This window comes from Oryctolagus cuniculus, chromosome 2, assembly GCF_051225735.1.
Source record: "Oryctolagus cuniculus isolate XC-2025 breed Fujian yellow rabbit chromosome 2, ASM5122573v1, whole genome shotgun sequence".
Lineage (NCBI taxonomy): Eukaryota > Metazoa > Chordata > Mammalia > Lagomorpha > Leporidae > Oryctolagus > Oryctolagus cuniculus.
Window position 1 is genome coordinate 116,767,444 of NC_142868.1, and position 69,078 is coordinate 116,836,521.

At 54.9% G+C, this 69,078-nt stretch overlaps 1 protein-coding gene and 2 long non-coding RNA genes across 5 annotated transcripts; 2 read left to right on the plus strand and 1 right to left on the minus strand.

Annotated features, from left to right (window-relative positions):
- Nucleotides 1-18,311: 18,311 nt before the first annotated feature.
- MAL (mal, T cell differentiation protein (MAL blood group)) lies at nucleotides 18,312-45,737 on the minus strand. Its single transcript, XM_051836267.3, has 4 exons — nucleotides 45,538-45,737; nucleotides 23,235-23,402; nucleotides 22,204-22,329; nucleotides 18,312-18,931 (listed from the first exon to the last, which is right to left on the minus strand). Exons 1-4 carry the CDS (start codon nucleotides 45,628-45,630, stop codon nucleotides 18,857-18,859), a joined length of 462 nt encoding a protein of 153 aa, XP_051692227.1. The 5' UTR covers nucleotides 45,631-45,737; the 3' UTR covers nucleotides 18,312-18,856.
- On the plus strand, nucleotides 35,776-45,102 carry LOC103347446 (uncharacterized). Of its 3 annotated transcripts, none has more exons than XR_016229196.1 (3): nucleotides 35,776-43,586; nucleotides 44,693-44,797; nucleotides 44,875-45,102. It is a non-coding gene; the product is annotated as an uncharacterized LOC103347446 (long non-coding RNA). The 3 variants fall into 3 exon arrangements; XR_016229195.1 differs by lacking the exon at nucleotides 35,776-43,586 and adding an exon at nucleotides 43,594-44,376 and having other exon boundaries at nucleotides 44,611-44,797; XR_011386902.2 differs by lacking the exon at nucleotides 35,776-43,586 and adding an exon at nucleotides 43,603-44,376.
- Nucleotides 45,738-45,875: 138 nt separating the features above from the next.
- LOC149128012 (uncharacterized) lies at nucleotides 45,876-48,883 on the plus strand. Its single transcript, XR_016229197.1, has 2 exons — nucleotides 45,876-47,582; nucleotides 48,394-48,883. It is a non-coding gene; the product is annotated as an uncharacterized LOC149128012 (long non-coding RNA).
- The last annotated feature ends 20,195 nt before the right edge of the window (nucleotides 48,884-69,078 follow it).

Genomic DNA, 69,078 nt, shown 5'->3' on the forward strand with positions numbered 1-69,078 from the left:
CCCCGGGCTGGGAACCTGGGTGGCTCCCGGCCAGGCGCGAGGTGCTTGATGGCCGCGGGCGCCCCGCAGACGGGGTTGCCCCTCCGGGGACGACCTGGGGACAGGGGCGGACCTCGGGCGAGAGCGGCTGGGGGGTGAACATGGCCTGCGGTGGGAAAACGCTGGAGCGCTTCCCAGGGCCAGCACGGAGTGAGCACACCAGGGCCGCGGGCGGGGGTGGCGCAGACCGAACACGCGAGTTTTCTTTTTTAAATAATGAGGTACAGGATCCAGTTTCTGCCACGTCTTCCGCAAGTGAACGACAAAGAGAGCGCTGTGTGGTCTGCGGCGACCGCTGCTTCTCCTGGGTCCGCAGCCTCCCCATCTTTATAACTAGGCTATAGACCAAGTGGTCCCTGGGGCTGAGCGGGCGGCCTGGCAGTGTCAGGATTAAGGGGCTCCGATCCTGACTCTCGCTGGCCTCGACAAATGGTAACAGGCCCCCCGCTGGAGGGACACCGGCTACCTGCCCTCGCTTGGAAGAGTTCTTGTTTGGCTGCGGGGATTCCCTGGAGAGAGACCTGCCCCTCACCACCAGGGGGCGTCCGAGGAGGGTGCGGTGTGTGTGTGCCCGCAGAGCAGGGTCCTTTTATTTTTGTCTGATCCCCGGGAAAACAGCTCAATTCCTGCCCAGTCAACACAGAGCAGGAGCTGTCCCTTTAAGAACACTGGAGCAATAGAATAAAGCGGCCAGGGTCTTCATTTTACAAATGCACCTGCTTGAAGAGAGTCAGCTCCCCAAGACTCTGGTGAGCAGGTGCTCTTAAAGCCACCTCACCCTCCGGGCCAGGGAGAGCAGCCCAGAGCCAGTTCTTTCTGCCTCCTAAGACCGAGCTGGGAGAAATCACGTGGGCAAGTTCCAGGGGAAACGGCCACCAGCACAGCCAAGGTCAAACAGAAACCATTCTGTGAGTCCTGCTTTTCATGTAGCTCAGGGAAGCCTTCAGGGTCTCTGTCCTGACAAAGGGCGGTTGACTGTCACTCAGGCCCTTTGCTATTGTCACCACCACCGTGGTGGTGGTCGTTAGAGGAGATCCCCAGCTGCCCAGGGCCAGCACTTCCCGACCCTGCCTCGTCCTCTGCCTGCCTCGCCCCTCCTTGCCGAATGTTGTACTGTCCCTCCCACAGTCCCCAAGGGAATGCCAGCAGCCATGCTTTTCCCAGTCCAGCTTGAATGCTTGGGGAGCACAGGTCCCCCTGCACCCCCAGTTGTCCTCCATACCTGCCCTGGGGGCTTTAGCCCCACCTCTAGGCTGGGGGTGGGGGCTGTGACCCAGCATCCAGTAGCCCTTGTCCTCTGCTCCCTCCCACCTGCCATTCCGCCATCCTCACAGCCCCTTGGAGCTGACAGCCTGCAGCAGAGGGAGGGCCTGCTCCAGCCTCTGTCCTGCCCGCCCCTCCCTTCTTCCTGTTGAAACGGAGCCGATCTGAGATCTGAGCCGTGGCTTTGGAAGAAACTGCTTCAAAGCACCGGAGCAGGGAAGGGGCCTTCCAGGGCCTGGAGGTGGAAGCGTGCCCAAGAACAAACAGCAAAACTTCTGAAAACGGGAGCACGAGCTGTCATGTACCTTCGAGCAAAACAGGATGCTGGTTGGCAGGAGCCAGAACAAAGCCACCTGAGGTGTTCTTGAGAAACTGTGTAACTCAGAATCCCCCTGCTGCGGGGTGAATATGGCTGTGAGAACAGGGGGCTCCGAGGGTGTGAGAACAGGGGCTCTGAGGGTGTGAGAACAGGGGGCTCCCAGGGTTCAGGTGCATGGGACTGTGAGAACAGGGGCTCTGAGGGTTCAGGTGCATGGGGCTGTGAGAACAGGGGGCTCCGAGGGTGTGAGAACAGGGGGCTCTGAGGGTTCAGGAGCATGGGGGTCTGAGAATAGGGGGCTCTGAGGGTTCAGGTCTATGGGGGTGTGAGAACAGGGGGCTCCAAGGGTCCAGGTGCATGGGACTGTGAGAACAGGGGACTCCGAGGGTCCAGGAACATGGGGGTGTGAGAACAGGTGCATAGGGGTGTGAGAACAGGGGCTCTGAGGGTTCAGGTACATGGAGGCCATGAGAACGGGGGCTCCGAGGGTTCAGGTGCATGGGGTGTGAAAACAGGGGTCCCCGAGGGTCCAGGTGCATGGGGCTGTGAGAACAGGGGCTCTGAGGGTCCAGGTACATGGGGCTGTGAGAACAGGGGGCTCCGAGGGTCCAGGTACATGGGGCTGTGAGAACAGGGGGCTCCGAGGGTCCAGGTACATGGGGCTGTGAGAACAGGGGCTCTTCAGGTGCATGGGGTGTGAGAACAGGGGGCTCCGAGGGTCCAGGTGCATGGGCTGTGAGAACAGGGGGCTCCAAGGGTCCAGGTGCATGGGGTGTGAAAACAGGGGTCCCCAAGGGTCCAGGTACATGAGCTGTGAGAACAGGGGCTCTGAGAGTTCAGGTGCATGGGGTGTGAGAACAGGGGGCTCCGAGGGTCCAGGTGCATGGGCTGTGAGAACAGGGGGCTCCGAGGGTCCAGGTGCATGCTGTCTTTTACCCTCACACACACCTGAGGTGCCTGTGCATGCTCTCAAGAGGTCAGGATTTCAGGGCTTCTTGTGCCCTTGGGACTCCCAGGAACAAAGCCTGCTCCTCCCAGCCAGGAGCCACGGGACCTTCAGCAGCCATTTTGATTTGAGCCTCTGTCCTTCAAATCTTCCTTCTGCTTCTGCTCACACCTAGGCATGTGTCATGAGGTTGGCCACAAGGCTGGTCAGAATTGACGGCTCGTTCACAATGTCTTTGTGGGTCTGGCACAAGGCTTGAACCTTCCACTCAGAGTTGGACACACAGAGAAATGCCCTGAGAATCCAAGAGTAAGCCCTAAGTGTCAAGATGGAAGAAGTCCCCTAGGCTAGGAGTCCTGGTGGCCTACCCCTTACCCCAGGCAGTTCTGTGGTTAAAAGGCTCACCCCATCCCTGTCCCAGTCCCTGAGCCCTCCTCTCTAAGGGAGCTCTCATTGTCACAGGCCAGGATGACTCAAGTCCTGGAGAGCGCCCCAGGCCAGCTGGTCAACCATCTGGGATGCCCAGTAGCCAGGGCAGCAGCCACCCAGCTGCTCGTTAGCCCCACAGCCACGGCCCCCGTCCTAGGACTTCTCAGCTTGTCCAGCTATGAAGGTCCCTGCTTAATACTGAAAAGAAATTCAGATTGGCCCCAAGACACATATTGGTAGGAAGTACAGTTTTGGTGGACAGAGGAAAACAAAACCTGTGAAATTCTGCCGTGAGTTCAGCAGTGTTGTGAGGCAGGCACCGCAAGTACACCCACATGTATCTGAAAAGCAGCACCACAGAGCAGACGATGGGCACAGGCTCAGGTCTTGTCCCTGGGGCCCTCAGGGTCAAAGCCACAGGTTTTGAAACCAGAGCCGCCCAACTCTCCAGGGAAAGCTGGACTTGGCAGTGTGCACAAAGACCTTCCTGCTTCATGGTGGCTAGACCAGACATTGGGGGCTGGCGGTAAGTTCCAGGCTGCCCCTGTAGTCCCCAAGACCCCCATGTTAATGCCGATGAGGCTGAGGCCAGCACCTTCTGGTACCTTCTGAGTCAGCAGTTTCCAAACCTGGCTGTCCACAGGAGCCCTCCACAAAGCTTCTTCTTCTTCTTCTTTTTTTTTTTAATTTTTAAAGATTTATTTATTTATTTGAAAGTCAGAGTTACACAGAGAGAAGAGAGAGGTCTTCCATCCGATGGTTCACTCTCCAGATGGCCGCAAGAGCCAGAGCTGCGCTGATCCAAAGCCAGGAGCCAGGTGCTTCTCCTGGTCTCCCATGGGGTGCAGGACCCAAGCACTTGGGCCATCCTCCACTGCACTCCCGGGCCACAGCAGAGAGCTGGCCTGGAAGAGGGGCAACTGGGACAGAATCCGGCGCCCCGACCGGGACTAGAACCCGGTGTGCCGGCGCTGCAAAGTGGAGGATTAGCCTATTGAACCACGGCACCGGCCCAGCTATTGTTCTTAATGTGCACGCCAAGGGGCAGTTGACGTGGCTGTTGACAGCCGTCGTCTTTGTCAGTACTGCTGGGTGAGGGCTCCGTGGGGGCCAGGAAGAAGAAAGAGAGAGAGAGAGAGAGAAAGGGAGAGAGAGAGAGAGGTCTTCCATCTATTGGTTCACTCCCCAGATAGCTGCAATGGCCAGAGCTATGCTGATCCAAAGCCAGCAGCCAGGAGCTTCTTCCTGGTCACCCATGCAGGTGCAGGGGTCCAAGCACTTGGTCCATTTTCTACTGCTTTCCCAGGCCATAGCAGAGAGCTGGATCGGAAGTGGAGCAGCCGGGACTCGAACCAGTGCTCATATGGGATGCCGACACTGCAGGTGGCAGCTTTACCCGCTACGGCACAGCGCCGGCCCCTGTCAGGTGCTTTTCTGCATCCTCTTGCTTGATCCTCACAGCAGCCCCAAGAAGTGAACATAGCGGAGGAGGACACTGAAGAACAGCGCAAGTCACTGCCCACTGTTAGTAGCTGGTAAGTGGAGGGGCTGAGGGTCTCAGCCCAGGCTGTGCTACCAGCCAAATGGAATAATGTAAAAGTATTTTTATGGTATTAGTAGAACACGAAGAATGTGCCTGTGTCCTGGAAATGCAGCACAAACTCACAGAGCCAAAGGCACGAGGAAGGAGATCGATCGCTTGACTACGACCACATTTAACAAAACACGCAACAAGAGGCACCTCACTGTGCCGCGATGCCTGCCCCTGGCCAGGTGGTTTTTGACAAGGGTGCCAACCCTTCTAACTGGGGAAGAATAGTCTTTTCAACAAAGGGTGGTGGGATAACTGGATATCCACATCCAAAACAATGAGTTGGAGCTTTACTGTACTGGCTTTTTGTCACGATAGCAAAAAATACCTAAGATAAGTTACTTATGAAGAAGGCACGGGTGTCTCCACTCCCAGCCTTGCAGGTTCCTAGGCCAGGACCAGGCAGGCTGCATTGGTTTGCCATTTGTTGTGGCCAGAGGGTAGCAGTGGTGGAGGCTGTGTGGAGCAAGCCCCACGTGGCAAGGCAGGAGGCACAGGGAGTGGCTGGGCCAACTCGGCTTTTATAACCAGCCCTCTTACAAGAACCCTCTTCTGAGGGCAGCCCCCAATGGCCTAAGGAGCTCCCACTAGGCCCAGCCTCACCCCCACAGGGAACTGGGGACACCTGAGCCTGGACCAGGTGAGGAAGAGCCGCACTATGGCCACTGGGGTACCGGGAGGCGCACTGATGGATGCTCGCCCGCCAGGCTCTTCCCCGGTGATCGCATGGAGGCGCTGCTGGGGATTCTGTCCAGGCAGGCAGAGGGACCCGGCATCGTGGTATTCCAGTGTCCCATGCAGGGTATGGGCGGTGGTGATCCAGGGAAGCCCACCCTTGTGCTAACAGCTCCAAGCAACTTTAAAAAAATGGTTTATTTGAGTGATGGACAGAGGGAGTGGGCTCTAATCCACTCACTCATTCCCCAAATGCCTACTGAGGTTTGGGGGGAAAAGAGGGCTTAAGGCCAGAGCCAGGAACTCAATCCAGGTCTCCCACACAGGTGACAGGAACTCAGCTACCTGAACCTTCACGGCTGCAGCCTCCACGGATGTCTATTAGCAGGAAACCAGAGCCAAGAAGCTAACCCAGGCTCTCTGATGCAGGACACGGGTGTCTTAACCAGTGTCTTATTAACCACTAGGACCAATGCCTACCCCAACACTCACCTTTTTTATTATTATTTTATTTATTATTTTTGTTGTAGGCATGCATGCCTGGAAGAAACGGTGCCCTCCTATGTACATAGGGCTCAGCACTATCCAAGGTTTCAGGCATCCACTGTGTGTCCCTGAACGTGTTCAAGAACGAACTCTGAGCTGGACAAGGTGAGCATGTAACCTGACAGGGGGACGGAGGGCAGAGGGGACAGTGGAGGAGGAGGACTGGCTTCTCATCCCCCATGGTGGAGTCCGCAAAGAAAACCCAAGCCTGGAAAACCCGAGACTCTTCAGTGCAGCTTCGTTGTTCAGCTCAGTTGATGAGCCACAGGAGGTCGGAGGATGCCTGTGGGGGCAGGCAGGATAGAACCATGGCGTGACCCTGCCAAGGGGTGTAGCTGGGAAGGGCAGACTGGGGCGGGGTTGGTGCAGGCTGACGTTCTGGTGTGGTTTGCTGTGATGGGAGCTTTCTGTCGGTTGGTGTTTGGCTGGTGGTGGTGGCAGCCATGCTGTCTTCCGGGAGGCAGAGATGTGAGCCCAGCGGGTTCTTCCGCGTCTGCAGAATGCGTGCCAGGAAGCCCAGTGGGTGCCTGAAACCATGGCTCATACCAAATCCCACGTGGGCTGTGTTTTCCTATACCCCCACACACAACTGTAATGCTGTAAAAGAGAGAGAGAGAGAGAGAGAGAGAGAGAGACTGACTCTTTTCTACTGGTTCACTCCCCCAAATGATCACAATACCCAGGGCTGGGTCAGGCTGAAGTCGGGAGTCTGGAACTCCATCCAGGTCTCCCACGTGGGTGGCAGGCGTCTAAGCACTTGGGCCATCTTCCACTTTCCCAGGTGCATTAGTAGGGAGCTGGATTGGAAGCAGAGCAGCTGGGATTCAAATTAGTGCTGCAATATGGCTGTAGCGGCTTAACCTGCGGCACCGCAAGGCCAGGCCTGCCTTTTCCATCGGAACTGAACGCTGCACTGCAACTTTGGCAGTCTGAGGTGTGACAGCAAAGCCAGCACAGTTTTGCCTCTGGCCCCTGCCTCCTTCACAATTTCACAGGCAGAAGATGAATTCTTCGGGAGCTCTTAGCCACCCAGACATCCATTTGCTTCTTTCCTTATTAGATTTCCTTACACTGCTCCACTTTACCACTTCTGTTTGGCACTTGCGAATTGCCAGCATCAGGACTCATGTGATTTGGGGCCATTATTGAGTAAAATAAGCCTTGCTTGAACACAAGCACTGCCGTAGCACAATTTGAATGGAGAGGGGACCGAGTGACGGGCTTGGTGGCATCTACAGCCTGGACCTGCTGCGCCAAGGGATGGCTGGTGTCCCAGCCAGAACACAGGGGTGGTGTGAGAGTCATCATGCTGAATAGCGTGCAGCTTAAAACTTAGGGGTCGGCCGGCGCCGCGGCTCACTAGGCTAATCCTCTGCCTTGCGGTGCTGGCACACCGGGTTCTAGTCCCGGTCGGGGCGCCGGATCCTGTCCCGGTTGCCCCTCTTCCAGGCCAGCTCTCTGCTGTGGCCAGGGAGTGCAATGGAGGATGGCCCAAGTGCTTGGGCCCTGCACCTGCATGGGAAACCAGGAGAAGCACCTGGCTCCTGGCTTCGGATCAGCGCGGTGCTCTGGCTGCAGCATGCCAGCCGCAGTGGCCATTGGAGGGTGAACCAACGGCAAAGGAAGACCTTTATCTCTGTCTCTCTCTCTCACTGTCCACTCTGCCTGTAAAAAAAAAAAAAAAAAAAAAAAAAAACCACCTTAGGGGTTGTTTATTTCTAGAATTTTCCATGGAATCGTTTTGAACCCTGGATGACTGGATAACTGAAACCTTGTTAAGAGAAGCCATTCATTAGGGTTGGAAAGACCCAGCAGGGAGCAGAGCTGCCACTAGGGATTGGGAGTGAAGTGTGGGGTACATGGGGTCAAGGTCAGGGAGTGGTGGAGCATTGGCTTTGGGCAGGTGAGGGACTGAAGGTGACCAGGAGGAGTGAGGTGTATTTGCAGAGAGGGAGAGATGGGGCAGGACGAGGGGGCACGGGAGGGGCCGAGGCAATGGGGAGACCCCTCTATTAGGCAGCCTCTTATTTTTCTAACAAGGTTTTATTTATTTGAGAGGTAGAGTTACAGACAAAGAGAGAGGGAGAGACAGAGAGAAAGGTCTTCCATCCACTGGTTCACTGCCCAAATGGCTGTAACAGCTGGAGCTGAGCTGATCTGAAGACAGGAGCCAGGAGCGTCTTCCGGGTCTCCCACACGAGTGCAGGGGCCCAAGCACTTGGGCCATCTTCTACTGCTTTCCCAGGCACATTAGCAGGGAGCTGGATTGGAAGTGGAGCAGCTAGGACTAGAACTGGCACCCATATGGGATGCCGGCACCGCAGGTGGAGCTTAGCCCACCATGCCACAGCGCTGACCCTAGGCAGCCTCTTTTTAAAAAGAGATTTATTAAGGGAGAGAAAGATCCAACATGGGAAGCAAGATACACAGCAGACCCATAGAATGGCAGATGTCCTAAACAGCACTCTGGCCTCAGAATCAGTCCTTAAGTCATGTGGATCTGGCTGAAAAGCCCATGAGAGTATTTCAGGCATGGAAAGCCAAGACACTCTGGCAAAACAAAACAAAACAAAACAACTAAATGAAAGATCTCTGCGAGTGAGATCCCAGTGGAAAGAACAGGTCATAGGAGGTACCTTTCTCTGAAGGGAGGAGAGAACTTCCACTTTGACTATGACCTTGTCTAAATACGATCAGAGTCAGTGAACTCAAAAGGCTTCCATAGCCTTGGCAACTCATGACAAGAGCCTAGGGTGATTACTGATGCCATAAACAAGAGTATCAATTTGTTAAGTCAACAACAGGAGTCACTGTGCACTTACTCCTCATGTAGGATCTCTGTCCTTAATGTGCTGTATATTGTGATTTAATGCCATAACTAGTACTCAAACAGTATTTTTCATTTTGTGTTTCTATGTGGGTGAAAACTATTGAAATCTTTACTTAATATATGCTAAACTGATCTTCTGTATATAAAGAGAATTGAAAATGAATCTTGATGTGAATGGAAGGGGAGAGGGAGCGCGGGAAAGGGGAGGGTTGCGGGTGGGAGGGAAGTTATGGTGGGGGGGAAGCCCTTGTAATCCATAAGCTATACTTTGGAAATTTATATTCATTAAATAAAAGTTTAAAAAAAAGAGATTTATTTACTTTTTATATTTTAGAAGTGGAGGTTGAGGTTCCTCACTGTGCCAAGAGGGGGTGCCCAGGAGGGGCTGAGGAGCTGGTGAGTTTCAGGAGCTCACTGAGGCCGGCTGGGGTTGGAGGCACCAACTGAGAGAGAGCCAGAGGGAGAGCAAGGAAGCACTCTCCTTGACCAGGGAGGAAGGAAGGGTCCCCGTGCCTGCCTTCCGGGCGGGCGGCTTTATGGGAAGGTGGAGGTCTCCAGGGAGCCAAGACCATCTAGAAATCAGGACAGCAAGCCCACAGCTGCAGGCCGGTGGTGCCCAGGAAAGGCAGGGGCTCCAAGGCAGGGCTCAGCCACTCTGCAGTGGCATGAGCTGGACGTGACTCCATCTCAAACAGCCTTCCTCCTGCACACGGCCCGGCCCGGCCCGTACAACAGCCGCGCCTCCCCAGCCGGCAGCCCCAGTCCTAGGCAGAGCACACCAGCCACTCGGGACCCTGTGCTGAGAACAGGAGGGAGCACTGTCCCACAGGTCTGACCACCCCTGGGACCCACCCCCTGCCCCTTACGGTGCAGTGCTGAGCTCCCTAGGGGAGACCCACGGTGGGGGCGGGCGCCTTTCCCCTGCCAGCCCCCACCCGGGTTTGTGGGGTGAAGGGCAGAGCGGGCCGTATCGGATCATCTGGCGTCCGGGGCTGGCTTGGCTGGGCGCGCTGTCTCAGTGTGCGTTCCTGTTATTGTTTGCCAGAGGTGGGGCACGCCCCGATTGTAGATGTGAGAAGGCTGTGAAAATATGCTGTGTGTCCACCTGCACTTTCCCCGCAGGCCATCCCTTCCTGGCTCTGGGGACAGACATGAGTCACGGAGGGGCCCTCAAGGCCACTTCTCCCTCCCTCTGCCAAAGCGGCTCCAGGGCGCCACATAGAGCCCCCTCCATCCCTCATACTGTCCTGCGGGGTGGCGATGGGTGAGCATCGGCGGGTACCTGGGGCGGGTGTCTGCTTGGGAGGTGCTGGCATCAGAGAGGTGCGGTGGAGGGGCTGGGGGCTTCCAGGCTGCAGGATGGGGAGTGGATACCCAGGTGCGGGGGTGGGACAGGTGTAGGGGGAGGTGGCATGTGGGCTGGGCAACACCTGATCAGCATCAGTAACTTTCTCGATGCCGGTGCTGTGACCTCGAGGCTGCTCCCTGGTTTGTGACTGACACTGGGGACGGCCACTGGTGGGTGCATGTCCTGTATGCCCCGCCCCCAACCAGACTGTCACCATCTCTGATGCCAGATTCGGAGGCCACAAGGGCCAGCTTCCCAGGGAGCAGCAGACGTGCAAGTTGTGTGCAGCGAGACTCCGTGGACTCCCTGCCGCCGCTTGCCCTGTCGTCAGTGTGGGTTGCTGTCACTCTAATTCAGCCCCTGCCTCTCTCTTCTGCCCCAGCGCAGAAGCTGTGGCACAGCCTCGAAGAGGAGGCAGCAGGGACCGGAAGAGGAGGGAGGCAGCTGGCACAGAGGGTTCCCAGGGACGCCTGGGGCTGAGTTGCTAACCTGCCTGCTGCTTTGGAAGAGTTTTATTGGCTGGGGGCCCCGATTTCCTCATTGTACGTTCCCGGGTCCTGCCCAGCACCCCATCTCCCAGTGAACGGGGTGCCAGGTCCCGAGACCTTGACCTGCTGGGGCCCTCACGCTGCTCCTCACTTGGTAGTGGTCGGAGGGCTTTGGCAGGAACTGACTCCTTTCTCAAGGGCTGAAGTCTGGCTCCCAGTGGGACTATTTCAAGCTATGTCATGGTCAATTGAACATTCAGTTCTGTGGGGGAAAAGCGGCCGTATCAATCCAGGTTTATGACAGGATGTCAGGAACATGGTTAATGAATAAATACAGGGTGAACTATCATCTGCCCAGGCTGTAAGCTTCAGGATCATTCTAGACCATTCCTTCCTTCATTCCCATGATGCTAACCACAGCTGGAACTTCCTGAGCCCTCCTTGGTCTCAGGGTCTTACCTGAGCCAAGCTCTGAAATGCTTCCAACAACCTATGCGGCAAGATTCACTGGGGCTACTTCACAAAGCTCATGGGAAATGGAATTAGAAGCTAAGTTTATTTGGGCACAAACCAATGTGAAATTCATGTGTATAAGGGGTCTTCCAAAACTTCATGGAAAATGCATATTTTGAGAAAACTATGCATGGATTTCAAAATGTTTGGCACCAAAATAAAGCTATCTTTTAATTCCATTTTTTTCCCATGATGTTTTGGAAGTCCCCTTGAATAGTCTCATTCTGCAAACTGGGAACAGGGGCCAAGGGAGAGCCACACACTGAGGCGGGCTCGGGGACCATGCCCTTGGCCACGCCCTGCCCCTGGCTCTCTGTTCACTGGTCAGGTCCACCCTGTCCAAGCCGCATGCCCAGGCCCGCGGCATCTCTCAGCTGGACACGGGCCACTGCCCCATGCGCAGACCTGCAGGGTTCACCCCTTGGGAGAAAGGCAGGCTATGGGTCTGCCCTCAGGAGCACCCAGGGCCTTGTAAGCTCCTGAGACCCCTGCCCCCACTCCCAACCAGACATACACCTGGGCTGGAGCACCCTCGCTCGGCCTAGGGAGGCCCCTCCAGACGTCCCTGGCCACCGCCACCATCTCTGACACCCTCCCTGGCCCGCTGGGCTCTGAGACACTCCCCACACTCTGTGCGGAGCCTTCGGAATCGGTCAAGTCGGCATGGCGGCTGTGAAGGAATCGCTGGCCCATCTGTGCCTCCTGCTCCCAGGGGACGGGGACCCTGTCGTGGGGGGACGTGGGGAATGATGGGGATGATGAACGGGGATCCACGCCTTCTTGTTGTGTGATCCTGGGTATATTACCTAACCCTCTGTGATTTATGTTCCTAATGTGTAGCCCACGAAAAGTTGTCATGAGCATTAAGGGAAGTGAAGTGCTTCAGCAGCCCCCGGCGCCCGGTTCTCACCCCTGGCAGGTGCCTGATGAGCATGCGTCGCTGCAGGACGTCCCAGGAAGGGCCCCCTGTGCCTCTGAGACCTCTCTAGGCACCATCTAGAGGGCCTGGCACTATGAGTTTACTCATGGAAGAAGAGAAAGGTCCCAGCAGGAACCCCAGTGTCTGCCTGCAGCACCCTAGTTCTTAGAAGCTGCTGTGACCTCGCGTGATGACCCAAGAACAAAGGCCATTGAGTCACACGGAGAGTGAGCAAAATCACTTTAAATCTGTTTTTCCAAATCACGCTACTTTCAATGCCCTGGGCGGATGCCCACGTGTGCAGGGACACTCAGCCCGGCCAGAGGCGCTGTCCCCTTCAAAGGCCTCATTGTGACCCCACACCGGCCCCATTTGATTCCTGGAACAACAGGCCTTTGTGTAGGCCCGAAGGCCGGCCCGCTCCAGCCCACGGCTGGCAGCGCGAGCCCTTTGCTGTCTCTTTAAAGTCAGCAGCGTAAGATGCCCTGAATTCTCCTGTTTGGGCGGCTTTGCAGAACCAGCCCCACAACATGCAGGGTTTTTTTTTTTTTTTTTTTTTTTTTTATCTCATTTACTTGAAATATAGACACAGAGAAAGAAAGAGATTTTACACCTCTTGATTCACTCCCCAGAAGTGCACAAAATCCAGGGTTAAGCCAGGCTAAACCCAGGAGCTTGGAACTAAATCTGGGTCTCAGATCACGTGGGTACCAGAAACCCAACTTCTCCTCCTCCTCCTCCTCCTCCTCCTCCCCCTCCTGCTCTTCCTCCTCCTCTTCCTCGTCCTTCTAAGATTTATTCTATCCATTTGAAAGGGTTCCAGAGGGAGAGACAGAGGTCTTCCATCTGCTGGTTCACTCCCCAAATGGCCGCAATGGCCGGAGCTGAGCCGTTCAGGAGCCGGGAGCATCCTCCAGGTCTCCCACGTGGGTGCAGGTGCCCAAGGATTTGGACCATCCTCCGCTGCCCTCCCAGGTGCGTTAGCAGGGAGCTGGATCAGCAGTGGAGCAACTGGGACTCGAACTAGTGCCCATATGGGATGCTGGTGCTGCAGGCCGGGGCTTTAACCCACTGTGCCACAGCGCCAGCCCCAACCTGCAGGGTTCTTAAGGAGCTGCTTTGTAGGGCAGTCGCCGTGGCTCACTTGGTTTATCCTCCGCCTGTGGCACCAGCATCCCATATGGGCACTGGATTCTAGTCCCGGTTGCTCCTCTTCCAGTCCAGCTCTCTGCTGTGGCCCGGGAAGGCAGTGGAGGATGGCCCAAGTGCTTAGGCCCTGCACCCACATGGGAGACCCGGAGGAAGCACCTGGCTCCTGGCTTCGGATCGGTGTAGTGTGCTGGCCGTGGCGGCCATTTGGGGAGTGAACCAATGGAAGGAAGACCTTTTTCTCTGTCTCTCTCTCTCTCTCACTGTCTGTAATTCTGTCAAATAAACAAATAAAAAAAAATCTTAAAAAAAAAAAAAAAAGGAGCTGCTTTGTAGAATTTGGTTCTAGAAAACAGAGGAAGCTGGGTTCCCCTAGACTGTGTCTAGTCCCGTGGGGCAGATCCCCCTGGGGATACAGATCACAGATAACCCTCTCCCCTGTCACTCTGCCCCGTGTGGGGAGGGCCCCCAGGAGGTGTCCCAGCGCGTGAAGGCACAGGTGAGCAGCGCCACGTGCCCTGGTTGGCTTTCACCCATGTTTGTCTTTCCCTGTCTGCCCTGCCACGAGGCACACACCCAGCCACGCAGCTGTCCACAGCAGTCCCAAGTACCCGTGGGGCTGCCCCGAGGCTACAGAAGGCAGCGGGGACAGGACGGACTCCACATCACTGTCAGCTCCAAGAGTACCTGCTCCAAACGCCTGGCTGCACCCCTTGAAGGCCCCTGCGGCTGGTCTCTCTCTAGGATACGCTCCGCTCCCTCTCATTTCCCGGGAGGCCAGAGGCCAGACCTGCAGGAGGCCAGGTGGGCTGGAGCTGCCCTGGGGCAGGGGGCACCACCCACTCACGCAGCCTGTGTTGCGCAGCACTGGCCCTGGGCCCCTCCTGGCACCTGGCTGCGTGCTGAGTGCCCATCTGTGGCCGAGGCTGATTGGGGGAGGGGAAGCCCTTAGCAGTCACCCCGCGTGTCAGTTCCGAGGGGGCAGTCCTTTCCCCAGGGGGCGGGGGGGGGACAGTGGGGTGGCCGGAGTGGTTTGGTCAGCTCTGCAAGCTTTGGCTCTTGGCCACGGCATGGGCGTCAGCTTCTTCTTACTCATGTCTCAGGCCTGTGGAAGGATTTCAGTCTTTTGTCCCAGGTGTTTCAACACACCCCATTCTTCACTTTATTTGCCAAGTATATGCTGGATGGGGTGGCCTTTGGCTCTGCGGTTGCAAGGTGGAACCCAGGAGCTACCTGATCTGGCACTGTGGTGACTTAGCACCGGCTCAGCGCAGCTGGGCCCCTCCTCGTAAGACAATAAGTCCAGTACCCGCACTGGCCCATGTGGTCTATTGCAGGCTTGCTGGTGCCCTGGGACTGTCCCCTGGACCTGGAGGCCCCTGTCCAGGGGCGTCCCATCCACCAGTCTCACTGTCAGGTCCCAAGATGCTGGGGGACAGGTTGGAGCACGATTCTAAGACAGAGGGAGCTGGCCCCGGGCCTGGCTCTCCTCCCACCAGCTGCAGGTGGGACAATGTGGTGGCCCCTGGGTGGACGGCAGGAGGCTCCATCTATGCAGACACTTCAAAAAGTTTGTGGAAAATGCTATCAGAAGATTAGTTTATCTTGGTGTAAAAAGTTTTAAAATTCATTCATAGTTTTTTTTTTTTTTTTTTTTTTTTTGGACAGGCAGAGTGGACAGTGAGAGAGAGAGAGACAGAGAGAAAGGTCTTCCTTTGCCGTTGGTTCACCCTCCAATGGCCACCGCGGCCGGCGCACCGCGCTGACCCGAAGGCAGGAGCCAGGTACTTCTCCTGGTCTCCCATGGGGTGCAGGGCCCAAGGACTTGGGCCATCCTCCACTGCACTCCCGGGCCACAGCAGAGAACTGGCCTGGAAGAGGGGCAACCAGGACAGAATCCGGCGCCCCGACCGGGACTAGAACCCGGTGTGCCAGCACCGCAAGGCGGAGGATTAGCCTACTGAGCTGCGGCGCCAGCCCATTCATAGTTTTTTCATAATTAACATATTTCACAAGCTCTCTGAAGACCCCTCATATGCATGGTTTTCACATTTTTTGCTACAAGAATTTTTTTAAAAAAAGATTTATTGATTTATTTGAAAGGCAGAGTTACAGAGAGAGAGGGAGAGACACAGAGAGAACGAGAGAGCTTCCATCTGCTGGTTCACTTGCAAAATGCCTGCAATAGTCAGAACTGGGCTAGGCCAGAGTTTTGAGCCAAGAACTCCATCTGGGTCTCCCACATGGGTGTAGTGACCCAAGTACTCGGGGCCATGTTCCACTGCTTCCCTAGGCCATTAGCAGGGAGCTGGATCGGGAGTGGAGCAGCTAGGACTTGAACCAGCATCCATGTGGGATGTCTGCATCCCAGGGGGTGGGTTAACCTGCTGTGCCACAGCACTGGCCTCTAAGCTTATCCTTTAAATTTATTTTCCACCAACTTTTTGAGGTACCCTTGTATTTCACAGCATCTGGTCTGGGACAAGAACTCCACAGATGGCAAGCAAGATGACCACACATGTGTGAATTGGTTTTTTTTTTCCTTAATATTTTATTTATTTACTTATTTCAAAGGCAGAGTTACAGAGAGAGAGAGAGGGAAACACAGTGAGAAAGAGATCTTCCATCCCCAGGTTCATTCCCCAAATGGCTGCAATTGCCGGGAATTCCGCCTGGGTCTCCCACATGGGCCCAGATATTGGAGCCATCTTCCTCTGCTTTCCCAGGCACGTTAGTAGGGAGATGGATGGGAAGTGGAACAGCTGGGACTTGAATTTGTGCTCCTATGGGCTGCTGGTGTCGCAGGCGGTAGCTTAATTTGTTGTGCTGTAACAGCCCCAAATTCGGTCTTTTTTAAAAAAAATTATTTCAAAGGCAGAGTTATAGAGAGGCAGAGGCAGAGAGAGGGAGAGAGGTCTTTCATCTGCTGGTTCACTCCCCAGACGGCTGCAATGGCCAGAGCTGCGCCAATCAGAAACCAGGAGCCAGGAGCTTCTTCCCAGTCTCCCATGCAGGTGCAGGGGCCCAAGGACTTGAGCCATCTTCCTCTGCTTTCCCAGGCCATAAGTAGAGAGCTGGATTGAAAGTGGAACAGCCGGGACTTGAACTGGTGCCCACTGGGATGCTGGTGCTACAGGTGATGGCTTTACCAGCTACACCACAGCGCCGGCCCCCAAATTGTGTCTTTTGTGCAGTCGTATTTGGAAGTTGCTGCTGCCTGACCTCTGATCCAACCCTGCCTTTAGGTGGGCCCTAAGGTATGTCCCTGTGGCGGCCTCCTCTGGCATGAGACACAGAGGCAAAGAGGGTCAGCTACCATCTCCCCTCCTTAGAGAAACCAAGGTCCCACGGGCTGAGCACACAGAAGGCACTCAGCCGGCCCCGAGCCTCTGAGGCCGAGTCCCTGTTGGCTACTGCCCAGCGGGCTCCTCAAGCACCCCCAGTCCCAGCCCTTCCCACCCCCCAGACACCAGGACTCCTGGAGGAGCAGTGACATGAGCAGGCAGTGCTGCCGTCCGTGTGCACTCGCACCTGCTAACGTGAAGCAGCTGAGCGCTGGGACGCAGGAGCAAGGGACCTGGACAAGGGCGGGCAGCGGGGGCAGCAAAACCGGGAAAGGGCATTTTTGAAAGCGGACGTGTGTGCGTGAAACCTTGCTTACCCCATTGCAAACAGGGGTACAAGTCAAATGTGAAACGAAACTGCATTTCAAATGCCACCCCTGAAAAAAGGAATAAGAAAGTTGCGTCAGAGAATCATTTGGAAAGATTCTGATGACGAAATGTTCTATAGTTAGATCAGTTGGCAAGTGGAAGAGAGAAAATGAGAAAAATCATATAAAAAGTGTTTTTTTTAAAGAAGAATGACTAAAATTTCTTGTTTAAGCTTTTTTGAAAAAATTATTTGAGAGGCAGAGCGAGTGAGAAGGGAAGGGAAGAGAAGGGGAGAGGAAGAGAGGGGAGGGGAGGAGAGGGGAGGGGAGGAGAGGGGAGGGGAGGAGAGGGGAGGGGAGGGGAGGGGAAGGAGAGGGGAGGGGAGGGGAGGGGAAGGAGAGGGGAGGGGAGGGGAGGGGAAGGAGAGGGAGGGGAGGGGAGGGGAGGGGAGGGGGGAGAGGGGAGGGGAGGGGAGGGGGGGGAGGGAGCCGTCGTCAGGACCAGGAGCTCCAGCTCTGACATAGGACCCAGGCAGCCACACACTTGTCCCCAGAATGTCAAAACCTTGAGAAACCAGCTGCTTTCCAGCTCCTTTTTTCTTTTCCTGGTGGTGGCAATAGAAATGAGCCTCGGTGTCATCGTGCTGCTCGATGTGTTGCTGTAACGTGATGGGGCAGCTCTGTGTTTTGTTGAAAACAATGAGGCATCCCTTAGTCTGTTGATTTCCGATTTTGATAAACATGTCACGGACTTCCTATCATTTCTTAATTTGTCATGATAAAGCTCAAACAAACCTTTTGCTGAAGGTTTACGATGGAATTTGGGCTGTTCACTAAAAGTGGCTGAATCCTGCTACTGAAGGCCCTGGGCACATACAAGACCCCTGAACAAGATCCAGTTTAGTCACGGGACCCCTCTCCAAGCGGGAAGGGGAGTAACATGTGGACCCGTGAAACCCTCTGCCCAAGGCTTGAATTTCTGCTCTCCTGGCTGCTAGCGTCAGGTGGCCAGCTTCCGCCAACGCATCTCCATTGGTCTTTGGGGCACCAGGTCTGGGGTCCCCTCTTTGCAAGGCCATTAGCTTGTCCAAGCCAGGGATAAAGGAGCACATCACACCGGGGGAGTCAGGCTTTCCTGACTGCTGACTTAGCACGTTTTTTCCCCACCATTCTGTCTCCTTACAAGCCAGCACCTCACCCCAGACACGTCACTGCCTTCCCTTTCACTGTGCGGTTGGGTCCCTTTCCTCTCTTCCGGAGTGGCCCCAAGAGGCTCAGAATCAGCTGAGTATGCAATGGCTGAGTAAGATGCACAATGCCGACGCCGCAGAGCACAGAACACTGTGCCCAGGGCAGTGAGGCTGGGAGTGGGCCCAGGGCTGGCAGGTGGAGAGGCGGCGGCTGGCCTAGGGGAGGCAGCTCGGAGGGTGGGCTCCCCTGGCCCCAGTGCCCCCAGTGTGCACAACGCCCCTGGAACTGCCACTTGGTGCTGCCTGTTGAGATTCAGGTCAAGTGAACGGGGTTCTTTGGAGAGAAGGCTGACATGATAGTGTCCCTGTCACCTGGCAATTCAGTACAAAGTCCAAAAGCACCCAGAGCCGTGATGAACACAAAGGCACTTTATGAAGGGTTTCAAAGGGTTATCGTCTTCCACTGCGGACATCCGGAAGTGTCTGTTGGGTGGGTTTTAGTCCCCGTGACGCACAGACTATCCGCGAAGACCTGGAAACAGGCCCCAAGAGGAGGTGCCCAGATCCCGTGGAAAATGCCAATGGGCCATCTGAGATCCCGTCCAGGGGTCAGCGGGGAACCCTGGCTTCCTCCACAGATCACAGTCCCCACTCCCCACCCCCCACCCCGGGGCCTCTTTCACAAACAGGAAGTGGCCCTAGAAGGACAGCTCAGTACTTGGAGGTTAAACTTAGCTAGCCCCCGACCCCTGAAGGCAAGCCACATGGGAGAGTAAACATGACACCCGCAAGAAACAGAGCGGGGTGTGTGTGTATATGTGTGTGTGTGTGTGTGTGTGTGTGTGTTTGTGTTTTGTTTTCCACTGCCGGGAGCACTTCTGCATCGCAAAATGTTACGCTGGAAGGTGGGCCGCTCAGCCAACACCGGCTGGCTTTTCAGCTCAGGTACTTCTGCTGCTCTACGACGCCTTCCATCGGATCAGAGAAAACACAGCGTGGACCACGTAGAGCAGAGTGGCTACGTAGGAGAACACCTGGAAACAAGAGAAAGGCTCTTTAAGGGGAGTGCATGGGGAGAGGTCTTCCGCTGCTTCACTATCCCGACACCTGCGATGTCCACGGCTGGGCCAGGCCAAAGCCAGGAGCCAGGAACTCCATCCAAGCCTCTGACAAGGGTGATAGGGACCCAAGTACTTGAGTTGTCAGCTGCTGCCTCCCAGGGTGTGTGTTGGCAGGAAGCGCGCTTGGAAGCAGAGTCAGGACCTGAGCCGGGCCCTGGGCTAGGAGACTCAGGCATGCCACGGAGCCCCTGTTTATCCCATTCCCTTGCCCTGGGTGGCCACCTTCCCAAAGGCTCGCCTGCCCGAGTCCAATTTCTGCACCTGGTGCTTTGACCTTGGGCAGGTGTGGCATGAGTTTCCAGCCCAGGTGCAACAGTCAGGGCGGCTACGCTTCCGTGACTCTAGAAAATGCTCATAAACACCAGCCAGGGCCGTGCCTGCTCTCTCTCTCTCTCTCTGCCCCTGCGCACGGGCGCACTCTTGACCCCCACTGGCCGGAGGCAATGAGCAAGCTGAGTTATTCGGCAGCACATTTAAGAGAACTCGCATGGAAACTCCCAAGCATGCTGAAGAGAGCAGTCATGCAGGAGTGAGCAGCCCCCAGCAGCACCCGTCCCCAGCAGCTGGGAGCTGCAGACCCAGTGAGAAACCTCTGGAGAAACATCTGGGGAGTCGCCAGTAGGAACAGCAAATAGGGATTAATTGTCCCAGTGAGGCCCAGAAAAGGCCCACGGGAGGCATTTAGGGCTGGGGCCATGCCTTAGCCTCCAGAAACCCAACTGCTGTTGTGGTTGCCCACCATGGCCAAGATCTAGATAGAAACAGCCAGATTTTCCCAGAAATTGTCAGCTGCCCTCAGCCAACATCTGCCAATCCTGGGTACCAGGACCTTCAGCAAAGCAGCTCTGCCCACAGCAAAGGAGAGAGGGGTGAAGCTCTGCTTTTGATTCAGGCCCTAATTTGGAGCAGGAGCAGGGCAGGAGACAGGCTGATCGCCTCCAAGAGCCAGGAGGATAGTCCCCTCCCCAACCCCGGCCAGCCCCAAGACCATCTGAAGGGCATGTACTGTGGGTGGGAAGGGTCTGGGTGGAGGCCTGGTTAACCTCCACAGTTTTCCACCCTCGTTCTCTGCAAAAGAATAAGTCAGCTCCATGCACACGAGTGATCTCACCAACGCAAGGGTGAGAGAAAGAAGTCAGAGCAGAGCAATACACACCGTCTAATGCCACTGATAGGAAGTTCAAAGGCAGGCGCGACTGAACTGGGGGCACAGTGACGGCGACCGGGCCGAAGGGGATTCTGGGAGCTGTTCCTGAGCTCCCCTTCCTCCGTCGGGAAGCTGGCTGCCCAGGGAGGGGAGTCCAGTGTAGGAGAGGTGAGCTGATCTGGACGAGAGCTGCCTTTCCCCAGCAAGTTAAAGAGCAAAGGAGGAACACGGCAGAGCCCAGGGGTTCCCGGCTGGAGACCTGGCCACGCCCCACCACCTGCTGTCCCACTGCACACGTCCCGTCCCCGTCTCGCCGCAGAGGCAGATGAGACAGGACTGTCCCCAGGATTCTGTGATGGAGAATCACAGATGTGCACCGGGAGCCTGCTGGCATGCTGGGAGAAGGTCCCACCTTGAAGGCTGCTCGAGAGGCTGCCAGGGCCCGGAGGTGGCCATCTGGGGACGCCATCATGGGCTGGGAGCCTCAGGGGAGCCTGTGGTTTCCCTGAGCAGGGGACCAGCCTACAGGGACCTGCAGAGGGGCTGCTCCTTCCCGGAGCAGGGAGAGGAGCCCTTCGCAAAGCCCAGCAACACCATCCCCGTGGATTTGCTCCTAGCCTCTGTTCAACCTTTTCCAAAAAGACGCCACTTCACAGCTTGGGCCCGGAGAGCCAGCACCCTGGGGTCTCTCTGCACAGGCACCCTGGGGCTTGCCAATTCTGGAAGCCAGCAGTCTCCCCAATGCAGTTCCTTCCCTGGGAAGGCTGGTGACCCCCGCCTCTGTCATCCTCCAAAAGGTTCTGCCTCTCCCAGGAGCGCCTGGTCTGTCCCACTGCTTATCCAAATCCCAGACGCCTGCACTCCTAACAGACTCTGGGAGAGCAGCAGGCAGCACTCTCCCTTTGGTTATTTTTTAGCCACCCTGCATGGCACCCTGCATGGTCAGAAATAGGCTTTCTAACATCAGTTAGGATAGGAGGGGTCTTTAAGAAGCTTACGGGAAATGTCTATTAGGGAAAACTGCTCATGGGCGTCAACACCATTGCCCCAGAGCAAACTTCTCTTTTAATTCTGCTTCCATGAACTTTTGGAAGGCCCTGCAGATGGGCTCCAGGACACACATGTGCACCTCTGGAAATGTTTTATGAAACAACACGTTTGCAGACTCCCTCTCACACCGACTCATGCCGTTCAGCAGAGTCTGTCTCGGCCCCCGTGGCCCCCACTGCCCCTCACTGTATGCTCCAGTGGGGAGACTCCGTGGGGGTCAGGGGACCCAGTGGCCAGAGCTGACTGCTGCCAAGTGTGTGGGTGACGCAGTGCCTGGCCCCACCCGTTCCCGGTGATCACATGCTCTCTGTGCCCCACTTCTCCATCTGTGAAATGGGTACAAGAATAGTGCCCATGTCGCAGGGTTGTTGAGAGAGTGAGATGAGTGTTCCTGGGGTGCTTGGCAGTGAGGTCTCGGCTCATGCCTGCCCTCCGCATGGCCCTCCCCGGCAATGAGTCCCTGGCTCACCCACCCCAGGCTGGCACAGGGCTAAGGGAGTCTTGGGTGCGTCACTGCCCTTCTTGGGGCCTTTGTTCCTTTTGAAATGAGAGGAAAGGCCAGTGCCGCGGCTCACTGGGCTAATCCTCCGCCTGCGGCGCCAGCACCCCAGGTTCTAGTCCCGGTTGGGGCACCGGATTCTGTCCCAGTTGCCCTTCTTCCAGACCAGCTCTCTGCTGTGGCCCGGGAGGGCAGTGGAGGATGGCCCAAGTGCTTGGGCTCTGTACCCGCATGGGAGACCAGGAGGAAGCCCGTGGCTCCTGGCTTCGGATTGGCGCAGCGTGCAGGCTGTAGCGGCCATTTGGGGGGTGAACCAACGGAAGGAAGACCTTTCTCTCTGTCTCTCTCTCACTGTCTAACTCTGCCTGTCAAAAAAAAAAAAAAAAAAAGAAAGAAAAAAAGAAACAAGAGGAAAGCCAGACCTCCTTGGAAAGTTAGTGAACTCAAACACGGATGCCAGCCTCCTCCCTCCCCCAGATGCGCACTCACCACGGCCGCGATGTTTTCGTGGTAGTGCTTGTAGGTGAAGCCGTCCCGCATGGAGATGGTGGCCAGGGCTTCCAGGACCGAGGCGCTGAGGTAAAACAGGGCGGCGGTGCAGTGGTACGCCGCGTCCTGCAGGCAGATGAGACAGTGTCAGCGAGCTGCGGAGAGACCGGCGCCCCGCCAGCCCCTTCGCTGTCTCCTGCCACAGCCACTGGATCCCACCCACAGCCCGCCTTCTCACAGCGCCACCCACCTGCACGCCATCCTTGGGGTCTGGGGTCAGAGCAAGCACTTTAGTGGGGGAAGGGCTGCTGCTCTCCCTTGGGTGGGGTCCCACCCGAGGCTGGGGTGGGTGGGTTAGAACTTGGTTCTGGACATGAAATGTGGCAAACGTGGTTATGGTCCCAGCTTGGATGCGGCCTCCTGGACCAGGGCAGGGTGACAGGGGCCCAGGCCACTTCCATACATTTTGCTTTGATTTGGCGTTTTTAAATTCCTGGTATATCGGAAAGCAAAAAAAAAAAAAAAAAAAAAAAAAGGACTACAGCAGGGCTTTGCATGGCAGTGGTCCTCTGAGAGTGAGAAGCCCCCACCCCTTCTCCAGCCCCTCAGGGAGGTGCTGCCCCTTTCCTGGGCCTCAAAGCCAAGTTCATATAGAATGAAATCTGCAGGCCGTTTTTTCAGTTCCCAAGTTCTCTCCGGCCACCTGGTTTGAACAGCAGTGGAAGGGAGCCGGGCGGTAGGCAAGGCTTGGGTCCCCCTCCAGGACCCTGCCCCTCCCACACGATGGCAGGTGCAGGTGGTGTGGGAAGGGCTTGGGCTACCGGTTAGCCATGAAGAAAGCAGTCATGTGAGAAAAAGAACAGGCCCCACGCAAACTAGCACATGTATCAGTCTGTGCCTCCACCTTCCCCTGCTCTGCCCTGGGCTGCCATGAGCTGAGGCTCGGGCTGGGAGAGCCAGCCTCCTGGGGCAGGGGGGGGGAGAGGGACCAGCACTGCTCCCCTGTGAATACCCACCCGACTGCAACTCACCAGAGTGACCCAGGAACTCTCGCCGCCGTGGGCGCCAATTATGTACAGGACAAGCAGGGCGGTGGTGGCCACGAAGCAGAACACAGACACGAACATCACCCAGCCCTGCACGAGCGCGAGGGGCACCAGGGAGGAGGCGACCAGGATCCACACCAGGCCCCCGAAGACCTGCAGGGGAGGCAGAGGGGCTGAGTGTCCACCCAGCGGAGAGCCCAGAACCCGGACAGGTGCCCGGGCCCCAGACCCAGCGGTCACACTGGGGCTCTGGGGACACAGAAACGCAGGGCAGAGGCCAGAAACACTGGGCAGCCTCCCTCCTCCCCCGAAATGGCTCTCTGGCCACACCCAAGGTCTTCGGCTGGGTTTCTAACCCCAGGCTTGCCAATTCCTTGCAGGCTTGCATTTCTTATTTTTTAAACGCAATTTAAATTGTTTAAATTTAACACTTACATCACACCAAAGACCAGGCACTCCCCTAAGCACTTTACAAATATCTCCTCAGTTAATTCTCACAACTGCCCTCGGAAGGGGTGCTGATCCATTTGAAAGAGATGGGGGAGAGAGAGGGAGTGAGCATTTCCACCCACTGGTTCACTCCCCACATGCCCACAAGAGCCAAGATCGGGCCAGGCCAAAGCCAGGAGCCGGGAACTCAACTCAGGTCTCCCACGTGGGCAGCAGGGACCCAAGTACTTGAGCCATCGCCTACTGCCTCCCAGGGTGTGCATTAGCAGGACGCTGTATCAGAAGTGGAGGAGGTGGGACTTGAACCAGGCACTCAGATATGACATGCCGACGTCCCAAGCAGCGTCTTAAACACTGTGTCATCCGCCTGCCCTGGGCTCTCCCTTTTTTATGAGGTTCCATCCCTTCTATTTTCTTTGATGCTAAAATAATATCCTTTCTTCTATGAAAGGGTAATAACCAGCAGATTCTTTTAATTTTTTACTAAGTAACTACAGGCTTTTTAAAGATTTGACTCCTTTGTATTCTTAATCCCAGGAGGTGCCTGCCGGAGCTGGGTTTGGAGTGGAGAGGCTCAGGTCAGCCCTGTTTCCTGGGACAGCCAAGGCTAGTGTGAGCCCAGGGTTGTGCTAGAGACACCCAGCTGGGTCCCCAGCGCCGTAAGAACAGACACACAGGGCCCAGCAACAGCCCCAGTGCTCTGTGCTGTGGACAGGCACACGCAAGCCCTGCCTGGGCGTCTCTCTGTTGTCTTCCCCTTCTCCTGTCCCTCGTCACCCCAGCAGGAAATCCCAGCCTCATCATGTGTCCCCCAGATGAGGACTGGGCTGGGACACGTGTGGAGGTGGCTTTCCAGCTACTGCCGAGATCTGGAGCCGAGAATGAGGCTGCCGTCCTGTTCCACGTGGTACCCGACCCCACCTCCCGGACCTGCTGCCCACCTGCCAGGTGAGAGACACAGTGTCCTCGCAGGTGCCCTCTGAGCCTCGTGTGTCTGGGGAGCACCGGGAGGGAATCCCATCTGAGCAGCAAAGTCAGTGTGACAGCGCATCTGGATTTACCAAAACCATGCTGTGCTGAATGAACCACGTGCGGGTGCCTGCGACCCCCAAATTTCCTCTGCCGATGGCCCTCCTTGCCTGAGTCACCTGGCAGAGCCAGCAGGACACACTGTACCTTAGAAAAACTGGAGAGAAACCAACTCAGTAAAAGCCTCCTACGATGGCAGAAGAGATTTTATCTACAGTCACGTTCAAGCTCACGCAGACCACTGGCCTTTCCAAGAATGGGCGCCGACCAAGGCTGTGAGTGGGTCAGTGGCTGGGAAGCTCCGCGGTGCACAGAGAGAGGCGGTACTCTGCAAGGCCCAACCCCCGAGTGACCATCACCTGGTCACCTGGGTGACCTCCGGTGGGCCGATCTAAATCAGGTTCCTGGTTCATATGCGCCTCTCCCCTGAGGCTCTCAGCATGGGCATAGGTGCATCAGGGGAGGGACCGAATGCCACGTTCCCTGGGAGGGAGGTCTGCGTGGCTCACAGCCGATTCCCCTGCTGGGGGACGCAGGAAAGGCCAACCGGCCGTGTGTCAGTGTCCGAGGAGGTTCGCTGGCCTTCAGCCCCTGGTAGACGGGTGTGACCGGAGGATGCCAGTGGCTGGTAGAGCTCCTGGTGGCCGGTGGACGTGACGCCAAGGAGCACTGGGAGCCATAGCAAGAAAACAAGCCTCTCTCACCCCTCAGTTTTCCTCACTCAATCAAGGAGGGCTCTGGGGGAGGCCAGAAGTCGTCGTAGAGCACGGGCAAGCAAAAGCGACCTGGCTAGTGACTTTGTTTTTGTGCTTAGGACGGTAACAGCGTCACACTTAGAAAAACAACCGTCAGACACCTACGAGGTGTAGTACTGCCAAGGTGTCACCTGCAAGCAACGAGATCTGAGAAGGTGGCCCTCAGGCCCTGGCCTCTTTCCATGGAGGCGTGGTCAGGAATCCAGGGCAGGGAAAAGAAGGCGGAAGTCAGAGTGAGACCACTGCCCTGGGTGCTCGCCACGGTCCGGTGCCCGCACCTTGCGTGGTGTGGGCCTGCGGCTCAGGTTCCAGTAGCCGCAGAGGGGAGGCCCAGAGTTAACTCAAATTCTGTTTGGGTTGTGCGCTTCTGTTGGTCTGATCGAGATCATGTTCCAGCTCTCTCTCTCTCTCTCTCACATACACACACTCCTGCGGAATCCTGGAGGCTATGGGAGGAATCCCTGTTCACAGTTGTCCACAGAACAGAGCCCACCTTGTCCTCATCCCCAGCACAGTCCCTGGCAGAGCTCAGGACCCTGCCCCCGCTCTGGGTGTGTCACCTTTGCCAATGGGTTCTTTTAAAATCGAGGCCCACTCTTTTTTTGCGTGGCTTATCTGCAGCAGTAGGCTTCGTGGCGAGATGGCAGGGAGAAGTTCACACAGCACACAACCATCCACTGAGATGCACAAGCCAGCTCGCTGGTTGCTGTATGTTTGCGGATCAGTGTGACCACTGTCGATTTCAGGACATTCTCAACCCCTCACCCCCATTCACTATCACTTCCCTGGCCCCTCTCAGCCACCACTAATCTGCTTCCCGTCTGTACAGATTTCCTACTCTGAACCACATAGGAATGAAACATGTAACGTGTAGCCATTTGTGGCTGCCTTTCATTCATAAAGCTTTTTTTTTTTTTTTTTTAATTTGAGAGGCAGACAGATATGGAGACAGCATGCCCATTCACAGGTTCCTTCCCCAGATGCCCACATTGATTGAGGTTGGGTCAATGCCAGAGCCAGGAGCCAGGAACTCAATCCAGGACTCCCACATGGGCAGACACCCAACTGCTTGAGCCATTGCCACTGCCTCCTAGGGTGTGCATCAGCAGGAAGCTGGAATCCGGAGCAAGAGGTGTGTAAAACCTAGGCCTTCCAATATGGATTGAAGGCGTCCTAACCAGTGTCTTCCTAGCCCAAACAGCCATCCTCCATAATGTCTTCAAGATAAGAAATTCTCTCTCGGCCGGCGCCGCGGCTCACTAGGCTAATCCTCCGCCTAGCGGCGCCGGCACACCGGGTTCTAGTCCCGGTTGGGGCACCGGATTCTGTCCCGGTTGCCCCTCTTCCAGGCCAGCTCTCTGCTGTGGCCAGGGAGTGCAGTGGAGGATGGCCCAGGTGCTTGGGCCCTGCACCCCATGGGAGACCAGGAGAAGCACCTGGATCCTGGCTCCTGCCATCGGATCAGCGCGGTGCGCCGGCCGCAGCGCGCCGGCCGCGGCGGCCATTGGAGGGTGAACCAACGGCAAAGGAAGACCTTTCTCTCTGTCTCTCTCTCTCACTGTCCACTCTCCCTGTCAAAAAAAAAAAAAATTTTTCAAAAAAAAAAAAAAAAGAAATTCTCTCTCAATGGCAACTTTTAGACAATAGTTCTACCATCACAGCCCCTACCACGGTCCATTCTTTTTATTTTTTATTTACTTATTTGAGAGATAGAGTTACAGACCGTGAGAGGGAGAAGGTCATCCTTCTGCTGGTTCACTCCCCAAATGGCTGCAACAACCGGAGCTGCACCCATCCGAAGCCAGGGACCAGGAGCTTCTCCCTGGTCCCCCACATGGGTGCAGGGGCCCAAGGACTTAGGCCATCTTCTACTGCTTTCCCAGGCCACAGCAGAGAGCTGGATCGGAAGAGGAGCAGCCGGGACTTGAACCCGGTGCCCATATAGGATGCCGGTGCTGTAGGTGGAGAATTAGCCTACTGTGCCACAGCGCCGGCCCCACCACAGTCCATTTTGACTCCTCCCACTATTCGGGGAGCCCTGGCTGAGTGTGTCTCATCTCTCTGGAACCAGAAGGAGCTGAGGATCCACTGGATCCCAGGGACATTGTTATAGAAAAAAAAATGCCACCAGCCCCTGTCTGTCCACAAACACATGCTGAACTGCCCATTGCATGGCGGTGGCATTCTCAGACAGAGGATCTCTTACACCCTGAGGGCTGTGCTCCCGGGAGACGCCCCACACGGCTCTGACCGGGAAGGGCCCAGGGGGCCAGCTGGGGCTGGGCTGGGGTGGGTGCCGGGCAGTCAGGAAAATTAGAGGAAGAGGGAAGTCATGGCAAGGCTGAGCTGAGGAGAGGCCCTGCCAGCGCTTCTCGGGGCCTGACGAGGGGCTGGCTGTCCACACCCCGGAGGCTGAGGCAAATGACTCACCTCCCTGCCCCAGCTTCTGTGTCTGTAAATGGCAATTGCAGGTGTCTCCTGGCGTCGTGGGCTGTAGCGAGCTGGCTGAAATCACGGACGTGCGAATGTTCCCCAACAATTAGGGGTAAGACGCCGCTCACCCATGAGGCTGACTGCCCAGTGGAAACAGGTACACAGGCCACCAATCACGGCCACCCTCACCCCCCAGAATATTTGGAGGAAAAATCACACCTGCACTGGACACAGATGGGCTCCTTTTCCTGGTTGACATTCTCTAAACTCAAATTCTCTAAACAATACGGTCTGATGGGTATCCCAGGGAATGAAGAACTGGCGTAAGGTAGACTGGACAATGTGGGGAGGTTATTTGCAAATATAGGCACTTTGAGCTCCTGCAGGGTTTGATGTCTATGGGGTCCTGGAACCACTCCCGCCATGGACGCTGGGAAACCATGTGGAACAGCACGTGGTCCCAGGGAGTCTTGAAGGCAGATGCAGACTTTACCTGGTCATCTGGTGAAAGGGCCAGGGAGAGGCCCTCTGCGGCAGGAGAGCCCTAGGGGATGCCGCCGTGCCTGCGCAGGCTTCCAGGCCCCGCTGAGTGGGAAGCTGAGATTCACTGTGAATCACGGGAGCCCCGCCCTCTCCACCTACTAAGTGTACAGTGAGTGGGGATAGCCGGCACTGCGCCCACACCCAGGGAGATAAGGCACTCTTGGGCCGTGAGCAGGCCGCTCCAGCCCAGCCTCGGGTCCCCCTGGCCAAATATTTGTCAAGAGCAGCAGGGTAGGTGAGGGTTCAAGCATTTCCCTTTATCAAGAAGCCTGGAGGTGGCTCCCAGCTTCCAGGTGGCAAATTCTCAGAGACCATTATTTTGAAAAGGTTACACACACAGGCAGAGGCCTGGCCCCAGGGTCTGTCCACCTCTGCAAAGGCCAGGATTCCCATTGCCCCCAGCCTGCCTGTACCCCAACACTGTCCATCATAGCAGAGATGGTTCACCTTTGAGGGTGAGCTCAGACGCAAGTGTCTAAGTTGGGTTGAGCTCTCTCTGGTGGAAAACATGGCTGGGGCTTGAGCTAACACACTATCGTCGTCACAGAGAAAGGGAGGGAGAGAGAGGCCTCTTATCCACTTGTTCACTCCTCAAATGTCCACAACAGCCATGCTGGAGCCAGGCCAGAAGTCAGAAGCCCAGAACTGAAGCCAGGTCTCCCACACGGGTGTCAGGGACCCAGCTAGCCCATTAGTAGGAAGCTGGGATGGAGAGTGGAGCTGGGACTGCAATCCAGGCGCTCTGAAGTGGAGTGCGGGTGTCCAGCTGGGGCACCTTCAAACAGAATGCCCACGCCCAGGACTCACGCACAGGGTCTGGCTCCACTGGGGAGAGGCAGAGCTGCAGGACAAGGCCCTGGCAGCCCAGGCTCTTTGCCAAAGGCCTTGCTTCATAACATGGGGCCCTGGGTGTTGTTCTTGTAACTCCTGTCGCACGGAAGAGGAAATGGCTCCCGTCCCAAAGGCGCAGCAGACACTCCCTTTAGTTCCTGCCTGGCCTCTGGGTGCAAAACCTCCCCCTACACTCCCTATCCCCAAGTGCCAATCCCTGTCTTGCCTTGCACGTGAGGCTGGCCCGTCCTTGGCTGGGGTGGGGGTGAGGTACAGCCTCCCTGTCTGGTAAGGGGGTTATTCTGGTGATCCAAGCATGACCCTGGTGCATCAGGGCTGGAAACCACCTGTCTTTAACTCCTTGTAGTGTTGGGTGCTGGGCAGACTCGACGTTCCCTGAGAACCAGAGATAGCATAAAAAAAACTGGACAACAAGTTTCCAAAGACTTAAGAAAGCTCACATGCATGGTTCACCCAGTCAATGATTTCTGGCATGGGGAGGGGGAGGAAACCTCAGGCTGGGGGGTTGTCACTGGGGGAGACCTTGCGTGAGCTCACTTTTTCTCTCTGGATTAATCCATGGCGGGCAGCCCAGGGTGGTCAAGGGTAGTATGCAGACTTCAGAGGCAAGGTTCACGTGTTCGAATCCCAGCGCTGCCCCTTACTAGCTGTGCAGCCCAGTCACTGACCCTGTCGGTGCCCTTGTCTGAACAGCAGTGCTAACAGCAACTGGCAGGTGGGCTTGTGTCTGCAGAGCCCCGGCACAAGCCAGCCTCTGACTCCTCCTCTGTCCACTGTGTCTCACCTGTACCCAGGTGAAAATGCCAGCCTTCCATGATCCCCACATGCACAATGATCCTCGCTAAAATGCACTGAGAGAGGCCGGCGCTGTGGCGTAGCGGTTTAAAGCCCTGGCCTGCAGTGCCGGCATCTCATATGGGCGCCGGTTTGAGACCCGGCTGCTCCACTTTCAATCCAGCTCTCTGCTAAGGCCTGGGAAAGCAGTGGAAGACGGCCCAAGTCCTAGGGCCCCTGCACCCCCATGGGAGACCTGAAAGAAGCTCCTGGCTTCTGGCTTCAGATCCGCGCAGCTCCAGCCATTTTGGCCAACAAATGGAAGACCTTTCTCTGTCTCTGCCTCTCTTTCCTTCTCTGTATAACTCTGACTTTCAAATAAATAAATAAATCAATCTTAACAATAAAACACGAAATGTATAGTATGAAAAATGTATGCAGTCCAAAAATTAAAAAAAAAAACTTATTGAGAACCAGAATGCAATATTAGCCTCACAAAAGGAGAAAACCCTACGAGCTCCCGGAAACTGAAAATTGAGAAAAATGTGTCTGTCTCTGCAGAAAGAAACACAAAAGGCCTCCTTCAGACAATGCGCCCTAGTTATACAGGGGCCAAGGAATGTTCTGACACGTTCTCAGGACGGGCCTGCAGTTGGCGCTGCGTGTGGCTGACAGCTCTCTATCTCGCTTCTGCTGAAAGACTTTGGTGGCTGAGGTCAAGGCAGACAATTTGAGCAAATTCTCTGCATATTTTCCTAGGTTCCGTTTGGCTCTGTCGGAAACTCTCCCGACGACACGTCCAGACGTGAGCCATAGAGGACTTCCCACACACAGCTTCCCACCCACACCCCTGGTACATGGTCCATAGAACGCAGCCCAGATTCCCCACTGCTCTGAGCACGCGGTGTGGTCCCCGTGGCACCCATGATCAGTTCTTGACAAGTACCAGAACGGGGGCTGTGCACAGGCACTGAGCCATCCCACCATTCTGGTCAAGTGGCAAAGTCACCTCCCCAGGGACACAAAGAAGAGAGGGCCTCGCCGGGGAAAGGTGTGGCTGATGCACCCCCGGCTGCTGAGGGCACTGCCATGAACTCTGGGCCCCCTGTTGTTCTCCCAACCCCAACTTGTACTCCCGGCAACGCCCTGGACGACGGTAGCAGCCAAGGGTTATGGTGATGTCAGGAGGACGTTTGGTGCGGGTGACCTGAGTGCTGTGAATTGCCATGTACTTTGGGGAGGCTCAGAGGGCTGGGCCTGAATTGGCCAAGGAATGAATCATTCTGCAAATTAGAAGGAGGGCAGGGGGGCCAGCGCAGTGGCGTAGCCGGTAAAACCGCCGCCTGCAGTGCCGGAATCCCATAGGGCACCGGTTCAAGTCCTGGCTGCTCCACTTCCGATCTATCTCTCTGCTGTGGCCTGGGAAAGCAGTAGAAGATGGCCCAAGTCCTTGGGCCCCTGCACCCACGTGGGAGACCCGGAGGAAGCTCCTGGCTCCTGGCTTCGGATCGGCGCAGCCGACCGTTGTGGCCAATTGGGGAGTGAACCAGTGGATGGAAGACCTCTCTCTCTCTCTCTCTCTCTCTCTGCCTCTCCTCTCTCTGTGTAACTCTGACTTTCAAATAAATAAAATAAATCTTAAAAAAAGGAGGTTAAGGAGGCATTTTCCGGTGTGAATGGGTATGTGTGTGTGCTTGTGTAGACATGTGTATATACCTATATGTGTGAGCATGCTTGTGTATATGCATGTACACGTGTGTGAAAATGCATGTATGTGCTCATACATGTGTGTGTATGTGAGTGCAAGGTCACAGACACACATATGCGTGTGGGTGTAAAGGTGGGGGATGCAGGGTGAGCTGCTGCAGAATTGGGAAACAGCTCTGATGGGAGGCGGAAGCCCAGAGGGTGGCAGGATGAACGTGCATGGGGTCAGGGACCACCCAGGACCCGGGCCTCTGATGCCTTCCCTCCAGGGAGTGGATCCGAGAGGGGTCTGGGGGCCTCTTTTCCAGTCCCAAGAGGTGAGCTGAGAGGGCAGGGAGCAAACACAGCCAGGCCTCTCTGGTTCTTGCATAAGCCCCTCCTCCCTGGCAGAGAGGAAGCCGGGTCTCAGCAAGTCAGAGGGGGGCTGCCTCCACTCGCTCACTCACTGTATTTTTGTTCATTCATTCAGGCATGTAACTCACAGGTGCCGATAGCGACCAGGCACTGGGGCAGGTGCACCCAGGGCACTGGACCTTATCAGACAAGCCCACTGGGCACAGCCCATCTCCCTCTGCCTCTCCTCCCTCCTGCAGTCTTGTCCCCAGTCCCCACTGGCACAGCTCTGAGTACCCCAAGGGCAGAACCCAGTCCTAGTGAAAGTGTCAGGGTTGAGACCAGCGCTGTGGGCCACCGTCTCCAGGGCCAGCAATCCATATGGACGCTGGTTCAAGTCCTGGCTGCTCCACTTCTAATCCAGCTAATGTGCCTGGGAAAGCAGCGGAGGATGGCCCACGTCCTTGGGCCCCTGCACCCCAGTGGGAGACCCGGATGAAAGTGCTGTCTCATGGCTTCAGCCTGGCCCAGTCCTGGCAGTTGCAGCCATTTGGGGAGTGAACCAACAGGTGGAAGATTTCTCCTTCTTGCTGTCTCCGTCTCTCCCTTTCTTTCTCTCTGTAATTCTGACTTTCAAATAAATAAATAAAACTTTTAAAAAAGAGAGAGAGAGAAGAAAGTGTCAGGGCCCCAGTTGAGTGACCAGCTAAACACTTCAGTCTGGGAGGGAGGGATCTGGGGAGAAAGGGAGAAGATTCTGTGCATGGGGTCCCCCGCCCCTCCCCAAGCTGGAAGGACAGCTTGCAGGGAATCTGATTTCTGGACCACTCCAAAGGTGAACAGCAGGTGTTGGGGGGGGGGGCTACCTGACTCAGTTTACCCTCCTGACCCCTTCCTTTCCGAGGGGCCTAGCTTGCCAACACCTCTTTCCAGGTAGGCTCAACCTGTGTCTCTTTATCTAACCTGAAGGCAAGAATAAGAGCTAGGGGTCTTGTATCTGTTGTGAAAAGAACAGAGATTTGCTGTCTTTGGAGACCTAGAGTGAGTTCACAGCTACAGTTACTATCAACAGAGCAAGTGTGGCCTGAAAGACCCCCCCTGGGTCAGGCCTCAACCCCGCCCACCCTGAGTCCCTGCTCCCCACAGCGCTCAGCCAGGCATGGGGTCCAGGACGCTCATCACTGCCCCAGTGAGTGAGAACTCTCCTGCCCACGCATCCAGGTGCCTTCCCACAGGCACGTCCTGGTTTGGATGGAAAATTTTGCCTTCCACACTTATTCCTGCTGGCTTCACCCAGCAGGATCAACAGAAACAAGGGAGTGTGCTTGAAAAATACCAGGTAAGCCACGTGTAAAAGACAAAATCCATGGGAACACAAGACCACAAAGGAGTGGCTTCGTGTAAGGGAAACACGAGGTACTGATGGGAGTGGCTAGGTAGGGGAGTCATGTGGTGAGCAAATACACAGGCGTGTACCTGCAGACACGAGAAGAGACTGTCCACCCCGGGGCCTGGCGCTCCTCGGGGTGTCGCTCTCCTGGGCATCGGGGACCATTGTTAATTTCACCTTTTGTCTCAAAGTGAGCTCAAGGACTCACTTTGTGGTTTGTAAGTGTCAGCAGGGTGGGAGACACAATGCAAGCCCTTTTCCCACCAATGTTTTCTGGGAAAAAAATGTCTGAGGGTTCCGGGCATCATGGCTCAGCAGGTTAAGCCCCTGCCTGCGACACCAGCATCCCATATGAGCCCCAGTTGGAGTCCCGGCTGCTCCACTTTGCATCCAGCTCCCTGCTAATGTGCCTGGGAAAGAAGCAGAAGATGGCCCAAGTGCTTGGGGCCCTGCCACCCATGTGAGAAAAATGGATGGAGTTCCAGGCTCCTGGTTTTGATCTGGCCCACTGGGGAGTGAATCAGTGGATGGAAGATCTCTCTCTGTTTCTCTGCCTCTTTTTAAAAGATTTATTTATTTATTTGAAAGGCAGAGTTACATAGAGGCAGAGAGAGAGAGAAAGAGAGAGGTCTTCCATCCGCTGGTTCACTCCCCAGTGGCTGCAATGGCCAGAGATGTGCCAAACCGAAGCCAGGAGCCAGGAGCTTCTTTTGGGTCTCTCACGTGGGTGCAGGGGCCCAAGGACTTTGGTCATCCTCCACTGCTTTCCCAGGCCATAGCAGAGAGCTGGATCAGAAGAGGAGCAGCTGGGTCTTGAATTGGCACCCATATGGGATGCCGGCGCTGCAGGTAGAGGCTTTACCCGCTGTGCCACAGTGCCATCCTCCTCCCCATAGCTCTGCCTTTCAAATAAATAAAATAAATCTTTAAAAAAATGTTTCAGAGTTCCAAGTCTGTACCAGGGACATGGGCAGATTTGGGGGTTAGGCACGAGACCCACCACAAGCAAGGACCTGCAGAACATGTGTTCAGTGCCATGAGAGGGTGCCATCACGGTGGGCTTCTGGTGGGTAAGCTCAGGCCTGAAAGGCCACCTCTGAAAGAGAAGCATTCCCATGCATCCCCACTGCAAAGGAATGTGGGTGGGCTTATGGCTATGTGAGCCCCGCCCCCAAAAAGGAAGATTCCCGTCCTGCCCTTCAATCCTACTGTGCCTGTCCTATCACCAAAGGCTGCAGCGCAGGGTGGAGCCTGGGGAGGTGGGGGCACAGCTTGTGCCAGAGGCTGTTCCCTTCCTGCACTGTTGCCATTCCGGACACTCGATGCACTGACATGCGTGACAAATCACGTTGGGAAAAGCCTAATCCCAGCACACAAGAAATGGTTCCGATGGCTGCAGGGGGATGCTACAGTTTGTGGCCCATTGAGAATTCACCAGATTCTCCCCCACTTGGCTCAGCCAGCACCCCATCTGCAGGGCAGCAGGCAGGATGGCACTGCTATCCTCCTGATCACCTAGGTGGCCAGGGACAGCTCCTGGCACTACACACACATGCACACACACATGCATACATGCACACACACACACACACCTGTGCTCCTCCACTCTTCCTTCTGGATGAGGGAGGCCCTAAGAAGCCAGTGCCCGTGCAGGACCCAGTGACTCCAGGGGTGAGTCAAGTGTGCCGTCCAGAGCCTTGCTGAAGCCCAAGTCTCACTCATCCCCTGCACCAAGATGGCACAGAAGGATACCTAAGGCAAGAGGGGGCGAGGGCTGGGCGATCACCCAGCATCGGCACAGATTGGCCAGTGGGGGTCAGAGCGGGTGTTTGGATTATGAGTTTGTTAGTACTCATTGCACCTAACAGCTATTGAGCAGTGGAGATGCCTGTTGTGGGAAGAACTTTGAGTATCTGGGCACGTGCGCAGAACGACATTCCAGGCAACAATGGACCAAGTGTAACAGCAAGGAAGTCGCAGCTGTGTTAGGCTGCAGAGCAGGCACCCTGAGGCAACCTCCTGGTGATGTGCAGGGTTCAGTGAGACACACCTGCGTTACCCTCCAGTCTGTAATCCGAGAAGTAGGCTGTGCTATGTCTTCAAAAGCTGAGATTTTGTTGCCTTTCTGCATTCCCTGGCTTCGGAGCCCAGATCAGGGCCTCCGTGGGTGTGGTCCTCGCCCGAGTCCTACCACCTGTTCACCGGAAATCTCCCAGCATCTGGACTTGGCCCTGGAGACGGCCGTGAGGCTATCAACAAGGAGAGTAACAGCCCCGTAGCCTGCATCCAGCCCCTGGCGCTGGGGTGGGCCTCCCTGGGACAATGAGTCCCAGTGGGCCCTGTGCTTTCGGATGAAAAGAAGATTGAGTTTGTGTTGAAGACCAGAAAACAGGCAGAGGACCCAACACTGACAGACAGCAGCCCCCGCTCCGCAGCACAGACCTGCAGCTCCTGTGCCGGGGCCAGCGTGCAGACCCCGCCCTACCCCGCCATCTCCGGTCCTGGCCCATCTGTCTTTTCCCTGGGGGCCGGTACCTTTGGCTCCTAGAGGGACCTGCTGCGAGCTTGGATCTTCTCCATCCCCTCTGCCTTCCCTTCCTGGTGTATCTACTGAATAGACACCTGGAATTTCAGGCCAGCTGAGTCCGGTTGAGTCCGGCTCTGTTGCCCACCGCCCCTGCAAGCCCGAGTGTTATGGTTGGTGATGAGGCTTTCCTTCAGGTCCTATGTATTTTGTTAGACTGCCAGGGCCTTGTACACTGCATTGGTTCAACACTGGGCTTGTTTCGCCTAACTAAAAGGGAAGAATATTAGCTGTGGCAGAGACTCCATGCCAATACCTTTATGACCCTAGCCAATAATTATGCTTCTGGTGTCCACCTGGAGCTAACTGGGAACCCAAACTTCCCACCAGAACACACAAGGCAACTCGGAACCATGATGACTGAGAGATTCCCAGGGACCTCCCCTGCGCTCTGTGCTCCCGGGGACGATCTGAAACCTGTGACAAGGAGGCGGGTACCCTGGCCCATGGCGTTCCTGCTTCAAGAACACAGGGTGCTGCCACCTTGTCCGCCTGTCCCACAGCGGCAGAAGGGAACATCTGCTGCGGTGTCCTGTCAGTGCCTGTCCCTGGAGACTGTGGGCAAACAGCACCACGTCCAGGGTCAGACACTCAAGGAAGGACCCAGAAGGGAGCCCCAGGCTGGCTCGGGTCAGGGGAGGATCTGATCAGACCCTTATGCTAGTGAGTAGGGGGCTCGGCACGGAATCCATGGGGAGTCAGCCCCCAGTGCCCCTCAAGACCGGCTGGCACCCAGTGGTCCAGTCCCTTCTTTCAGGGAATGTGTCCTAAGTCCAGAGCAGAGCCACGCCACTCCTCCAGCTGTGCAAACTGGCTTGGGACGGCACAGCCCACGGCACAGCCTGGCCGGTGTGGCTCTGTGGGTGCTGCAGTGAGCCCCTGCAACCTCTCCTCCTCCTGCTGCTCCTCCCTCTCTCTCCCGAAGGCTCTGGGGCAGAGGGGGGGCCCCCGGAACCACTCCTGGCCCTCTGGCATCTCCCAGGGTGGGGAAGGGACTTATGACAAGCCTCATAGCAGTCTTGTAAAATACAGCTGGGTTCTGATGATGCCGGCATCACAGGCCTGCAGAGCTGAGCCCACTGTCCCAGCCCCCAGGGAATGGGCTCCAAGTCACCCAATGCTGATTAAAGCAGGCCTCTGGTTCTTGCAAAACTGGAAAAGTCACTTCTCAACACCATGAGCAAGCCCCGGGAGACCTGTGTCTGTAATTCTCCTCTTCCCTTTAGAGAGGAGGAGAGGACGGGGCAGTGCCGCTCTCCACAGCAACACAAGCTGGAGCCAGGGCCACCCAGCCACGCCCTGCTCTCACCCCCACAGGGCCAGCCCCATTCCCTGGGGACCGTAGGGGAAAGTTCCTGGTTGGGGCAGCAGGGAAATGTCTTTGGGGACAGAACGGGGTCCATGGTCTGAAGCTGTGAGACCCTCAGGGCACCTGGCTCTGTCCTCACCCTTCTGTCGCCAAGACCAGTTTGAATCTTGCTGGCTCACTGAGGGGTGCACAGTGCTTATCAGAGGCAGAGTCTCGGAGCCACCTAGACCCGTGACTCAGAACCGCAGGGCGTGTTTTTGACAAGGAGGTGCAGGGGTGTGAGCTCCCTGATGGCTCTGAGCCATTCCTTCCTTGCCTGGGGTGAGAGAAGGGACCCACACCTGGCCCAGGGCTGCTGTGCAGCCAGAGCCCCCTGCTCCTGATCCTTTTGGCAAAAGCCCGGGGTCACCATGGGTGTTTGAGTGAATGTAGAAGCCTGCACGATTCCGGCTAGCACGACAAGCCGTGCTCCGGGGACCCGGAGGCAGCGACACCCGCGCAAGTTACGCCTTCTCCCAGCCCAGGTTCTCCCAGTGCCGAGCCTTCAGTCTGCCTGATTCTCCATCTTTTGTCTTCTTGGAGACTCATTGCTTTCTCTCTGGAGCCAGAACAGGGACCACCCAACAACAAACTGCTTCATCATGGAAAACGAGGCCATGGGGCTACTTCAGAAAATTAGCAGGAAGATGGAAATAAAGACAAGATTATTTGGGTGCAAAAAATTTCTGAAATCTGTGCATGAGGTTTTTTTTTTTTCATGAACTTTTTGAGGAATCTTTTATGCATGGATTTCAGAATTTTTTTTTTGCACCAGAACAAATGTATCTTTTAATTCCATTTTCCACTACCTTTATGAAGTTTCCTCTTACATACACAATGGGATATTAGCGAGCCATTAAAAATTCCTGTCATCTGTAGGAACATGGACGGAGCTGGAGGCCACCATGTTAAGTGAAATAAATCAGGCACGCAGAGACAAATACTGCATGTTCTCGTTCGTGTGTAGATGGAAAAGTGGGTTCCATAGAAGTAACGGGTAGAATAGCAGGAAATATGGTGGAATGAGGAATGGGTAGGGAGGGCCAACAGGTACGGCAGTGCAGGTGGATGGGGGAATACCTTCTAATGCTCTACAGCCCAGTAGGGCAGCTGGGAAAAGAATAATTACCCAAGTATTTCAAATGGGGACTAGGGATGATTTCGAATGTCCCAAACACACAGAAATGATCCATGTCTGAGCTGAGGGACTTGCCCAGTGGCGTGAGCTGATCCTCGCACACTGCAGACATGGATTGGAATGTCACCCTCTACGCCATAAATACGTCCAGCTGCTATTTGTCAGTTAAAAATAAGAATATATTTTTTAAGGAATTGAAAGATAAAAGAGTCATCTCAAAAAAAGGAAAGAGAGAGAAAGAGAGAGAGAGAGAGAAAGAAAGAAAGGAAGGAAGGAAGGAAGGAAGGAAGGAAGGAAGGAAGGGAAAGAAAGAAAGAAAGAAAGAAAGAAAGAAAGAAAGAAAGAAAGAAAGAAAGAAAGAAAGGGAAAGGAAGAAAGAAAGAAAGAAAGGGAGAAAGAAAGAAAGAAAGAAAGAAAGAAAGAAAGAAAGAAAGAAAGAAAGAAAGAAAGAAAGAAAGAGAGAGAAAGAAGAGAAGGAAGGAAGAAGAGAGGCTGGCTGTGTGGGCCAGCTGCTTCCTGGTCAGGTAAAAATCTAGGGAGGCCCCAGGACTTGCCCAGTCACGTCCAAACCATAAAAAGTCTCTGGTCACTTTGAGTCACTTGAATCATTGCTGTGTGCACTTCACCACAAGAACCGAAACTGCAAAGCTACCCACCCTCCCCCCAGAACACGCACCCTGCAAGCGCTGGCTCAGCTCGACCGGCTGACCCCACTCTTCTTGCCACCTTCTGAGCTGCACACCCCGGGTGGCATTCCTAAGATGCTCCTAACACATTTGCTCTCTCCATTCCCAATTCCACTGCTTGGGGACACTGGGGAGACATTGGGTTCTTGAGCAGCCAAGTCTTGAAAGGGTAGGGGCAGGGGGCGCCGGGTCTCTCTTGCCACTTTACAGCCTTGGTTTGCAGACACAGAAAGTGTCCCACACCAACCTCTGCTCTGGGCTCGGTGGCTCAGGAGGGAGGAGGAGGAAACAGACGCTGTGGCTCCAGAGGGAGAGGTGCCTCCCTGGGCGGGGACTTTTTTTTTTTTTTTTTTGCAAGGACCAAGCCAAAGCCAAGTCCTTGGGTTGAGTTGTTGGAGAAGGGAAGAGCATTTTGGACATTTCGTTCCCAAGCAGGCATTTATGGGGGTGAACCTTGATCCCATTGCCAGCAACAGCTCTGCCCTCAGGGGCACACTGCTTAGTGGGCCCTCTGCCACCAAGCTTTCAGCGGTCAAAGCTCTGGGATGGGGCATTGAGCCAGGGTGAGTGTGAAGCCCCACCCTGAGCTGCCATCCCTCCCTGCTCTGGAGAGCTGCTGCCCCTGCCACGGGAGTGGCCCGGGTCCCACCCTGAGCATCTGTACCTCCCAGGCTGTTGGGAGGTCAGCCATGGGAAACTGAATGTGAATCACCAAGAACCTGCCGGACTGCAGACTTAATAAGTAACCATTTCACATCCATCGGAGGAACAGAAAGTGATAGTTTGGTGGTACCAAGTGTCGCAAGGATGAGGAACCGGGACTTTCACGTGCTGCTGATGGGACCCGGGTTCAGCCTGAAACTCACTATGATAAAGCATCAAGACAGAGTCTTGGAAGGGATTCCGGTAAATGGGTATCCTGGCCGTAACTCAGCGTTTCAGCTTCCTGGTCAACCTCGGCTGAAATGGCTGACTGGCAAGGGCTCTCACGCACAGCGGTGTGGAAGCGGCCGAGAAAACAAAGACACACATGCCCTGTGACCCAGAAAAGCAAATCTTCCATGTGTTCCCAGAGAAGTTCCCAATGGCAAGGCCAAGGACGTCCTTGGCAATGTGGTCTGTAACAGCCAGAAATCATAAATTGGAATGAGCCCAAAGTCTATTGGCGGCAGGATGGACAGACAGTGTCAACGTGCACTAATGGGGCCAGCGCTGTGGCAAAGTGGGTGAAGCTGCTGCCTGCAGTGCTGGCATCCCATATGGGCACTGGTTTGAGACGTGACTGCTCCACTTCCCATCCAGCTCTCCACTATGGTCTGGGAAAGCAGTAGAAGGTGGTCCAAGTCCTTGGGTCCCTGCACTCTAATGGGAGACCCAGAAGAAGCTCCTCACTCCTGGCCTTGGATCAGCTCAGTTCCAGCTATTGTGGCCATTTGGGGAGTGAACCAGTGGATGGAAAATCTCTCTCTTTCTGCCTCTGCTTCTACCTCTGTAACTCTGCCTTTCAAATAAATAAATCTTAAAAACAAACAAACAAGGGCTGGCGCTGTGGCACGGTGGGTTAAAGCCCTGGCTTGCAGCGTCGGCATCCCATACGGGTGCTGGTTCTAGTCCCAGTTGTTCCTCTTCCAATCCAGCTCTCTGCTATGGCCTGGGATAGCAGTAGAAGATGGTCCAAGTCCTTGAGCCCCTGAACCCGCGTGGGAGACCTGGAAGAAGCTCCTGGCTTCAGATTGGCACAGCTCTGGCCATTGAGGCCATCTGGGGAGTGAACGAGCGGATGGAAGCCCTCTCTATCTGTCTCTACCTCTCTCTATAACTCTGTATTTCAAATAAATAAAAATAAATCTTTAAAAACAAATAAAAACATGCACTAATCCCAGCACCCAGGGCTGTGTGGTTCAGAAGGCCATGTACAGTGGGATGCGGTTTTCATAAAGTGTGAGGACGTATAAGGCACTGATGCACCTGCTGTGGCTGCAGGTACAGTGAGTTCGTGAGTGTGATTTAAAATCACAGTGTGCAGAGGGAGTGGCCCTACACATGGAGGAAGAGAAAGAACACCCAAGGGACTTAGATCCCATCTGAAAAGATTTATTTTCTTAATATTGAAGGGCACATAAGTCAAAATGTTAAGAGTTGACCAAGCTGGGTAAAGCTAGTACCTGATAAAGTATTATTTGAGAGGTTTTTGAAAAGTTCATGGAAGACTGGAAAGCCAAGACACTCTGGGAAAAAAAAAGAAGACCTAAATGAAAGATCTCTGCGAGTGAGATCCCAGTGGAAAGAACGGGCCATCAAAGAAGGAGGTACCTTCCTCTGAAGGGAGGAGAGAACTTCCACTTTGACTATGATCCTGTCGGAATAAGATCGAAGTCGGCGAACCCAAAAGGCTTCCATAACCTTGGCAACTCATGACTAGAGCCTTGGGAGATTACTGACGCCATAAACAAGAGTGTCAAATTGTTAAGTCAACAACAGGAGTCACTGTGTACTTACTCCTCATGTGGGATCTGTCCTTAATGTGTTGTCCAATGTGAAGTAATGCTATAACTAGTAATGTAACAGTATTTTACACTTTGTGTTTCTGTGTGGGTGCAAATTGATGAAATCTTTCCTTAATATACACTAAATCGATCTTCTGTATATAAAGATAATTGAAAATAAATCTTGATGTGAATGGAATGGGAGAGGGAGTGGGAGATGGGAGGGGTGCGGGTGGGAGGGAAGTTATTGGGGGGGGGGAGCCATTGTAATCCATAAACTACTTTTGGAACTAAAAGTTAAAAAAAAGTTCATGGAAGACATAAATTGTGAGAAAGCTATGCAAGGATCTCACAAATTTTCTACATCAAAACAAATCTATCTTTCAATTCCACTTCCTACAAACTTTTTGAATGTCTTGGTCTGACTCTCCTGTAGGAGCTGAAATCTTTTTTTTTTTTTTTTAAGTTTTTATTTTGAGAGGCACAGAGATGGAGAGCACTCCCCTCTGCTAGTTCACTCCTGGAATGCCCACATTGGCTGTGCTGGGCTGGGGCCAGAGCCCAGAGCTAGAATCCAACTACTTGAACCACACCCTGCTGCCTCCCGGGACCTGCACCAGCAGGAAGCCGGAGCCAGGAGCCTGACACAGGCATTGAACCCAGGCACTACAGTGTGGAATGCAGGTGTCCTAAGTGGGATCTTAATCACTGGGTCCAATGCCTGCCCCTGGGTTAAAGATTTAAAACGGACCAGGTCAGGGGCCGTCAGTATAACCCTGGTGTTGTGCACCCACCCACCTCCCATGGGGAAAGTCTGCGCCCATCAAGCAACTGCTCCCTGGACAGCCCCCCTCCGTCTCTGGCAAACCTTGAGTCTGTGTCCTATCTCCACTAATTTACCTATTTTGGATGTTTTATGTAGACAGAACTGTGTAAGATGTGATCTTTCTTCTCTGCTGTTTTTCTCTTGGCAGACACTTTCCACGGTTTATCAACTTTGCCTTAGTATTTCACTCCTCTCTTTGAATATGAGTTTATTCGACAGCTCTACCACCTTTATCCAATCATCTGTTGATTGGATAAACACGGGCTGTTTCCACCTGTTGGTAATTGTGAACGGTGCTGCTACCGACACTTCTGCCCATGAACTAATCCAAGTCCCTGCTTGGAAACTCCTCTTGTCTACTTCCCACACAACTGCTGGGTCACAGCATAATCTTCTGTGGCACCACCAGACTGTTTTCCATAGCAGCTGAACTGTCCATTTTATGTTCCCACCAGCAATGTACCAGGATTCCGATTTCTCCACGCCTGGGCCAACATTTGTTATTTTCCATTAACAACAACAACAAAAAAAACCTAGGCACTTGTTGGGTGGGAAGTCGTAGCTGATTTTGATTTCACTTTTCTAATGACTCAGGATGCTTGCTGACAATCGTTTCATATGCTTGTTGGCCATTCGTGTATCTTCCTCAGGGAAATATCTGTCCAAGTCCTTGCCTATTTTCCGGTGGGTTGTTTGTCTTTTTGTGGTTGAGATGTCAGATTCTGTCACTTTAAAAAAAAACCCTCCCAGGGTGGCCAGTGCCTCTTCTGTCCTTTAATTCTGCACGCCTCGTGCCCATCAAAGCAGGGACAGCTTGGTATTTACAGTCTGTGCAGAGGACAACTGGACTGGGCTCTGCCTACTCCTCTTGTCCCGTGGACTCTCTGTGAGTCTACCCCCAATCCAGAGAGGAAGAAATTCAGATATGACAAGGGATGCATCCGGGGCCTCTCAGGAAACATTGAGATGGAGGAGAAGCAACGTCTAAGTCCATGGCTGAGAAGTAAGTGGTCCCGGCAAAGGGAAGTCATTTCTTCTAGAACTTTCTACCACCACAGATCACAAAACCACCCTGCGGGAGGAAGTTCCCACTCACAGATTTCCCACACTCGGATCTCTGGAAGGATGCTGGGTCCTGTGTGGGAGCCTCTTACCCTCCCCCTACCAGCCAGGTCACTTTGCCTGGCTGGGCTGCTCCCCTCTCAGGGCCACTCTTTCCCCTGTTAAGCTGTAAGAGGAGGCAGAGGGTGCACTGGCAGGCAGTGCCCTCTCTGTAGCCCCACCCCGTCACTGGCCGCCACTGCACCCAGCTCCCTTCAGAGCAAGAGGAGGGGGGTGCACTGGAGCTCTTTGCTAAAGCAGGAAGCCCAACCAACAGACCCTCTTCGAGTTCATGATAATGCTTTCTAAACAGCTATGGAGGTCGGAGGTCGGGGAAGGCACTCATTAGGGCAATTTAGGAGATTAAGCAGATCTTCACTTCAGAACCCAGCCCGGCACGCTCTCAGACGCGATCTCTTTTGGCCATGAAACCCTGTGCTTGCCAATACCTCTTGGTAACGCTTTGGAAGGAACCACCCATTACTTCTCCCAGTCGTTTTTGGAAGTTCAACCTGGGGTCAACACAGGCTAAGCAATAGGAGAAACACCCAGAAGAGCCATGTGGGGCAAGAAGGATCTCGGGTGTGGGCGGCCCCGGGCGGCTCCTGCACCTGTCACGTGCTTACCTTAAACACACTCCACTGGCCGCTAGTCCAGGTTTTGCCTGGCAACCTCAAGCATGGACGGTGAAGGTGAGTGAGCACCAGGGGCGAGCCCGTCCCCTCTGGGCCTGGGTGTCCCTCCACCCTGGGTTCTGCTCCACCCTCTCACTTCTTTGCTTAGCCACAGGATTTGAAGTCACTCTGGACACACCCAATTGAACACAAGTTCAATGATATCCCTGCTGCTGGGTAACTGGGAACCCCTTTGGTCCTTTCCTCCAAACCCTTGTCCCTTTGTCATTGCCCCCTCTCCGCTCTGATCAGACATTAGGAATCTGGGGTCCAGTTTTGAAGACGTTTCCAACATCTTCTTTCTCTCGGCTACATCTGCATCTTCATCTCACAGATGAAGAGCAAGTTGGGGAAGGTGATGAAGACCGAGAAGCCACTGGGCAGGAAAAGGGGTCCCTAGGCTGGGACACATCACAGAAAGGGAAACGCGCCCTTCAAGGTAAGGACCGTGGTACCCAGGAGGGCTGAGGCTTAGAACCCAACCTGGAGCCCGCATTAGGAGGCGCTTCCTGTCAGCCGCAGGTGCAGAGACTACGGGACAGCTCAAGGTCAGCCAAGGCGCAGGGACCCCTCCCGCCAGCCTCCCTCGCTGCCTCCACGGCCCCCAAGCCCACACTCGGAGCAGAACCGCCCCTGGCGCTTCCGACGATGGCCTCTTATATTATTTCTAGATCAAATTTGTCGTGAATACTCGCCAGAAACTTTAAACTGCCAGAAAAAAAAGAGCAATCTGGATTCAGCGCCTCCCAGTCTCCCAAACCAGTTTCTTTTGTTGATGTTTCCTTTTGAACAATATCTCCTGCCTGGGAAATGCGGGACCCCTCTACAAGGACGTGGCTGGGCGGCAGGGGGCAAGCCCCGGGGTGAGCTTGCTCCTCAAAGCGAGCGGGACGCGCAGCAAAGAGAGCGTCAAGGATAAAGCCCGCCTGACCCGCTTCCAACCTCTGACACAGGGTGCGCAATTGATTTTCCCACCTACACCCTGGAGACTGGATGCACGGCAGGTGCATGTGTGTGTGTGTGGGGGGGCTTCCGGGCGCAGCCCCTGCCCCGGATCCCGGGCTGGGACCCTCGCGCCTTTAAGAGCCCGCCCCACAGCCGTGCAGATCCCCTGCGAGAACGCACGCCTGAGTCCACCGTCCCTTCCCCGGCCCGGTGCGGGGCGCGCCAGCCACTCACAAACTCAAAGATGAAGAGCAAGTCGGGGAAGGTGACGAAGACCGAGAAGCCACTGGGCAGGCTGCTGCCGCCCGACGTCGCTGCGGGGGCCATGCCCGCGTCGCCCGCTCTGGCTCGCCGCTGACCGCTCGCTTGCTCCGCGGAGCCCAGTGCCCGGGGCGCCCCCGCGCGCGGGTTAAGAGCAGGGGAGCCCAGGGCAGAGGAGGGAGGAGCCCCAACCGCCCGCCCCGCCCCACGCCCCAAAGGACCTGGCTGGGGCTCCGCGGGTGCCGCCCTGAAGCTCGAAGAGCTGGGGTGGGAGCCTGCCTCTCAAATCCCACCCCTAGGTGCCACCTCCCGAGGAACAAGACAAAGCCACTCGTTGAGGCGCCTCGCACGCTTTGCAGGTGATTTCTAGCCCTTTAGAGTGATCGTCTTCATCAATAGCCGAGCCCCGACCCCTCTACTCCATGGCACCCCTGAGGTCTCCCTAGTCTTTTTGCTGCATGTGTTCCTGGCGCGCCCCCCTCTTCCAGGCTCCCGATGGTGGGACGGGCTGCGCGCTAGCACCGGCGGCGCCGACCCGGCTTCGGCCGGGCCCCGGGGACCGTGCGCCCCGCGCACCGTTTGGAGTGGCAGCTACGCGTCTGTCTGAGGGCATCCATGCCAGCCGCAGAGAGAGGCTGCGGTCGCAGGGCCCGGGGAGCCCTGGGGTGAATCCACAGGACAGGACCGGGTGCATCACCAGAAGCGCTTTCTCTCTTTCTCTGGGAGCAGGAACCCTGGCGCTTCTGCTGATGGGACCACTCCCTCCTCCCCGGTGTGCTCCGCCACCATGTCCTTTGTTGACTGCTGGGGTTTTGTCTATTTGCCTTTTTTTTTCTACCACGGTTTATTTCTTCTTCTTTTTTCTTTTAAAACTTTTTTTTTTTATTTGCAAGAGAGACAGAGAGATCTTCCATTCTCAGGTTCACTCCCCAAATGCCTGTAAAAGCCGAGCCAAGAACCAGGGACTCAAGCTGCTTCTCCCGTCCCCTGCTGCTGTCTCCCAGGGAGAGCATTAGCAGACAGCTCGCACTGAAGTGGAGTCGGGACTTGAACCCAGGCACTCCAGCTTGGCATGTGGGAGTTCCTAACTTGCCCACCTATTTTGCCCTATTTAAAAACAAGGATGGGGTGGGGGAGGGGGGAGCCAGCACTGTGGCATAGCAGGTAAAGCCACTGCCTGCAGTGCCGGCATCCTATGTGGGTGCCGGTTTGAATCCCCAGCTGCTCTACTTCTTATCCAGTCTCTGCTATGGCCTGAGAAAGCAGTAGAAGATGGCCCAAGTCCTTGGGCCCCCACACCTGCATGGGAGACCCAGAGGAAGCTCCTGGCTCCTGGCTTCAGATTGGCACACCTCTGGCTGTTGCGGCCATTTGGGGAGTGAACTAGTGGATGGAAGACTCTCTCTCTGTGCCTCTCTGTACCTCTGCCTTTCAAATAAATAAATAAATATTTATATAAATATATATTTATATATTATAGTATACTATATATAAATATATAACTATTTATATAAATATATTTAATATAAAATTATATATTATATATTTATATATAACACATTATAATATATAAATATATTTATATATATATATAAACAAGGATAGCTCAGCTCTCTGCTGTGGCCTGGGAAATCAATGGAGGATGGCCCAAGTGCTTGGGCCCCTGCATCCACATGGGAGACTGGGAGGAAACTCCTGGCTTCGGTCACCGTTGTGGCCATTTTTGGGGAGTGAACCAGCAGATGAAAGATCCTTCTCTCTGTGTCACTCTGCCTTTCAAATTAACACACACACACACACACACACACACACAATCAAAGATGGCACTCCAGTGGTTGCCTGCTCAGTTTGATGTAGTGTTCATGGTATTCTGAGTTTTCTCCTACAGACACTAAAGCATAAAATCTGCCCCAGTCCAGGACATGCCAAGAGGGCCTCCAGCTCAGATCCTCAGCCCCCAGCCCTCCGTCCCCAGCCTCACCCAGCTCTGGGCTTCCCCTGCAGCCGTTGCTGGCAGGGTAGGTGTCTTTCATCTCTCCAGGGGGACCCTCACCCCTTCCCCTCTAGACAGCCTTTCATCCTCCCAGTCCCTAAGGAGAGGAGTAAATTCTGAACATACTTCCAAGGCAAAACCCCACACCATGTCACGGCTGGACAGGGACCAGGCATTGGAGCACTGAGGCTCCGTATGTCTCCTTGGGGCTGCCAGCCTTGGTGACCTGTGACCTCTGTGCCATCATGTCAGGGCCTATTGGCAGGACCTCAGTGGCCACAACAGGTAATGAGGCTGTCAGAGGCCCTTCCCAGCGCCTCACCCACCCAGGGTGGCTCAGTTGGACCCATGGGCCCCTGCGGGAGGACCTCTCCTTCTTCCCAGGACATTATGGGGACCAGCCCTAAGGCAAGGTGGCCACAGCCAGCTGGAGGGGGCGATGACCCCAAGCAGATCCAGCCCAGGCTGCTGGGCCGGTTCCCATCACAATGAGAAACGCCAAGTCCTGGCCATCTCAGCCTCTGCATGGCCTCCAGGGCTTTGTGTTTGTTTGCTGGTTGCCTGTGTGTACCTGTGGGGCTCAGCCCCTCACCTGGGTGCCCCTCAATGGAGCAGCACCGCTCCAGCCCTCCTGGGATGAGGTGCGAGGGGAAGTCATCTCCCAGAGAGGTTGCAGAGGACTCCGGAAGGCTTCCTGGCCAAGGTCAGGGGAGCTTGCCCTTGTCTCTGTGAACCCCCCGTTTTGCCTGGAGTCCTTCGCTGGAGGCCCATCCTCCTGACGAGGCTGCCCTCTCTTCAGGCCACCCCCCTGACGTCACCTTCTCCACCTCACGCAGGCCCCAGCCCCTGGTAGGCGCTCAGGAACGGCCAGTCCCGCCTCGCATGTGCCTGTCCGCCCCAGAAGGACATGCAGTGACCCGGTTAGAACATAAAGGACACTGTGGAGTTGAGAGCTTCCCCAGGAGTTCTGGGCCATTCGTTGATGATGTCGGTGATTGATATTTGTAAGAAAGCCCCGGGGGCAGGCGCGGTGGTGCAGCAGGTTAAACCACCCCTTGGGATACCCGCATCCCACATCACAATGACTGGAGTCCCTGCCTCGGCTTCTGATCCAGCTTTCAGCTGACGCACCCAGGAGGTGGCAGGTGACAGCCCAGGTACTCAGGTTCCTGCTGCCCACGTGAGAGACCTGGATGGAGTCTCTGGTTCCTGGCTTCAGCCTGGCTTAGCTTGGACTTTTGAAAGGCACTGGGGGAGTGAACCAGTAGATGGAAGTCTCTCTCTTTGCTTTTCAAATAAAACAAACAAGTAAAACTTAAAAAAAAATGTTATGGACTGTATTTTGATTTTCAGCAGAGTAGTTTGTTTTGATAAAACAAACTCGGGCAAGAAAAAAAAAATAAACCCATTGCACCATTCTTGTCTTCCTAGCAGCATAGGGGGTGTGAATGCAGGTATTGGTCTGTGGGGGTTGGGGGGCTCCTGTCAAGCTCATAACATGGCCTAGGGCAGTTTTCCACACCCTAGAAGCTGGAAATTCATGATTGCTGTGCCAGCCTGTGGGAGGAAAAGGTCGCTTCCAGGCTGTGGGTAGGAGGAGGGAATGAATGGGTTGAGGGAGAGGGACGTGTTCAGGGACAGACTCATGGGACAAGTAATAGCATCAGTAACAGCAGGTGCAATTTGTTTTTGAGGTCTATCAGATGACTCGAATTTTATTGATGGGGTGGTTGAGGCTCAGAAAGGTTAAGCGGCTGCCCATGGCCACACAGCCGCTGACTGGTGACACTCAGCCTTTTTTTTTTTTTTTTTTTTTTTTGACAGGCAGAATGGACAGTGAGAGAGGGAGACGGAGAGAAAGGTCTTCCTTTTGCCTTTGGTTCACCCTCCAATGGCCGCTGCGGCCGGCACACTGCGCTCATCCAATGGCAGGAGCCAGGTGCTTCTCCTGGTCTCCCATGGGGTGCAGGGCCCAAACACTTGGGCCATCCTCCACTGCACTCCCTGGCCACAGCAGAGAGCTGGCCTGGAAGAGGGGCAACCGGGACAGAATCCGGTGCCCCGACCAGGACTAGAACCCGGTGTGCTGGCGCCGCAAGGTGGAGGATTAGCCTAGCGAGCCGCGGTGCCGGCCAACACTCAGCCTTGAACCTGAGCGAGGCTGTGCCTCCAAACCACAGCACATGGTTAAGGCCATGCTCCAGAGGACAGGCGTCTGGTGTAGCGGTAAAGCTGTCACTTGGGACGCCTGCCTCCCGGGTCACAGTGCCTGGGTTTGAGTCCCTGCCCCGATTCTGATCCAGCTTCCTGCTAATGCGCACCCTAGGAGGCAGCAGGTGAGGGCACAGGTACTTGGGTCCCTGCTGTCCACATGGGGCACCTGGACTGGAATCCTGGCTCCCGGCTTCAACCCGGCCCAGCCTAGACAATTGCAGACATTTGGGGGCTACACTTCAGTGGGTAGATCTCTCGGTGTTGCTCTTCCTTTCAAATGAAGAGAAACAGAAACAGAACTTTCAAAAAAGAGGGTGCTCAAGACAGTCAGATGCCACGCCCCATAGAGACCATTGGCCGGCCCCCAAACCCGAGTCTTTGGCCATCTCAGGCATGGCCCTGAGCACTTGTGTCCTGAGGCAGCTCTGCTCAGCCGGGACTCGAGACTTCTTCCCCCAACCAGAAACACGAGGAAGTTGGACATCACCAGCCCTGTTTATGGAGGGGAAGTCAGGGTGCAGGCCTGAGCTCAAAGAGCTCTTTGCACTTAGCCCAAGGGTTTCTGTCCCACAAAGTTGCCTGGTAGATACCCGTGTCCATAGCTGGCATGCCACACTGAGGACCCCTGCTGGGCAGAGGGAGTAACAGCAGCCTTGGCCTCAGCATCACTGAGCACCCACTGAGTGCTCCCCAGGCACTTGGGCCCTGTGGCCTCATTTAACCCCTGGAGCCTCGCTAGTAGGTGTCACTGCACCATACAGGCTCAGAGCAAGAGGCAACCTGCCCAGGCCACGGGGCAGGCTCTGTCCCCACTGCCTCTGCACCTGCTGCACAAAATGCCACAATCTGACCGCTGGCAGCAGTGTGGCGTGCCAGAGGACAGTTGTCTGCTGGGCCCGTGGGATGCTGTGCGCCTCACTGCCTCCGGTAACGATGTGTGACAGCAGTGCTCTACCTCTGCTTCTTCTGACAGTCTGAGAACGGCCTCGCCAACCTCTGCGATTCTGGGCACAAAGCAGTGGCTGGCATTGGCTGGGCGACTCTTGGACAGGGGCCAGTGGCGGAGGGTATGAGAATAGGGAAGATGGAGTCCCTGCTTCCTAAGCAGTTCCATCCAAAAGGAATACACTAGTGTAGATTGACACCTGGCCAGGCCCTCCCCTGGGCTGGGCCTGCGCCGTCCCTCTCCCTGTCACTGTAGGCCGGATGCTGAAGCGTAGGGTCTTGAGGCTGCTATGACAAAATACCTTGGGCTGGGTGGCTTAGGAACAGAAGGAACTTAGTTTTCAGTAATCTGTAGGCCGGGAAGTGCAAGGCTGAGGTGCAGGCAGACTCGTGTCTGCCAAGGGTTTGCCTTCTGACTCATAGGTCACACCTCTTGCTTTGGGGAGGAGGCCAGGGGTCCCTCCCCAGCTTCTTTTATAAGGTACCAATCCCTCTCATGAGGGCCCCACCTGCCGAAGATCCCATCTCCTCATGCCATCTCCTTGGGGATTAGATGGGGGGTATGTGGCATTCAGGGCACAGCAGGTGGTGCACGGCCCTGTGGCTCTGCCAGGTTGGGGCAAGGCCGGCTGCAGGAAGGGGCCTTGTTTCTGACCTCTTCTTGGGCAGCAGCTCTGTGCTTGCTCTGCAGGTGCAACAGCAAACTGAATAGAGGCCCCTCCCCTCAAGTATCCCCACCCCTCCTCAGTCCAAGTTCAGCCAGTGCTAGGTGATGTGGAGACCAGGACGCAGTGCAGATGACTGACTCCTGCCTTTTTGAAACTTATGAGTGCAGGAGCTGGCTGTCCACCAAGCAGTAAATTAGATGTGAGATAGTGTTTGGTGCTGGAAGGGGAGCCCCTGAACCTCCCCCAGCCCAGCCCAGTCGAGGGCCAGGGGGCCTGAGGGAGCTGAGGTAGCCAGGTGAAGAGAACAGTACCTTCCTGACACAGAGACAGCAGGCACCAGGGCCCTGTGGTCTCCTGGGGGGGTCAGGCACTGCACACACCCTGCAGGCTTTGAGCTTATGTAATGAGACCAATAACAAGAGTCAGGGGCCCTCAGGTGGCGGGGTGGGGTGGGGATGGTTGAGACAGAACGTGAACAGCTATGGGAGTCCAGGGCGGAAGGGAATAGGCTTTGGCACAAGCTTGGGAAGACAGAGGCCAAGGGTGAGGCTGGCCGGGCAGTGCGAGAGGGGCCTTCGAGGTCGTGTTGAATGCAGACGTGGGCGAAGAGGGAGAGAGGGCACCAGGCCAAGTGCACCGTGCAGAAGTCCTGGAGACAGGAGAGCCTTGACCTGCAGGAGAGGTCAAGGGCAGGCCCTGGAGAAGAGGCCAGACGGCACGCACGCTCAGGAAACAGACTTCGACTGTAGCCATTTCTCCCAGAGTAGCAGGCCTTCCCTCCCTGCTCTCTGCCCCAGAGAGGGGCCTGACCTCATGCCTGCAGCTGAGAGCGCGCCACCTGCTCAGCAAGTTGCACCAGGAATTTGGCCCAAGTTGGCCGAAACGCGGGGAAACATGAGACACACGGAGCAGGGCCGGGCCGCGGCTCCCAGGAATGCAGTCTCGGCAGGTTTGGGGCTGGGCGCACTCGCAGCACTGGGAAGCGCCTTTCAGGTTTCACTTACAACACCCTCGGGTCAGCCGCTGCCACACGGCCGGACTCTCTGTCTCGGACGCTGAGGGCAGTAAGCGCCGGAGTTTAGAAATGCATCCGGAAGCCACTGTGGCCTCCGGGCACTCCACGCTCAAACTCACACTTCTTTTTCTTTTTAAGGTTTACTTATTTGTTTGAAAGGCAAAGTTACAGAGAAAGAGAGACAGAGAGAGGCATCTTTCATGCACTGGTTCACTCTCCTGATGGCTGCAACTGCCAGGGTGAGCCAGGCTGAAGCCGGGAGCCTAGAACTCCTGTCCAGGTCTCCCACGGGGATGCAGGAGCCCAAACACTTGGGCCATCCTCTGCTGCTTTCCCAAGTGCATCAGCAGGGAGCTGGATCGGAAGTGGAGCAACCGGGACTTGAACTGGCGTCCATATGGGATGTGGGTGTTGCAGGTGATGTCTTAACCTGCTGTGCCACAGCGCTGGTTTCTCAGACTCATACTTCTACTTGGGGCTCCCTCCAATGGCCTCCTCATGGGGCGTGTCCCCTTTGCTGATGACCAGGAACTCAGGTTCTAGAGAAAGCAGCCACCTGGCCCGCCTGACCTCAGACCCCTTGAGCGGCCACAGCAGTGGGCAGGCGCTGGCTGCCTCGCGTGTCACTCACAGCATTCCCGTTTTCTGTCGGGAAAACTAGACCCACATGCTTAGACTACAGAACAAAAAGCATCGTCCGAAGGCTCCTTGATTCCTCCAAATCAAGGCAACACATTTCCTCTCTGCATGTTGCGATGGAGAACTTCCATGGAGGAGCCTCTCAGAGCTGCTGTTTCCACCAAGAGGCCAAGTGGACATCCACTCCTTCCCACCTGGACACGCCCTCCGGCTGCCACGCCCCAGCCTGAGAGGTGGAGGTGAGGCCATTGCACCTGCAGGCGTTCCAGGCTGGGGGCCTCTGCCCAGGTCAGTGTGAATTCTCCCCAGGGGAAGGAAGTGGAGGCCAGCAGAGCGCTGTGTTGCTGCAGTCCTTGGAGTGCTGGGCCAGCGCAGAGCGCTTGACACAGAGCCAAAAGCAACAGGGGGAGAGCCTGTGGAGCCGCCCAGGGAAATCAGAAAGCTTCAACCATGCAGAAAAGAAAACATCGCTGCCGGGCAGAGTCGTGGGGACTCCGGAGTCTGTGATGAGAGTGGAGGGGAGCCACGGGGGCAGTGAGGACGACTGGCCCTCATCCGCCGAGCCCAGCGTGGGTGCTGAGCGGTTCTGACCGTGCAGACCGGGCCTTTGCAGCCCGGGTGATGTTTGCAATGCGTAGAGAAGCACCTGATGGGGCAGAAGCCACACTTTTCTCAGCATGGGCAGCATCGGAGGGTGGGGACAGGTGGGGTGAGGACAGGAGAGGAACGTCGCTTTTTCTTTAAACAGTGGACGTAGACCTGTAATTGAAAAGCCCAATAAAGGAAGGCACGCATAGGAAACGAGTCCCCTAGCCCTGCCAGAAATGCCCGGATGCTGCCCACCTGGCTGATAGGGAAGATGACCCTGACCCCCCCGAGCTCCCCATTTTTCTCTTCCCTACCCCTAAGTGGAGCCAGCCTGGCTGGACAGAGGCCTGTCCTCCCTGAGGCCAGGACAAGCAGCATGCACACTGTCCCCAGGGGCAGGTGAACACCCCACGCTCTTGGCTTGCTTGGGCTGCCTCTGGCCACAAGGTCATTGTTACAGCTCCCTGGGGCTTAGGTTGCCTTCCTGCGAGAAGGAACCAGCCACTCAGGAGGCCGCTGGCTCTGAACCTTGGCCTCTGGCTTTCTCTTCTGCATGTCACCTTCCCCAGGGACAGCTACACATTGGGTCAGGGCTGTGCCTCTGTTTTCTTATGGCCACTGCCCTCCCTCTGGCCCCACGTGGACCACACAGCAGACAGAACCGACAGCCCTCAGGTTACCCAGTGAACTTGAAGCCTGGGTTAAAAACCTCCCTTCTGGGGTGGGTACTGTAGCACACTGTTAACAGGGACACTGGGGACACCCCTGTCCCATAAGGGGCGCCTGAGTTCAAGTCCCACCTCTGCTTCCAGGCTCATCCAAGCAGGCAGTGGAGGATGTCTCAAGTACTTGGGTTTCTGCTGCCCACGTGGGAGACCCACAGTGAGTTCCTGCCTTCTGATTCCAGCCTGGCCCAGCCTTAGCTGCTGTGGGTGTTTGGGAGTGAACCACTGGATTGGAGTTCTCTCTCTCTCTCTCTCTCTGCCTTTCAAGCAAAAATAAATAAATAAAGTCGTTTAAAAATCTACAGCTGTTTATTCACAGTGCCACTTCAGACAAATTGCTTCACCTGTTCTGTGCCTCGGTTTCCTTGTGTCTACAGTGGCGAGCATCACCCTGCTCTCCCAGAGCTATCTGTGGATTAAAGGGCATGATGCTGGGCCCGGTAGGCGCTTGACTTCGCACAAGAAGGAATTCAGACGTGAGACAGAGCAGCAATCAGTAAGGCAGCAAGGGTTACTGGGGCAGAGCAGCGGATGGGACAGAATCCGAGAGAGAGCGCCCAGTCACTCAGACAGGGGAAGGGAAGGAAGTTCCCCCAAGGGTTCACTACTCAGCGCTGTCAGGCTGGGGAGCCCACCTGGCTCCCGGCACAGGAGCCTCCCCTGGGGGCCCGCCTTGGCGGGAGGCTGTGAAGGTTTTGCTGCTCCGCGTTACCAGGCCAGGGACCCATCTGGTGCTGAGGAGTGAGCCTGTCCTGGGAGCTTCCCTTGGGGTTAGGGCTGGGACCACCTGGGAAGTTCTGAGGTTTGGGCAGGACTTTGCCTTGTAAAACCTGGGGCTGCTTCCAAGGTGGGCTAGTGCAGAGGCTGTGTTTGCTCAGCCCCTCTCACTCGCTTAGGCTAAGTTCTAGCTTCCCACCTCACACTACACGTTAGTACCTGGTATGCAGTAAACCTCGAGACGCAGAAGCAGGCACTGGCTACCGGAGGCTCCCAGCTGTCACCTCTGTGTGCCCTGTGTCATACTACGGGCGGGATTTTGCTACACAAACTCATGCAAATCTCTAAGCCCCCAAATTCACACTTGTGGCTCATGGATGAATGTTAATGGTTGATGGATTAAGCATGGGGCGTCTGGGAGGTGGGTCCAGGGGGAGGTTCTGGGAAGGCGGGTCTCACCAGTAGGACAGAAGCCTCAGTCACCCTGTCATCCTCCGACCTCAGCAGATGCCTGAACCAGCTGGGGCTGCCCTGCCCTACACTGTGGGACCCAACCCGGGAGCCGAAACAGCCTTCCTCCTGCCTGGGAAGCCCCTCAGGCGCGTCACTGAGGGCAGTGAAGCCGACTGACACACTGTCACACGGCTCTGCTCTCACGAGTGTCCTGGCCGGTTTGGCCGCCGGCCCCTTGAGAGCACACGCTAACTCGATGACTCATGCTCACACACCTCATTTCCAGATGGTCACCTCCCAGACCTGAGGCTGTTTCTGTCCCGCCCCCACTTCCGGCCAGTGGTCACTGCAGGAGCACCACACTGTGGGTTCTTGTGAACCGGACGATGAGAAGGCCGCCGGGGCAGCCCCGCATGGACGGCAGAGGGGCCACACTGCAAGGAGTCCTTGTGACTGTGCAATGCTAGAGAAGGAAGATTCTGGGAGGTCCCAGAGTTCTCGTCAGCCCTGGAGGACACTCAGCCCCCGGGGAACGTGTTTCATCTCGGCCTTGCTCTGCCATCAGCTGGCACCGTGTCCCCATGTCAATAAGGCTGGGTGATCCCAGGGAGGCTTAACCTTCCAGTGGCTTCGTGGGCTGGTGAGGACGGACAGGGGCTTGTCGAGGTTGGTCGGGGCTCCAGGATCCTGCCGAGGGGCTGGCTTCTAGTCCAGAAGACCCATTTTTTGTCAGTGATAATCTCTGACCTCCTACTCCGGCACTGCGAGCTCCAGGGGATGGAGTGCTCTTGCCCACCCCCAACCCCACCCCCCATGGCACCTGCTGCCCTCTGAGGCCGGCTGCCATTTTTTTTTCCTGTGTTGCCCCTTTGCTCCCCCATTACTGAAAGGAGTCAGAGTGAGAATGGTAAAAAGGTAGAGAGAGCAGAGAGGCCCCTCCTGTAATGTGGAATATTTTCTTAGCCTCGCTGGCTAAGAAACCGGCCTAAGCCAGAAAGCAAGTGTGTGAATAAAGGAGACATAAAGAACGTTGTTGAGTCTGGAGAAGAGCAGGCTCTGGCACCGAGGTCGCCCAGAAGGCCAGGCGGCTGGAGTTGTCTGGGACCGACACCTCCAGGCAGGCCCTGGGACGGGCCTTGTTCTCAGTCCTGCAGCAGTTACAGCCCGAGTGGAAGAGTGGGAGCTGAGCTGCCAGGATGGGCTCACCACACGAGAAATGCTTTTCTGAAAAGACCTTGTACAAAATTCCCGACAGGCGTGCAACCCCCAGGTCCCGGGGAACAGGCAGAGTTAGACAGAAAGAGAGAGAGAGAGGTCTTCGTTCCGTTGGTTCACCCCCAAAACGGCTGCTATGGCCAGTGCTGCGCCAATCCGAAGCCAGGAGCCAGGCACTTCTTCCTGGTCTCCCATGGGGTGCAGGGCCCAAGCACCTGGGCCATCCTCCACTGCCTTCCCAGGCCACAGCAGAGAGCTGGACTGGAAGAGGAGCAACCAGGACAGAACCGGCACCCCAACCAGGACTAGAACCCGGTGTGCCGGCGCCGCATGTGGAGGATTAGCCTAGTGAGCCGCGACGCCGGCCCATGATTGTCTGTTAAATCACACAGCTTGGCACAGCTAGCCAAGGTCCTGCTGTAATTGGACCAATGCTCCAGAACTGGCCTGGCGCAACCCAATGCCTGTTTAAAGCTGTCTGACTCAACTGGTTCCAGGAGTCTGAGGTTTTGCTCAGCTGGGTGAAGAGAAAGTCCTGATACACACAATTTTTTAAATCATGCCTCTGCTTTGGAGGCACGTTGTTAAGAGGGTGGCAGGTTGTTTGTCAATTCAAATATCCTTGGCGGAGCTGGGAGCCCCAGCATTGGCCTTAAGGGCAACCCTCTGATTTAGCTTGTTACATAGGCTTTTTGCTTTACCTGCTACACCACAGCACCAGCCCCATAGTTGCTCGTGACAGGCATCTGTTGTCTGCTCTGGACTTTCCTCTGGTGTATTTTATCACCAAGTTGGATTTCTCTGGTTTTGTCATTATGGAATATGATGTTATCTTGGAGCATTGTTTTTTTCTTTTTTTAAGGATTTATTTATTTATTTGAAAGACAGAGTAACAGAAAGGCAGAGGCAGAGAGAGAGAGAGAGAGAGAGAGAGAGTCTTCCATCTGCTGGTTCACTTCCGAGATGGCCACAATGGCTGGGACTGTGCCAGTTCAAAGCCAGGAGCCAGGAGCTTCTTCCTGGTCTCCTATGTGGATGCAGGGGCCCAAGGACTTGGGCCATCCTCTACTGCTATTCCAGGCCATAGCAGAGAGCTGGATTGGAAGTGGAGCAGCAGGGACTTGAACCTGTGCCCATATGGGATGCTGGCACTGCAGGCAGCAGCCTTACCTGCTGTGCCGTGCCAGCCCCTGATTTTTATTTTCTAAGAAGAGTTTTAAAATTCTTTTTGGTGGTCTGCACTGTCTTTGGGATTGATCCCGAGGAACTAATTGTAATCCCTGAAGGAGGTCAGAGGGAGCGTCTGGGTTAACGATTAAAGCCCAAGTATTAACGAAGAGTTTCTGGGTCATGGACATTTAGACTCTACTAGATGGGTAGGTCCTGGCCCCTTGTGGGCAGCCGCAGGCAGTCGCCCCTTTTGTTTACACTTAAACATATGGATGGAGACATCCTGGCACAGACAAAAGGCTAAGGAGATTCCAGGAAGAGGCCGGAAGAACCGTATCTCGTATCTCACTGCTAGACTTCTCACAAGAGATGATGTAGATAATCAGTCACACCTGAAACCTGCATTTATCACTTAGGTGTTTTATTATTATTATATATTATAATATATTATATATATTATATCATATATTTTATATAGTATAATATATATTATAATATAATATATATTATATATAATATACTATATATACTATATACTATATATACTATACTATACTATACTATAATATAATATACTATATATATAATATACTATATATTATATTATAATATATATTATATTGTAATCCATGATTGATAACATTTTGCGATCTGTTAAGTGGAAGAACCTTATCGGGAACTCTTTGTAACCCCAAAAGTCCTTTAGATATGTAAATCTTCTGTGTGCCTTCTTGTGTACAACTGGTCATGTTTAAATACTACTGGACTTGTTGAATAAACGAGCCTTGATCAGGATTTGTCTTGGCTCCATTGTTTGCGTCCTTGTCCCCGCATTCCCACTCTCTGTTTCAGGAAACACAGTTCTTTGTGCCGCAGGCTGGCACAGCCCCTGAGACGATCTGTGTGGGTCTCAGGAGAGTGTATACCTCCATTCTGGCTTCCAGCCCTTATGGAATGGAAACAGGATTAGAAACCCATAAAAATAGGGACCAGTGCTGTGGCGTAGCGGGCAAAGCTGCTGCCTGCAGTACCAGCATCCCATATGGGCACTGGTTCGAGTCCCGGCTGCTCCACTTCTGATCCAGCTCTCTGCTATGGCCTGGGAAAGCAGAAGAAGATGGCCCAAGTCCTTGGGCCCCTGCACCTGTGTGGGAGACCTGGAAGAAGCTCCTGGCTCCTGGCTTCAAATCGGCCCAACTTTGGCCCTTGCAGCCATCTGGGGAGTGAACCAGTGGATGGAAGACTTTCTCTCTCTCTCTCTCTCTCTCTCTCTCTCTCCCCCTCCCTCTGCCTCTCTGTAACTCTGATTTTCAAATAAATAAATAAATAAATATTTTTTTAAAAAGACATCCATAAGATCCATAAGATGTGAGTCTTATCTCACATGGAAGCAAGACACAGTGGCCTTTATTTTATTTATTTATTTATTTATTTATTTATTTATTTATTTTGACAGGCAGAGTGGACAGAGAGAGAGAGAGACAGAGAGAAAGGTCTTCCTTTTGCTGTTGGTTCACTCTCCAATGGCTGCTGCGGCCAGCGCACTGTGCTGATCCGAGGCCAGGAGCCAGGTGCTTCTCCTGGTCTCCCATGGGGTGCAGGGCCCAAGCACTTGGGCCATCCTCCACTGCACTCCCTGGCCACAGCAGAGAGCTGGCCTGGAAGAGGGGCAACCAGGACAGAACCGGCACCCCAACCAGGACTAGAACCCGGTGTGCCGGCGCCGCAAGGCGGAAGATTAGCCTATTGAGCAGCAGCGCTGGCAACAGTGGCCTTTAAATACAGGCAAGAGCCATGGGAAGATTTGTAGAGTTAGTGTCAAGTGTGAGTTGGTCAAGCGACCTTGAATACAGGGAAGTAGAGGCTGCAGTGAGCTTGAGGCCCATTTAGAGGGGTATCTGCTATTTAAACTGGCCCAGTTAAGCTGGCCGTCTGGGACCTGCTGGGTAAACGAAAGTGCTGTTGAATTTCCAGGAGCCTAGCACCGTGTATTCTGAGAGGTGCTATGTGTATTTTGGTTCCTACCAGTGGCGTCTGAAGCTTGGAAGGAAGTTAAGGGGTGTCCTGGGGAGGCCGTGCACTGCGGCTGCAGGGTAGGTGGGATGTGTGACCTTGATTCATGCTGCACATGTCAATAAGGCAAGAGAGCCCCAGAGTTCTCACCCTGAAGGGGGCAGTGACCCAACAGGCTGTAAGAACGTGCAGACGGGGCCCCTCGCTGACCAGTGCTGGCATGACTACCTAAAGTCTGAACACTGGTGCTGACTCTTGGGACACCCTGGCTAGGGGTGGAAGCAGCCGCCTTCCCCCGGGCTCCATCACACAGGATGGTTGGTGAAGGCTTCTGTGCCAACACATGCCGGCTTCCAACTCCCGCAGCTCCCTGGCACCCAGCAAGGGACTGCGGACAGGGGAGGGCCCCTTCCTTTTTTTTTTTTTTAAAGATTTATTTATTTATTTGAAAGTCAGAGTTACACAGAGAGAGGAGAGTCAGAGAGACAGAGAGAGAGAGAGAGAGAGAGAGAGAGAGGGAGAGGTCTTCCATCTGCTGGTTCACTCCCCAGTTGGCCGCAACTGGGGTTAAGGAGAGAGTGGGCAGGAGGGAGGCAGGTAGCCACAAAAGGGCCACAGGAGAGACGCTGGTGGGGATGGAGACGGGCTGCTTGTGCACTGTGGTGGTGAATGCACACATATAACACCCGTGTGACAGAGCGAAATGCGCCTGCGCATGTGCACACACTCACACCAACACAGAGGATCAGGCCCAGGGGAGCAGATCCGCGCAGATCGGTGGGCGGCGCTGGGGTCTGGGTCCCGCTTGTGCTGCTGTGCTACAGTGACAGAGACTGGGCGGGGACACGCGGGCTTTCTCTCTGTTGCTGCTAACAACGCACGCACGTGAGGCTCCAATGAGCTCAGGATAAACAGGCTGTCCTTTCTTTAAAAATATGTATTTACTTACTTATTTATTTGAAAGAGTGACAGAGAGAGAGGTCTTCCGTCGGCTGGTTCACTGCCAAGTGGCCGCAATAGCAGGGGCTGGGCCAGGCCAAAGCTGGGAGCCAGGAGCTTCTTCTGGGTCTCCCACATGGGTGGCAGGGGCCCAGGCACTTGGGCCATCTTTCCCTGCTTTCCCAGGCACATTAGCAGGGAGCTGGGCAGAAAATGGAGCAGCCAGGACAAGAACCAGCGCGCACATGGAATGCTCGTGTTGCCATATGGGATGTTGGTGTTGCAGGAGGCTTTGCCTGCTACACCACAGTGCCAGCCCTCTCATAAAAAGGTTTTCTAAAGCAAACGCTTCGGATCAGGAAGAAGGGCACCTGCGACCTGCCTGTGGCTATTCCAGATCTCTGTGTGACCCTGGGGAGGTCACTTCCCCTGGGTGCCTCTGTTCACAGTTGTTTCCTTATCTGGGAGATAAAGGTTTTAAGTATCCGAAAGGTGTCCTTCATAGCAGACAGACTGAAGTCAAGGTGGGAGGCTTCTCCAATGCACAGAATGGACAGATCCCCAGGCAGACCCTGTCCCCTGGGGACACTCAGTGCCAGGCAACTGCCCGGAACGATAGCTCCAGGGACCAGCAGTCCCGGCCTGGGGGCATCATTTGCTACTGCAGGTGCAGGGCCAAGCCGGCCCTGGGCCAGGTACTGCAGGTCGTGACCTGCACCCGAGGTTCTGTGAGAGGCCATGGCTGAGCCAGCCGGGAGGGGCAGTGAGCAGAGTGCGGCGGAGGCCGCTGCGCCTGCGCAGTTAGCCATGCTGCCGGCAAAGCGCTCGGCTAACCGGGAGTCCACCCCCGGGCGTTCCAGAAAGCGGCCGCCGTGCCAGCTGTTGCACAGAACAGATTTTGACTCCACGGTACCTGGATGCGAATGGTAGGAAGGGCTGCAGGGTATAGGGAGGGGGATGAGCGGTGACCAGGGCCAGTGCACGGCGGCTGATGGGGCTGCAGTGAGGCCAATACCAGAGGGGAGTTGAGGCCCCTGAGCCCAGATCTGCCTGCCGCTGGAAGCAGAGAGAGAGCAGTAGCTGCTTCTCCACCACTGGCCACAGGGACCGACGCGCAGGCAGGGAGGAGCCCAGAGGGGAGCGAGGGCAGAGGGGAACCAGCAGGAAAGGCCCTGCGTGAGGACTTAGGTCCTGCCACACACGCCCGACGCACGCACCTGCTGCCAACCTCACGCCTGAAGTCTTCATTTTTGAAAAGAATGTTCACAGTCCTCTTTTGACCCTAGGGAGTCACCAGTTTTTTAAAAAATAAAATAAAATCTTGGGGCCTTCGCTATGGCATAGTAGGTTATGCCTCTGCCTGCAACGCTGGCCTCCCATATGGGCGCTGGTTCAAGTCCCAGCTGATGCACTTGGGAAAGCAGTGGAAGATGGTCCAAGTCCTTGGGCCCCTGCACCCATGTGGGAGACCCAGAAGAAGCTCCTGGCTCCTGGCTTTGGTCTGGCTCAGCCATAGCTGTTGTGGCCATCTGGGGAGTGAACCAGTGGATGGAAGACCTCTCTGTCTCTCCCTGTCTGTGACTCTGCCTTTCAAATAAATAAAATAAATCTTAGGGGAAAAAAGCCACTGGCGGAAGCGCAATACCTATGTAGAAGCTAGGTTTTTGGATTTGTGAGTTAAATGAATAGGATGTTAAAACTATGCCTGCCATGGAAAAGCCAAGACTCTGTGACAAAAAAAAAAAAAAAAAAAAAAAATCCTACATGGAGGATCTCTGTGAGACCTCCGAGGAAAGAAAGGGTCATCAAAGAAGTCAAAGAAGGAGACACTCTTCTGTGAAGGAGGAGAAAACATCCACTTTGCTTATGGCCATGTCAAATACCAATGGAGTCTATGGTCACAAAAGGCTTCCATAGCCTTGGCAGCTCATGGCAAGAGCCTCGGATGATCACTGATGTCATAAAAAAGAGTGTTAATTGTCAAAAGAACAACGGTAGTCACTGTGCACTTGCTCCCCATGTAGGATCTCTGTCCCCAGTGAACTGTAATTTGAAAATAGACTGCAGATTTTCTCCCCAAACTGTACTCTATATATATTGTGTGTGTATGGGTGCAAATTGTTGAAGTCTATGCTCAGCATGGAGCTCGTCCTCTGTATATAAAGTCATACTGTTAGGTAGGAAGTCAGATATGAGCTTGCGTGTGTGACAAAGGCCTAAAGAGAAGATGTCTAAGTCCATCATATGCATCTGCATCTCAAGGTCATCCTGATAACATTTCAGGGGCAGCCCGGTATTCACATCCTGCCCTTGCCCCCTTCTACCTGATAACCTGCCAGGTGGGGGTCCCCCGCCCCTTCTGCCTGACAAATCTTCCACAATCTCCCAGATGCAGCCCAGTATCTGCATTTCAAACACCCTGCTCCAGATCCTGATTCCCCAGGGGGTCTTGCTCACTTTTCCTCTAAACCCAGGGCGGCACCAGCTAGGCTTCCTCCTGTCTGATACCTTCAGGGGAAAACTCAGACAGGAGCTTCTTAATATTTACATCCATAAAGTCTTTTGTTTCAGGAGGAGATGTATGAAGACAAAGACCCATCTCCTTAAAAACCCCCGGCCTCAACCGGACTGCACGCTCAGCCCTCTGCCTCTCTGCTGAGCTGCCCACCTGCCTGCCCAGGTGTACTCTCTCCACTCAACCATGCAACCTCGCTCTCCCCCCAGCCTGAGCGACTGGGCACTCTCTCAGGTTCTGTCTGCAGAGGTGCCCATCCATTCTTACAGATGTCACTACCCTAATAAACTTTGCTACTCTACTTTCCACTACTCTCTGTCTCGTGCCTGAATTCTTTCTTGCATGAAGACAAGAACCCTGCCTTCTCCGGTAACAATACTAAAAATGAACCATAATGAAGAAGGAGATGGGAGAGGGAGAGGGAGGTGGGATGGGAGCTGGGGGGTTATATGGGGAAAGAACCACTGTATTCCTGAAGTTGTAACTCTGACTTGCAAATAAATAAATTAAAAAAATGCCTGCACCAGAAACCTCCACCGAGGACAGCCAGAGAGGCCACGAAGGAGGCCTCCTTGGAGGGCGGGTCCCCGACATCCAGCGCACTGTGGGCAAAGGAATATAGTAAAGGCACAGAGGAGGCAGTGGTGACTGGAACACAGCCAGGCTGGTCCTCAGAAGACTGGTTGACCCCTAGGGTCCCAGCTTTTACAAAATGGCCCTGAATCTGCATGATCTGGGCAATCATTTCAAAGGTCCTCATGCATCCTCTTATATAATAAATCTACTCTTCAGTTATCTAGACGGTTCCGTGGCCTGGACCAGGAACAAGGGAGGATTTTCCAGGGAGCTGTGGAGCCTCAGCTTCCTGGGCTTGGCTTGTGGGGTTCTTTCCATGGCCATGGGGGTTCAAGGCCTCTGTGTTCCGATTTCTGTATTATGTACATTCCACAAACTGTGAGTATATGCATTTGAACTCCTGAGACCCATGGGTAACTGAGCTGGCTGGGGCAGGGGGCGCATGCCAGCTATGCGGTGGAGCAGTGGTGAAAGAGCCTGCAGGAGAGAGAATTTGCATGGTGAGGAGAAAGGAGCTGTCCCAGGCCTGGACGTAGGGAGGAGAGTGCAGAGGGGAGGGGAGAGGGGGCGGGAGGATCATAACTGATCCCAAGGCTGTTCTGATCAGCCCCTCTCAGGGAGCAACCCGGGTTTCCGGGACGGTGAGCCCTTGCCCCAGCTGCCAGTGAGAGAGGGGCTGGAGCAGGCCTCCCGGTGCCCCCGAGGGCCCATTCCTCGGCCTCCCGGCCTGCCCTAACTTCTACTCTGCTCCTGTCCTGCAGGGCTGCCTGGCTGCTGGAGCCCGCAGAGCTGCAGGGGCAGGGAATCCATTGCTCCCTCACCCCCCAGCCTGTTCCTGTGGGCTGAACAGGTGACTGGAGACACCCAGGGTGCTGTGATTGGCTTGTTTGAATAACCCTGTGGGCTGCCAGGGGGCTCAAAGTGGCTGCTCAGGGATCAGCGTGGAATCTGCCTGGCTTTCTCCATGGTGTAGGAGACATGGGGGAGGGGAAGGGAACTCGTGGTTAGACTCTCCTGGTTCCCCCAGAGATCAAGGCAGCACATCACACTGTTAACAATAGGCCTTGCACCCCAGAGGGCTGCTCTAGGATGGGACATTTTGTGTGCTTGGCCCTCCTGTGTGAAGCTGGGATGCCTTGGGATGCAGCTGTCTCCCGGAGACAATGAGAGAAATCCATGGAAATGACAGACAGGCAGACCTGGACCTGACCATGGTTGAGCTACTGGGTTAGCCAGCCGGGGTTGCCTCCAGTCTTTCCTTTCTGCAAGAGTGGCACTAAGTCCCTTATTGCAGAAGCCGCACCGGCCGGAGAGTCTATTCCTTGCTCAGACAGCACGATTCTGGGCATTCCGTGGGCCCTGGCCCTACTGTGCCCAGGGCCTAAGAGCAGTTGTGGGTTCCCTTTGTGTCTGTGCATGTCTGATGTGCACTTGATCCATGAAATACAAGTCCCAGGGGGCTCAGAGACCTCCTTTCCCAAGCTGTGAGCTTATGTGACCCTAACCGATATCCATCTCATCCGCCAATGTCACTTGTCAAGGACAACTGTTGGCTGCCCCAAACCCTGGGATGAGACTCCCTCCCTCCCCCATGGGCTATTGGGATGCTATTGGAACGGCCCCGCCCACTGGGGCATAAGTCCCCTGCCCAATTCCACGCCACAACAGTGCCTGGGCAAGAAAAGTCGTCAATAAAAGTGGGATAAACATTGAAAACAAGGACTGCACAACTCAATTCTCTAACAGCTGGCAAGGGCAAGAACAATCCATGATTGGCTAGGCCAAAGCTTGCCAGAGGCTGTATGGGGGCAAGCAGGTTCCAGGTGCGCGGTGAGGGTGCAAATCCCCAAGCACCGCACCAGTTGTAATGGGAGAGTTTGGTTTTGTTATTACAGCACAGTCTTGACCCAGTTTGGAGGCCCTGGCTGGAGTGCAGTCAGTTTACTTCTTGAGAAGTTAATGAAGTCCACACCCCAGTTACTTCCCTGATGGGGGGGTCTCACATCCCACACCACTGGGCACCTGCCCCAGTTGCCTGAGACCAAGTACCAGACAACTGGGAATGACCCTTTGCCCACCAAGCCAAGGAAATTCCTTAAATTAGCCAGTGCGCAGGGAGCCCACGAAAGCCAGCACCGCCCCCACCCCCCCAACCCCGGGCCCCGTAGCGGCCGAGCACACATAGCTTCCCCGCGAGCTCCAGCCTGCTGGTACCCTGTCTCCGGTGCAACCCCCCGCCTGGCAGCCTCTCTTGTTTGGAGCTGTAACAAAGAGCGCTGCCTTTCATCCGTCTGAGTGTCTTTGTGTTGTGCTCACCATCAAAAGAAGCTTTAAACTTCATAAAACAATCGGTGCTCTGAGCAGGGTGACGTGGCCATGACCGCTGAGCCCTGGACAGCTCTCGGCTTACTGATTGGCTCCCCACGGCCAGGAGAGGGGCTTGGGTGAGAACTGGAGCTTGCATTTTGACCTTGTGGCCCGGGGCTGTGTCTGCTGGTGGTGCCGTGTCTCTCCTTGTCCTGCTATGCGTGCAGACATCCAAGAGGAAGGCTGCTATTTGGTTAAACCCCGGGGACTAGATACCAGGCCAGGCAAGGGCCCACCCGAGGACAATAGGAGTGATGGGTCACTTGGGTGGTGCTTTCTGGCATCGGCCATTCTGGCGTGTTTCTGTCCACAGCCTGGGGTTAGGGGAGGCCCATTCTGGGGGCCCATCACAGTCTTGGTGTCAGTGTTTGGGACACAGCGCTGGTTTGCCCATTTTCCGAGAAAGCCCAGTGGAGGAAGGCACTGCTCGGTCCTCCTCCGTGAGCAAACTTCCTGCTCCCACGTCCCCACGACCATTCTCATTTGTGCCCTCAGAGATCCCTTCACTGGGAATGCTTTGGCGACCTCCCCCCATGACTCCTGGGGTCTCTGGACCCCCTCTGCTGGCTGGACATTGCCCCCAGGGCTTCTGATGTAACAAGTTGCCTCTCTTGGCTCCATGTACGTACATTAGAGGAGAAGCGACTGGCCTCGTGCTGGGATCTCCCGGGAAGGAGAGGTTCTCCTGCCCCCGAGCCTGGGAGCCTCCATCCCCAGGTGTCCTCTGTGCTTTGGATCATGACAGCAGCACCCATGAGCTTAGCTCAGCTACCAAGTCCTCCCCAGTGCTGGATGGACCCGAGCCTGGGCCTTCTGGTAGAGTCTATATAGGAAGGGACCCACGGGGCCGGCGCTGTGGCACAGCGGGTAAAGCCCTGGCTTGAAGCGCCGGCATCCCATATGGGTGATGGTTCAAGACCCAGCTACTCCACTTCCAATTCAGCTCTCTGCTATGGCCTGGGAAAGCAGTAGAAGATGGCCCAAGTCCTCGGGCTCCTGTGTGTGAGACCTGGAGGAAGCTCCTGGCTCCTGGTTTTGGATCAGTGCAACACTCTCCATTTGTATAACTTTGTCATTTCAAGAATGTTATCTATTTAAATATATTGAGAAACAGAGACAGAGATAGAAATAAGAGATGATAGATGATAGATAGATAGATAGATAGATAGATAGACCCCATCTGCTGTTTCACTCCCCAGGGCTGGGCTGGATCAAATCTGGGAGCTGGGAGCTTAATCCAGGACTCTCTTGTGGGTGACAGGAACCCAGTTCCTTGAGCCATCACCACTGCCTCCCAGAGTCTGCGCTGGCAGGAAGCTGGAGTCGGGAGCTGTAGCCAGGACTTGAACCACAGCACCCCGAGATGGGACAGAGGTGTCCCAACCAGCTGCTCAACCACCAAGCCAAATGCTCACCCCAAGAATATTGTTTAAGTGGAACCACACGGTGTGTAACATCTGGGAACTGGACTTTCTTTTCTTTTTAACTCAGCATAGCTCCCTGGAGATTTATCCAAGTTGCTGTGCACATCAGTGCTTTGCTTCTATGCCTGAGTGGTATTCCATGGTGTGGCTGTACCGCAGTTTGTTTAATCATTGACCGGCTGAAGGACACCTGGGTTGTTTCCAGTTTGGGGCAGCTACAATATAGATTGCTACAAACACTTCGTACAGGTTTTTGTGTGAATGTGAGCTTTCGTTTCTCTGCATCGAATGAGCATCCAGGAGTGGGTGCAATTGCTGGGTTTTATCGTAGTTACATTCAGTTTTACAGAGTGATGAACCGTTTTACATCCCCTCCGCAGCATAATAGTGATCCAGGTTTTCCACCCAGTTGCCGGCATTCGGTGTTGTCACTGTTTTTAATTTTGGCCGTTCCGACAGGTAGCGGGGATATCTGTGCAGTTTTGAGTGTGCAATGATTTTTAGTGTGCAATTCCTTGCTAGCAAACAAGATGCTCTGGGCTGTGTTCGTGGCCTTTTTGTTTGCCCGTGTCCCTCTGCACTCATGGCTCCTGCATCTGTAGGTTGGAAATATCCAGAGAAAAACTGCATCTGTACTGAACATGTACAGAGATTTTTCTCGTCATTGTTCCCTAAGCTACATGGCATGACAACTGTTTACATATCCATATAGCGTAGTAGATATTACAAGGACTCTGGGGACGACTGGAGGCATAGGGGAGGAAGTGGGTAGGCTGCAAGCAAATACTGCACCATTTTAGGGAAGGGACTTTGGCGTCCTTGGGTTTGGGCACCCAGGATGGCCCTGGAATCCGTCTCCCTGGGACATGGAGGAACAACTGTGTCCTTTTTCCATTCAGATCCTTTGCCCACTTTTTAATGGGATTTTTGTCTTGTTTGTGAGTTATAAGAATTCTTTGTGTATTCTGGAGATCCGTTCCTCATCAGGATTGCAAATATTTGCTCCCATTTTGTGGGCTGTCATTTCAGTCTCTTGACAGTACTTTTGAAATGCAAACTTCTTTATTTTGATAAGGTCTAGTTTGTATGTTTCTTTTTTTGCTTCTGACTTTGATGTCACATCTAAGAAACCACTGCCTAATCCAAGGTCGTGAACATTCACTCCAATGTTTTCTTTTAAAATGGTAATACTTGGGGCTGGCACCGAGGCTCACTTGGTTAATCCTCAGCTTGTGGCGCCGGCAACCCATATGGGTGCTGGTTCTAGTCCTGGTTGCTCCTCTTCCAGTCCAGCTCTCTGCTGTGGCCTGGGAGGGCAGTGCAGGATGGCCCAAGTGC

Coding starts and splice junctions, on each gene's coding strand:
- MAL (XM_051836267.3), bottom strand. CDS start 45,630: ATGGCCCCCGCAGCGACGTCGGGCGGCAGCAGCCTGCCCAGTGGCTTC. Junction 23,403..45,537: donor TGCTCTTCATCTTTGAGTTT/GTGAGTGGCTGG, acceptor CCTCCCCTGCAG/GTCTTCGGGGGCCTGGTGTG. Junction 18,932..22,203: donor ACGAAAACATCGCGGCCGTG/GTGAGTGCGCAT, acceptor TCTTGTTTCCAG/GTGTTCTCCTACGTAGCCAC.